Below are 72,089 nucleotides of genomic sequence, written 5' to 3' on the forward strand. Positions count from 1 at the left end.
ATTCTGAGCAAATACCCTAAAATATATCCTGAAATATATCCTGAGATTAAATCCTGACCAGGATACCTTCGATCCAAGTATTATACTCATAAATGTTTTAATCAAACCTTTGTTAAATACAGTTTCAGAAATTTAGACAATTTAGATAAGGCTTTTTAAAGGAACAAAAAGGAAAGATCATACCAGATACAGAGTACATCCCTATCCTTAGACTTCAATCCTTTTGCAACTTTTTCACCAAAGATGTCCCCAGTCCGGGACACTTAGTGAACTAAGCCCAAGCTTGATCCCCTGAGTTCTTTATAATGCCTTAGTAGGAATGTCCCCTGCGCATCATGTCTTTGAATACTTAGAAATTTTCTGGACATCAATTGCAACCGTTTGTATAATTTTTGTGTTATAAGGGATAAACCCTAAAATATCCTGGAGATAAATCCTTGGTGTTCTGGAGATAATCCCATAGGTATTCTGGGGAAAATCCCAAGTTTTCGTGCGCTACAGGCGGGAGTGTATAAACTCCAAGACTTAGAAAGGTGAAAACCTTTAAACCTTAGAGAGTATGAAAATACCCTTTCGCGAGAGAGGGTGATCAATCCTCATATACCTTTAGGATCCAGGATATAGCCAACAATAACGAAATTGTCAACCACTTTTACATGGACTGGTCCCGCTATCTTGAACTATCCCTGGATAACTTGCACTCCAGGCGGGGTGTTTAAACCCAATTCGAGAGAAAGGTGAATACCTTTAAACCTGTGAAGGGATCAGGATCCCTTAAACGTGAGAGAGGAGACCAATCCTCTAATCTTTCGAATTATCCTGAGTGTACATCCTGGAGTTATATCCCGAAGCATATTCTGCAAAACAACCTTAAACTAAGGTGGGTGTTAGCCTGGTTAACACACCTCCGATGCTTAAGTCAGTACTGGGTTCAAACAAAATAAAATAGAATTATATCTAAAAGAGATAGAATTCATACCATCCTGAGTTAGAAATTAAATTCTAAACTCACTTGAAATAGGCTTTGAGATGTATAGCATTCCAGGATCTTGGTAGTATATCCCCCTCCATATTCTTAAGACGGTATGCTCCTTTTCCGGATTTCGATTCAATCTCATAAGGTCCTTCCCACTTAGGAGCTAACTTTCCATCAGCAGGATTAGTAGTATTCTGAAAAGCCTTCCTTAATACCTAATCTCCAACTTGAAACCTTCTAGTCCTTGTATTCTTGTTATATGCTCTGGATATCCTCTGTTGATATGCTGCCATCCTTAGCTTTGCCGCATCTCTTGTCTCATCAATAGTATCCAGTTATTGGCATAGGGCTTCAGGATTCTACTCAGGATCCCAGAAGTTGGATCTTGCTGTAGGTATTACCATCTCTGTCGGGATTACTGCTTCTACTCCAAATACTAAGGAAAATGGGGTTTGCCCAGTTGCACTATTCACTGTTGTCCTATCGGCCCATAAAACAAAGGGTAATTCTTCTGCCCACCTTCCTTTCTTAGCTCCTAGTCTCTTCTTCAAATTGTTGACACTTATCTTGTTCGAGGATTCTGCTTGTCCGTTCGCTTGAGGATGCACTGGTGTGGATGTAATCATTTTAATTCCCCAACTCTTACAAAAATCGGTTGTCCTCTTACTGATTAACTGAGAGCCATTGTCACAAATTATCTCAGTTGGTACTCCAAATCTAGTCACGATATTCCTTTTTATGAAGGATACTACTTCTTGGTCTCTGACTTGAACAAATGCTTCAGCTTCAACCCATTTTGAGAAATAATCAGTCATTGCCAGCATACAGACTTTTCCACCTGGAGCTTTTGGCAATTTTCCTACTATGTCCATCCCCCACTTCATGAATGGCCAAGGGGAAGCAATAGGATACAGTGGTTTAGCAGGCTGATGTAATATATTACTGTGCCTTTGACATGCATCACACCTTCGGGCATATTCTGCAGCATCTTTCCTCATCGTCGACCAATAGTATCCTGTTCTTAATACCTTTGAGAATAACGATATGCCCCCAGTATGGTTACCACAATCCCCTTCGTATATATCCTGAAGCACTTCTTTAGTCTCGGGATCCTCCAAGCACCTCAGATATGGCCCTGCAAGAGATTTCTTATACAAAACATCATTTATAATAGTGAATCGTGATACCTTCATTCTAAAGGCCTTAGGATTCTCATCCTTTGGGATGTGTCATTTCTTGAGATATCTCATGATTGGAGCCGTCTAGGACTTAGGATCCTCCTCGGGATACTCATCATCAGGATCCTGGATACTTACTACTTCCTTATCCTGAGATTTGAGAAGATCAATTGCAGGATACAGGATATGTAGTATTGGTATTTGGGTTCCCTCCGGTATCCTGACTGATGATCCTAGATGTGCCAAGGCATCTGCTTCAGCATTATCCTCTCTTGGTACCTGTTCAAGTGTAATAACATCGAAATATCCTGCTAATTTTTTGAGAATTTTGAGATACTCGATTAACTTCTCACCTTTAACTGCATATGATCCATTAAAATGATTAGTAATTAATAAGGAATCGACAAACACTTGTAAGCTTTTAATATTCATATTCCTGGTCAACTCTAATCCTGCAATCAAAGCTTCATATTCTGCTTCATTATTAGTGGCAGGAAATTCACACCTAGTAGCTTGGGGTATTATGTCCCCCTGTGGCGATTTTAGCAATATACCCAATCCTACACCTCTCACATTAGATGCACCATCAATATATAATGTCCAGGATTCTAAATTTTCTCCTAGCTGTTGTACTTCTAGGTCTACTTCATTTTGAATATCACTACTGAAATCAGCCACAAAGTCAGCTAGAGCCTGAGATTTTATGGCATTTCTAGGTTCGTATACTAGATCATAGGCACTTAATTTTACTGACCACTTAGCCATCCTACCTGACATCTCGGGTTTCCTAAGTACATTTTTAATAGGATAAAGTTTTAACATGAATCATATGTGTCTCAAAATAATGTCTAAGCTTTGTCGATGCCATAACTAAGGCCAATATCAATTTTTCTAAATGAGATTGCAAGGTGAATAAAGCTTTACATATCTTGAAGGGAGGTTTGATAAAATTAATGCGTTACAAAAGTAAAAGAAAATTCTTTATTTAACAAATTTGTGTTTTAATATATTACTATTACTTTACTATTTTAATAATATATTATAATTATATTATAACAAACACAATTTTAGTGAGAAAATTACACTTGATCTATTTACTTTGATGCACTATTTAAGTGTTTGACTGTAGAGGTCTTGACAAATTTTTGTTGTCTTACTCGTAGATACAATCTTTCCTAAAGCACTTTGATTTTCTTACGAGCGACTATAATTCTAACAACTTGCAATCCCGCTTAAAAATTTACGTGAAACAACAATAGTATTTTTGGTAAGTTTTTTATATATTTGTCAACATATTTTGAAGGATGTTTATGGATTCTATTCAAATAATCCATTTCATCCAACATATCTTTCTATGTTATATATGAGCTTACAACATCAAAAGTTTCAATCTTAGCTTAATTTTTAAACACAACAAAAATTCATTATAATATAATATTATAATTATAATCAATATCAATATCATCAATATTAAATAATACACAAACATAAAGAAAAGAAGTATCTCAACAACCTAGATCAATGTGAAAACAAAAATATTTATTAAACACTCCATTTGATTTGAAGATCAATGTGAAAACAAAAATATTTATTAAACAACTCACTTGATTTGAAAATTCAAATGCCTTCAAAGTGGAGACAAAAAAGAAATTTGAATACTAGTACACATATATTTCATGTAGATTTGATGAATTCAATGCTTTTTAAGAGAAAACAAAACAATTATTTATTTAACAAATTTGTGTTTTAATACATTACTATATTGCACTACAAATATATAATAAATAAATTTAAATTATATTATAATATAATACAATAGGGTATAATTATCCTATAAAGTCTCATAATTTTAGAAAATGTACAAAGATAAAACGAATCGCAAAATATTAAAGAATGTCGAACAAAATATAACACAATACCGAAAAATATAACACAACATCAAGAAAAAAAAAACACAAAGTGAGTCGTAAAAAAGACACAATGACACAAATAAAGAAAATAAACAATGCTAATTAAATAGACACAATGATATAAATAAATATTCTAAAATCTACAAGCTAAAAATCTAAAAGCGAAAATCTAAAATCTCATATTGTAGAGTTCAACGAAACAATTCCAATACCACTTTGAATAAAATCAATACTTTTTATATTTAGAAGAGTATGTATTTTAACCTTACCCTAATATAAATAAAATAATAACAGTAACAATAAAATAACTATACTATGGATGTGTTGAACCATAAAATAACATATTATTGGTGTGATGAAAGATGCAAATTCAAAATTTGTTTATTGTCATGATCGAATAAAAACTCAAAAAAGGTAAAACAAGTTTATAGTAAAAACAACACCACCACCATCACCAACAGGTGACACAATCAGAACGCAATCAAATCGGGAGTTTGTGCTTTCACTCCTCTGCGGCCGACGACGACGACGACGATCACCTACACCGCCATAGCTCATTCCGATCAAATCTCCAGCATAACCAACTCCGATTGTAAGATTCTTCATCAGATCTTGATCTCAATTTCAAATCTCTCATCTTCAACTATACCCTCTATAGCTTAGATCGATACACCTCTTTCACCTTAGGGTTTTAATCCAATTTCGGCTCACTCTGTCACTGATTGTGTAATTGAAGTTGTTTCGAGAACCCTAGGGTTTTTAGATTACAGAAACGGTGTCGTTTTGTGAACTAGGTTTAGGAGTATGTTAAATTAATGTCATAATAATGGTGGTGAGGATTCTAGGGTTGACTCGTGGAGAGGACGAGTCGCCGAGGGAGATCACGCGCAACAATTTGTTGAGTGAGAGTGGAGGAGAGAGTGGCTGGTTGATTAGGTTTTTTGATTCGGCTTTCTTTTGTGAGTGGATTGCGGTTAGTTATTTGTATAAGCATGATCATCCAGGGGTTAGGGATTATTTGTGTAACCGGATGTATACTCTCCCGTTGTCCGGTATCGAGAGTTACTTGTTTCAGATATGTTATATGCTTGTTCACAAGCCCAGTCCATCGTTGGATAAGTTTGTTATTGATATTTGCTCTAAGTCGCTTAAGATTGCGTTGAAAGTGCAATGGTTTTTGATGGCCGAGCTTGAGGATTCGGATGATAACGAGGGGATTAGTAGGATTCAAGACAAGTGTCAGATTGCTGCTACGTTGATGGGAGAGTGGGCGCCTTTGATTAAACCGCAAAGTGAGCCTGCAACCAATGCTGGTAAGAACCAGGTTCTTACTAGGTTGTTATCTTCGAAACAACGGTTGTTGTCTTTAGCAACGTCGCCACCTCAGAAGTCGTTTTCGTTCTCTCCCTCTGTGACGAACCCTTTACAAGAGGAAGGTAGTAGCAAGGGGTCGCTGGATGACAACACGATATTTAAAAAATTTATTCCCAGTCCAAAGGTACGGAATGCGTTTCTTTTTAGGAAATCTGTTGATAAAGATGATGAGGAACCTGACAAGGAGCCTGATAAGGAAGGGTTCTTTAAGAGGCTGTTAAGAGATGGTAAGGAAGATGATGAACCGGATAAAGAGAGTTTTTTCAAACGACTGTTAAGAGATGGTAAGGATGATGATGAACAAGACAAGGATAATTTCTTTAAGAGGCTTTTAAGAGATTCTAAAGATGAAGACGTGCGGAAATCTGTTGAGAGAGACGATGAGGACAAAGAGAAGGATGGATTTTTCCGTAGGCTTCTTAAAGATAGTAAAGACGAAGATGATGTCACGTCCAGCTCAGATAATAAATTCTTTAAACGACTATTTCGTGATAATAAAGGGGATATGGAAGAAAAATCTGTTTCGAAATCTGTTGAAGGTGATGATAAGGATGGGTTCTTTAGGAAGCTTTTCAGGGATAAAGGTGAAGAAGAAGAGAAAGTGACGAGTTCCGCTGAAGATGATGAGAAAGAAGGCTTCTTTAGGAAAATTTTTAAAGAAAAAAATGAAGACAAGAAAGATGAAGCTGCTAATGAGGAAAGCAATGGGTATGCAAATGGTGTGGAAGAAGAATCTTCAGACTTCCCTTTGTTTCGCAGATTCTTTCGTTCGCAGTCTGATGATACGAAATCAGTACCAGCAAATGAAAGCATCAATGGTGGTGCACCTGAAAGCAGTCCAGGAACAGAAATTTTTTTCCGCAAGTTATTCAGAGACCGTGATCGTTCTGTGGAAGATTCAGAACTTTATGGATCGAAAAAGAACAAAGAGGTTAGTAAATATAATTGTGACTGCTTGTTTTTTGGTAGTCTTTTAGCTCTATTCATAATGTTCTGTGTTTCTGACCATTTTGGTTGATACTTGCAGCTACATTACATACTCTTAGCTAGTACAGTTGAGATGCATATATCCAAGTTCGTTTTCCTTTATTGAGAAATTGTTCAATATCCGCCGGCCTGTTCAAAAATTTGATTTAGTGGTGAATTAATTTGTTCATGATCTAAACAAAATAGATCTTTGGATTATGCCTTATTTATATATGATTTAGCATTTTGGTGATATTACTTGATAAAGTATTAATGGACTTAACAAAAATATTTAGGACCATATAAGAGGCTTTTTATTTGGTGAGTTGCTTATATGGAAGTTAAATCAGTCTCACAGCCCACGTTGGTGGCGACTCTTACATATGATCATCGCTTTATTCTTAACATATATTAGTGTCTTGAGAAATTTCGTATCACACTGATCACCTAAACATACTTAAACAGGTAATATATTAACTTGAAATCAAATGAATCTTAGTGTTCAAATAATATCAAAACCTCTAAGTGGAGTAATTACTATTATGTTTCCTATTCACTGTGCAAGTGCGTTAGTTGAGTATTATTTTCTTTGGAATACTTTTTAAGCTTATCTCGCTGTGTTGATTAACTCCCTACACAATCTTAACAGACAATAGTAGACATATTTTGGTAGTTTTGAATGCTTGTTCTGTTGTGGTGTGATGAAATGTTTGGCAAAAGTAGCCTGACTATCTCTGTGTTATTCTTATTAATAATCTCTCTTTTGGCAGAAGCAAAGAAATGAGAATTCCAGTCTTAAGCCACCATTACCAAATTCGACTGCATCACAGTTTCGTAAAGGGACATATCATGAGTCACTTGACTTTGTTCACTCATTATGTGAGACTTCATATGGCTTAGTTGATGTTTTTCCTGTTGAAGATCGCAAAAGTGCGCTTTGTGAGGTTGTGCTTGTCTTTTTTCTCCATATCAAGTTAAGTCTATATTGTCTGTGTGGGTGAACAAATTGTAATTTGTCTTTACTGAATCTGTGATTCATGTCTTTGTAGTCGCTCACCGAGATCAACGTGCATGTCGCTGCAGCCCAAAGTAGTGGAGGTCTCTCTCTCCCCCTCTATGCGTGTGTGCGTATATTTTACAGTAGTGTGCCTTCTTATATGCAGATGTAAATTGGTTTAGTATACTTTAGTTGGGTGTGGATTATCATGCTGTAAATATGTGTATTTGTTTTATACATGATATGCACATTATTATTTGAGTAAAGTACACAGATGGTCCTTGAGGTTTACCAAAATTTTGGATTTGGTCCCTAGCTTTCTAAAAGCTCTGTTGTTAAAAGCGATCGCCTGGTCCGCCTAGGCGACCTGGGCGACCAAACTGCACTTTTGTCTCCTAGATAAAAAAAGCAACGTGTTTTTTTTAAAAAAACCCTATCTTTTAAAAACAAGATTATATTTACAGCTAATTTAAAATCTTTTAGAATCATATCTCAGCAATTCCGTATATATATTTTTAAAAGATATTTTGAATTTCAAAAAGTTAGGAGATATATTATCTTTATATTCAATATTCATTCATGTTCTCTATATTCAGTTCTGCTTTTTTTTGCCGGCAAAAAATACTACAGGTATGTGTATCGATTCTGTTAAAGTATTTTAATCGGCAACTGCTGTGGATGACGACTAGTTGAAGAACATTTGGTTTTGAATTTTATTTACTTTTTGAAGTATTAACTTTATTGTTTTCAAGTCTTTAACAGTTTTGGTTTTGGGATATTTTGCTGATTCATAATTATGTTGGTTTTATTTTTAAGGTTTATGATATTTAAAAACTTTTGGAATTTGAGGATTTGGCTTTTTTCGGTTCATAACTTTGTTTTTTAATGTTTTTATTTGATTGCGCTTTTTTTTTCTCAGGCCCTCGCTTTTTTTGCGCTTCTCGCCTAGGCGACAGGCGAGCCCTATGCGCCTAGAGTGCGCCTAGCGCATTTGATAACTATGTCTAAAAGTACACGGATAGTCCCTGTGGTTTGCACTTTGTAACACATTTAGTCCCCTACCAACAAATCTAAAGGTTTTAGCAGGTCCCACTTAGGGACTAAATGCGTTACGAAGTGCAAACCACGGGGACCATCCGCGTACTTGTGGAAAGCTAGGGACCAAATCCAAAATTTTGGTAAACCACAAGGACTATCCGTGTACTTTACTCTTAATAATTTATAGCACGTTCATGATTGCGGACTATAACCCTCTGCAATTTCTTTATTGTCATTTGTTGAAGTGAGTTTACTTGGTTATCTGTGTTGTAATAGACTATTAGCTATATAGTGATACATTACCATATTCTGTTCAGCTGTTTCGTTTTGAGAATTTGTTTTGGTTACATGATAGGCGTGTGCTTTCCAATGGGGAAGGGAATGTATCGTGTGGTTCATATACCAGAAGACGAAGCTGTTCTTCTTAACTCCAGGGAGAAAGCACCTTATCTAATATGTGTTGAAGTATTGAAAAGTGAAACCGTGAGGTAATCACATATTTACATGAACTGCTGACGTGGACTACCTATGTATTAATTGTTTTCTCACTTTGTTACTATTTTTGTTCAATAGCACTGTGAAGGATGGTTCTACTTCTCAGAAACTTTCAAGGGGCGGAATCCCATTGGCTAATGGAGACGCGTTTTTACCGAAACCTCCTCCATGGGCCTATCCGTTGTCAAACGGGCAAGATCTTTACCATTCTGGTCACGATAGGATGTCGAGATCTGCTTCTGATGCAATTGATCAAGCAATGGGTCAGTTGTGGGACTCAAAAGCAAAGTTTGTTAACGTGCGTCTTGTTGTCGACAATTCATCTCCCTGCTGTTCGAACAATTTTGAAGGATCCCATTCAGGTTTTGATCCTCATCATTATCAAGGTAGAGAGTGTTCCACTTCCAGTTGTCGACCAGATGGCAGTGATTTAGAATGGGTGAGAGTAGTGTTGACTGCAGATTCGGGGGTTCGCATGGATGATATAGAGGTTCAGGAACCACCTCGAAGGAGGGAGCACCGTCGTGTTCCAAGTACTATAGCTTTCGAGGAAGTGAAGGTACGTTCCGTGTTTGACTGTTTTCTGACTATTAAGTACTGTTTCGCACATGTTGCAGTTTTTCTTACTTTCCAGCCTTGTAAATGAGTCATGAGCAAGCAGATTTATGCATGCATAATACATATATCACAAAAACTGTATACTTCTTAAAAATTAAGGACAAAGGCATCAAATCACAGTTGTCTGGACTATGTTGCTGTATTCATTAAATTATTGTTACATTATTATGGCTATAATTAGTTTATAGTTTAATGCTTTTGATCGCATCATGTGAGTGCTTATAGTTAAGTCTAACAAGATAGAGATAGATGATTAAGTTACGAGAAGCTGTATTTATTTTCCTTAGAGAAGTTCAATCGGAGTATGTGCAATAGGTGTTTATTCTTTGACCAAGTATTTGCTGACTGAATGGTGCTACCTAAACTATTGGTTTAATTCATTATGATTGTGGTAAAGGAGGATTTGGTGCTAGTATTCAGTGATAACACTAATCTTGTATGCTTATGCAGGCTGCTGCGTTAAAGGGAGAAGCACCTCCTGGACTTCCTGTAAAGGGGTCTGGTCAAGCTTCATCAGATGCACAACAGAAGGTGAACACTAGCAAAGCAATGAATATATTTTTATCTTTTCTAGGCATGTAACCTCTGAGACATGTTTCATTTGAAATAGGACATAGACGGTGCAACTCCAAAGGCAAGTGATGCATTATCTGGGGAACTTTGGCAAGCCAAAAAAGATAGAATACGCCAGGCTTCAGAGTTTGGAAAGCTTCCTGGTTGGGACCTGTGCTCTGTAAGTCTTGCATCTGCTTACCACCTTTCTTATTTATCAAACTGTTACCCCTTCATATTCTTTTTTTTCTGTTGTGTGGGATTTTTTATATAAGAACCAAGGAAAATGTGTAGTTAATTATTTTTTTGAGTAAATTACCACAATCGTCCCTGAGGTTTAGGTCTGTTTGCCAGTTTCATCCAAAATGACTTTTTTGTGCCAAATAGCCCTTCACCTTTGGCATTTTTTGCCATTTTCATCCAAACCACTAACTTAGTTTACTTTTTCTGTTAAGTTGAAGGATATTTGGATGAAAATGGCAAATATAAAATCTCAGGGACGATTTTGGCAATTTACTTAAATTCTTTTATTTAATTAATTTTGTCACATATATATAAAACAGAATATACATGCAGTTCTTATAAAGAAATTATTAGTTTTGTCACATAATTTTTTTATAAATTTTCATCCAACCACTAACTCAGTTATTTTTTTCTATTAAGGTGAAGGATATTTTAAATTTTATAAAGTAAGACAAAAATTAATTTCCAATTTTTTTATACACATCAGTATTATAAAAATAAATCTACTTCAACCTCTAAATTTTATAAAACTAAAATGCTAATGACCTTATAGAAAAAGGTTTTGTAATTCCTCTTCTACTCTTTTAAATTCGCTCCTAACAAAAAACAGAAGCCGCCCCCCCCCCCCCCCCCCCCAATCAAGCAACATATCGTTACCAAACCTTAAAATTACCCACCAGATAGGAAGTATAACGCCATGAACCAAAAGTTTCTTTACTCAAACCAGTCGGAATAAATATTAGTTAGTTACCCTCATAATCTTAATTAGATAAATATTTTATTTCTGCTAACATATTTCTTAGGTGCTCAACACATTTAAAAATATGTAAGGTTTTACAATTTTTTCTATCTCTACACTTGATTAAATACTAAAAGTTGTAATCGATTGTTATGTGCTGCACACCATTGATATATTTTATATATCGTTTTCTCTTTATAAAACTGATCTATATAAAAAAACTGGATATTAATTTCTGTCTTAATTTATAAAATTTAAAACATCCTTCACCATAACAGAAAAAAATAAACTGAGTTAGTGGTTTGGATGAAAATTTATAAAAGTTATGTGACAAAACTATTAATTTTATTTATAAAAACTGCATGTATATTCTGTTTTATATATATGTGACAAAATTAATTAAATAAAAGAAATTAAAAAGAGTTTGAGTAAATTGCCAAAATCGTCCCTGAGGTTTTATATTTGACAGTTTCATCCAAATATCCTTAAACTTAACATAAAAAGTAAACTAAGTTAGTGGTTTGGATGAAAATGGCAAAAAATGCCAAAGGTGAAGGGCTGTTTGGCACAAAAAGGTCATTTTGGATGAAACTGGCAAACAGGCCTAAACCTCAGGGACGATTTTGGCCGTTTACTCTATTTTTTTTATCAATTGAACTTGCTAAATAGGAATATACAGTCGAGCGACCACTTACCCTAAATAACCTGTTACTTACTGTTTTCCTGGTATTACAATTAAAGAAATGGCAATTAGAGTAATGCTATAAAGATACCCTCATGGACGAGAAGTTTTTATTAAGAATCAAAGTTTGTTAATGAAACAACCAATAGGTTCCTCTATGTGGTTGAGCGCTCAAGATGGTTCGTTTAGTGTGGTTAGTAAGTAGTCAATGCTAATAGTTTCAAGGCCATGAACAGATGCTTGTTGTCAAGCTACAACTGCTGATATGATGTTAAATTGTCATGTGAGAATTTTTTTAGTACAATGTTCTTACATATTTGTTGGTATTTGAGAGCTGTGACCCACTTAAAGATGAGGAAAGGTAACATTATTTTGATGCTACTTTTATGACTAGTTGATAGGATTATATAAAAGCACACTGCACACCTACCTATCTGTCACAGTTCAACTATTTTTGATGATGTTAAATTTTCTTTTTATTATAACTATCTTTTTCAGGTTATTGTGAAAAGTGGTGATGATTGTAGGCAGGAACATCTTGCAGTGCAACTTATCTCTCACTTTTACGGTATGATATTCTTTACTCATTAGATTGTCTACATGATGCTTATTGTTGAACACTCGAACATCATAAGGGCTTTGTTGTAAAAACATATTTAACTCTGTTTAAGGAAGTGTACTAACTCATCTTTGTTCGGTAAATATTACTTCCCATTACACGGTACAATGGCATTCACAGTTTTGAGTGTTTACAGCCTTCCTTTATATTTAAGACCAAAAAATGTTCTATTTTCCTAGATGAGTGTTTTTCAATCCATGCGGCACATGCTTTTACATTCACATATGCATTAACAAAAGTAATATAATTCTATTTCTGTCGATTTTTGTGCCATTGTCACACTTAAACGAACTTTTTGTGTCGAAGCTTGCAGAAAATGTCCACTCTTGCTTGATCTACAGTATGGGTCTAATTAAAAACAAATAACCAGGATATCAATGTGTAGTTTATATAGTAGGGCAAACCATGGATTATGATTCTGCTTGTCTACGTCTTTATTTTCTGGCAACATGTACGATACTAAATAGATTTTTTCATGTATAATTATTGGATTGTCACACCATTATATTGAAAACACTTTGTTTAAGAGACTATAAGATAAACCCACTTTTTCTTTAAAAAATAAGTTTTGAATCTTGTAAATTGCTTCTATTTCAATCAGTGTTATTAGTCCATACCACTGATGCATGCATAACCAAGTGTAGATTAAGTGATTAACAGTGGAAAACTTAAAACCACATAATTAATTTCATTATGTGAATAAGTGTAGCTTTAGTTTAATACAGATTTTCGATGTCAGTACTATTACATGGCAGATATAGGACATATACTCTTACAAGCTGGTACGGTCAATGATGATTATTTTTTTCTTATCATGGCAGATATATTCCAAGAAGCTGGACTACCTCTTTGGTTGCGCCCTTATGAAGTCCTTGTCACATCTTCTTACACAGCTCTAATTGAAACAATCCCAGATACAGTATGTTACTGCATCTTATCTTTTCCATCTCTCATGTATAATGAATGACCTCTATCTCTAATATATACACCGTTCTTGGGTTCCTTGTAGGCGTCACTTCATTCTATCAAAAGTAGATTCCCCAATGTCACGAGCTTGCGTGACTTTTTCATTGCCAAATATCAAGAAAATTCATCAACATATAAACTTGCACAGGTAAATGGCAGTTGAGAGGGAGTATCTTATGTGTTTCCCTTGTGCATACTTCTTCACGAGCTGTAATTCGAATATAGTTATCATTGACCCATATACAACATTTATACATCTTATCTGGGTCACGTTGTCTAGTTTTTTGCATGTGTCACAGCTATCTTTTTGTTAGATAACCACGGTATATGATCGCATCTGCATAACTAGTCCATGGGTCCACACATACATAGGACTCTTCACGTTGTTTCTTATTTATTACACAATATTTGTGAATTGACAATTGTTACGGACTTACAGTAGGTGACCTGAACTGCTTCCATATATGCATTTTATAATATAGAAAAAGAATGAACTTATGAAAATTAGAAACGCAGGCATGTTCTTTGATTTGTTCAATATGTAAATGCTCCAAACCTGAGATAAGTAGAAGTACAAGTTTTTTAAACTCTTAAATATTAAAATTTTATTGCCTGAATTAAACCCTTCTATATAGTTTTCTGTAACAAAACTTGTCTACAGACATTAATAAAAAGGAAACGGGACCTAAAATCAAAATCCTTCTACCTATACATTTCATCCTCAAGTGTCTCTGGATTCTAATACTGATTTTTTTGTTGCAGAGGAACTTTGTGGAAAGTATGGCTGGATACTCCCTTGTTTGCTATCTCTTACAGGTTTCTCTCTCCCTTTCATGTACAATGCACACAAATAGTCCCACAAAACTTTTCCCTTTCATGTACCATAGTTAGTTATCGATAGCACCCGCTATTTCGTGTTTAGCGATAAGGTAGTTAAAGCTTAGCTACTTATGAGTAATTTCTTAGTAGGTTGAAGGCTATCCAGTTGACCTGAAACACTCTTTTGTCATGATTTGTCTAAAGCTACTTCGTTCTTTTTTTGCCCAAGCTGTTTAGGAGGTTGTGTGCTTGGACAACTTTCAATCTGTTTGAGCATTCAACCTGTTCCTTTTCTAGGTGATTTTTTGTTTTGTTTTCGTGACTTGTTAGGATTAAAACATAACATAAGTCGACAGGTTTATCAGATAAATTGGCTGGTATCAGTGTATCACCACCATATTCATGTTACTTAATGCGGACTCAACCCCACAGACATCGCCCTAAGTTTGGCTACACGTAAAAATGGTTTGTGCTATTGTCTTAACATTTTTGACTTTATAAGCATAAAGAGACGTTAGAGCCGGTCCTGTGTCCAAGTGATTAGTTTTTGGTTAGATCTCATAAATCTGTCAGTTACTTTGGCAAAGCATTTTATTTGTACAATTGAAGTCAACACTCACAATAGCGGTTTTGACTTTTATATCCCGTGTGTGACATTCTGAATGGAATTTTTAGATTTACCTCTCTGTATGTATGACACTTCATGTCTAAAACTCAGTTCTGGTGCTGCACTTGTGAACCCAATTTAGTTTTTATTTTTTTTTTTATTTTGTTTGTGGAATGAATAGGAGTTAAACATAATGGTTGAGTTGTCATGTCTGCTTTATGTCTACTTCTTCAGAGTTCAGACGTAACTTTGATGAATCAGTAAAATATATGTATTAGTTAGACGCTTCATGTCTAAAATTTTGATGAATTTTGTGTAGGTGAAAGATAGACACAATGGCAACCTGTTACTAGATGAAGATGGGCATATCATACACATTGATTTTGGCTTCATGCTATCTAATTCTCCTGGGGGAGTTAATTTTGAGAGTGCACCGTTCAAGTTAACCCGTGAACTTCTTGAGGCAAGTAATACATTAATTGTACTTAGATTCATTTAACAAATACAGTTAACTGAAACATGTTTTTTGTTCTAGGTTATGGATTCTGATGCCGAGGGGGTTCCAAGCGAGTTCTTTGACTACTTCAAAGTATTTGTCATTCTTCGACTTTTAACATTCTTGGTTTTAAAAAAAGCGCGCCTCAGGGCGCTTAAGCGCGAGGCTCACACCCTGGGGCTTTTTCGCTCAGCGCCTAGAGTAATTACAAGAAGCCCTAAAAAGGCGCGCTTTTTTGGGATTTTTCTGGGCTTTTTTGGACTGAGGCGTGCGCCTCTTGTACCCGAGGCGATTTTATGCATCTAACTGTTGTACCTTGGGTTTTTTTTTGGCTTGCACATGCACAGCTAAAATCATACAAAAACCTTACTTATAGCTATATTTTGGGTAGAAAACTAAAAACCTATGGGATATATAGAAAATATATATAATAAGCTTGCGCCTTAGCCCTTAGGTACGAAAAGCCCACCGCTTTTGCGCTTTGCGCTTCGCGCCTCGGTTTTAGACCTCGTCGCTTTTGTGCGCCTCTCGCTTTTTAAAACCAAGTTAACATTTGGGTATGCATCTGCATGGTTTATTGCTCATCTTGTCTCGTGATTCAGGTTTTGTGCATTCAAGGCTTCCTAACATGTCGGAAGCATGCAGAGCGGATTATTCTACTTGTTGAGATGTTGCAGGTAAAGGAAACGTATTGTTTTTATGGTCACCTAATGTATGTTTTAATTTTTTTTTTTTTATCATCTTTCATCAGGACTCTGGTTTCCCATGTTTCAAAGGCGGTCCTCGGACAATACAGAACTTAAGAAAACGATTTCACTTAAGTTTGACCGAAGAGGTTAGTTGTTTATATTCACACAACATACTCTCAAGGTGTACTTTCCCTAAATCTATTATTCTTCTTTATTTTCTCAGCAATGCGTGTCCCTGGTGCTTTCTCTGATTAGTAGCAGCTTAGATGCATGGAGAACACGGCAATACGACTACTATCAGAGAGTTTTAAACGGCATATTGTAAAATGACCCATCATCCTTCACTCGCCAGCCATCTTGAGATATTGATCAGTTGTATCAGCGTGATGGGTAGATTGCATATTATCACGCCACTTGGAACAACATGATCCTGACTCATGGGGGTATAATTCTCTATATGCCGACATACAATACTAGTGTACAGGGCCATCTCATGGTGTTTGACCATGATTATGCCGTCAAGATGCTGTCCCCGTTACTTGTCAGAACTGTACATCAGTTTCGTTCTTGTTTTTAGATGAATTTTTGGGCCAGAGAACGGGCGGTTCTTGGTTTGGTTTTCATAGGTTGCGTATGCATATCATAAACCAAATGCTTCTGTTTACTTGAAACACTAGCATATGGTATTGTGTATAATTCTTGTTTTATTTGGTTGGTATTATTTGAATTAGTGTGTTTTTCTCTTCTTCCTGATTTACCATTTATGTAATTTGATAACCGCGATATAGCCTTTGTCATACTGCTCGTTTGAGCCAGGCTTTTGGTCAGTTTTGTATTTTGCAGTTGACTTTTTGATTAACCATTAACATATTATTTGTTTCTAAATTCGAGGGTTCTAGTCCTGCTAATTCTTATGTGGAGATGTGTATTGTTCAGTGATAAATAAGACTACATTCGAGTATCATATCCCATGCAGTAGAAAACAAACAAATGGCTATAAGCAATCTATGCATCATCACATTCCTTCACAATCTTTATACATGAACGAAAGCATTAACGCCTCGGCGATATGTTATTAGGTTTAGTTGAAAACCTGATAAGATGCGCTGTTATTATCACAAAAAAACGATGACGTTACACTTGTTTAGAGGGTGTGTTTGATGATATTACATGTATATAATTCTTGGACAATCTACATTACTAGTTTGATATGCCCTCACAAGCTAAGGATGACTTGTAAATAGTGAGATGTAGGAGTTAGAAGAGCATGTTATTTCAGGTAGGATTTGGCAGCAGTCCGCGATGGCAACTAGGTTTCCGATTTTTGTTGTGAGCGGTTAAGGTTTATAAGAATGTTGATCATGTTAGGATTAGTGCAAGGCTGTCGACGAGTTTTTCTCTTAGCCAAAACCGTCGCAAAGGACCTTTAGCAAGGGTTCACGTGACACACTTGCATAATCAAATACGACAAATGCTTATAGCTTGACTTCAACTTTTGATTTTATTTTCATGGTATATAATTTCAAATGATTTAAACCTATAAATCAATGTTTCTCTTTTCATGCTACTTCTAGACCACAATTCCCATGTTGATATATCACGAATAATAGAATGTGATCAAGAACAAATGGATATACCAAAAACAAAACGATACTAAACAAAGCGCGTGCAATATCTTTATGAATAATTATGTAGCACAGGAACAGGTACGCGACTGGGGTACGGGGAACGGCAAAACTCAAAAATGCAAGATGCAGGTACGGCAAAAAATATATTAAACAAAGTCCAAAATAGATATATATTGATGTAAAATGTAAAATCCAAATTTTAAAAAGAGTAAACTGCCATTTTGGTCCCTCTGGTTTGGTCAATTTTGCCACTTTAGTCCAAAACTCAAACTTTTTGCATCTGGGTCCCTGTGGTTTCAGTTTTATTGCCATTTTGGTCCAAAAATGAAATCAGGTCATATTTGTCTTATAAAATCCTGTTATTTTGTCATTTTCCGCAGGGGCAAAATGATCATTTCTTTTTTATAAATAAATACCATATTTTATAAGACAAATATGACCTGATTTGCCCCTGAGGAAAATGACAAAATTGCAGAATTTTATAAGACAATTATGACCTGATTTCATTTTTGGACCAAAATGGCAATAAAACTGAAACCACAGGGACCCAGATGCAAAATGTTTGAGTTTTGGACTAAAATGACAAAAGTAATCAAACCTCAAGGACCAAACTGGCAGTTTACTCTTTTAAAAATATCATTTATTATCAAGTTTATAAAATATAATATGTTTAATGTTTCAAGTAGTATTCAATTTTTCAATTAATAATATAATTTTATCTGCCCATGGCTTTATAGCCTAGTGGCATCTTGGTGGTGGGATAAGGATTTGGGACCAATAGGTCATGGGTTCGATTCCACAAGGGGGGTTTTCCCATGTTTATTGGGTTTCCTCCTGAATTGGTGTGACATTATGCCTAGTGGAGATGGATATGATCGGGTGGTTTCTCTGGTGACATGATGATACTCCAGCGGTCCGTCAGTGATCCAAATTTGCCATTCAAAAAAATAAAATAAAATAAAATAATTTTATCTGCTTAAGAGCATTCTCATCCAAACCAGAGCATTCTCATCCAAACCATCAAAATATGTGAGGGGTAGTTTTTATATTATAAAGGATATAAAAAAATGGTTGTGAGTGGAGGAGAGAAAAAATGTTACTGTTCATCTGTATATTTGGGGGGACACTGTTCACCCAGTATAATTTTTTTTAATATATATTGAAAGTGGTTGTGAGTGAAGGAGATGGAAAAATGTAATGATAATATTATTTAATTGAAAAGGAGAGAGAAAAAGTATTTGTTTTTAGTGAAAATATATTGATATAGAAGTTGTTTTTTAATGGAATGTATGTATAATTTGATAGATTGGATGAGAATGCTCTAACCGACCCAAATTAATAAAGTTATATGACTTACCATATTAACTAAAATATTACACACTTGCACAGCTGCACAAAGTAAACTTTCTAAGTTTAAAAGGATAGGTTTATAACTTTGTATTAGACTTTGATTTGGCCGGCCAACTAGACTAAACTTTAAAAGGCCCGGCTAATAAAAAATAGTAAATAGGACATGCACTTCAAAAGGCCCGGGTAATAAAATAGAATAGATAGGAAGTAGACTTCATCTCTTTCGTTCGCCTAACCTAAAACACCACCCTCCAGAGGAGCCATCGATGTTGGCCGGAGAAAAATGCGGTCACGTTACCTTAACTCTTCTATGTTTCTTTCAACTTGCTCAGGGCCGGCCCTGAAGGAAACGTCCCCGAAACATCGAACTGTCGTTCCCAATTTCCCAGAAGCATTTCGATGACGTCTCCATATTCCTGGAAACGTTTGGGGGACGTCCCCATTGCGTTTCCGTCCACAAACCGTCCCAAAAATGGGTACCCATGACTCTAAGCCGTCCCCGTGCTTCATAGATGAATAAAATAATAATAATAATAATAATGTTTTACGAGTTTATAAGAGTTTTAAATTGTTGAGACACAACTAGACTTAAAGTGTCTTAGGTTATATGTTGTGGGTTAACTAAATATCCGTTAATCAATTGCCACATCACTGTCACGTCACAACTTGACCATTAACTAAATACTCGTTAACAATGTGTTGTGGGTTAGGGCTGGCATATCGTGTCAACCCGACCTGTTAAGACCCGAACACGATAAGACACGAACCCGAAACAGGTAAACATGACACGAAATTTTATCATGTCAGATTTTCCAAACACGAACACAAACCTGATAATAAATAGGTTACACGAAACGACCTGTTAAGACACGGGAAATTGACCAGCGTATCATACAACCTGTTAAGACACGAACACGACATGCTAAGACATGAACACGACCTGTTACTACATGTTTGATATTTAGCCATTTACAGGTCTTAAAAGGTATTGTATAATGGTCTTAAGTCTTAACAGGTCATATTGTGTCTAACATGACCTGTTAAGACACGAACATGCCATGTTAAGATACGAACACGATAAGACACGAAAACGAAATAGGTAAACACGAACACGACCTGTTATAGACACGAAACATGTTAACTTCGTGTAAGTTCGTGTCGTGTTGTCGTGTTATCGTGTTCGTATCAGAATTGCCAGCCCTACGGTTAACTAAACACCCAATACCATTAACTAAAAAAAAAAGAAAAAAGAAAAAAGAAAATGAAGGTGCAATGTAATTGATCTCACATCCTGGGCCCCACCATCCTCTTTGAAACAAGTTTGCACTTGGTCAAACCTGACCGGAATCGGTCAAACCCAATCTTTTGACTTCCTTCAACCAACCTGAATCGGTTTTTGAGGTGTGGGTGAAAAAGAAAAACCGATTTGTGCACCTCTAAATTGAGTCTGCCATAGTAATGAACAATAATAAAGTACCATTATTTAAACTGGATGTTTTCCCATTTCAATGCTCAGGTGACTGGAGTTCGTATCTGAAACCCAAACAATACTTCAGAACTCAGAAGGGTTATGTTTATTGTGGGTTACTCAAGAGGGCGAGATGAGTTGAGCAAGCTAGTGAGCTACAGCCCGAGCACGAAATCAAACGAGCCAACTCAACTTGGCTCAAAATCACTTGAAGATCTAAAACTTGAGCTCGATCCAACTTGTTTGTTTTTGAAATTTTGAAGATTTTATACATCTTACACGTATGGATAGATATAACAAAAAAAAAAGTTGGATGAATTTTTCCTATAAAAGTTAGGCTTCTTAAATGGACTACTTAACTTGAGCAAGGTCACCTTGGCTTGAAATTCAAACGAGCCAACTCAACTCATTTATTTACTAGCAAATTTCGAGTGAGCTTCACGTCAAGAGCTATTTTATCAGCCACAATGTTTACATGGAAGTTAAAACGAGTGAATGTTGTAAGATAGGTATGGTAAAAAATGTAAACCGACTCAATGAAGGTGTTAAAAGTATCCCTCCACTCTTTTATGCTTTGGTTTATCACTGGAAACCTCTTAAGACCATGATCGCATGTGAGCTTTGAACAACAGCCCTACAACTAAGAGGTCGTGGGTTCGAGCCCCATTGGAGACAATTAGAATACCATATATGGTTGAGCACGCTTGTTTACTAGATGCATATCAAGCGACTGCAGATATTGTTGTTACTGTAATGTAAATCTATACAGTGAGATCCTAACTTTTATACGTATATGTATATAGGCGTTCATTGATTCTTTCACATGTACTTGCAGACATGTTTATAGCTAGCTATACACAACTTATCAAGTATGAGAGAATATTACATTTATGAATCATCGAGCAACCGGCAGCTGTAAGCTACTTTCTGATGATTTTGGCTTCACAACAAACGGAAGTTTGATTTCTTGTGGGGTATTTTCCGGAGATGCCTCTTTAAAAGGTACTTCAAAAACAAGAGACTGGTATAAACAAACCTCATCTTCTTTGCAGTAGTATATCTGCACGAGCACATATATATCCGTGTTACTCAATGAGATAAATATTAATATTCTTTTTTCATAAACTTAGGCCTATGTAGCAAACATTATCTTAAACTGTAACAAACAACTGTGATGCGAAAGATATTGTTTTCTAGGAGAGTGCATACCTTACAACTAACCCTACTCGTGATAGGTGAAGGAGATGATCTTTTAATACGTAGAATGGCAGTTCCGTCTGGACCGAGATTCCCATCCAAAGGCTCAACAACCGCTGCATTTTCAGGATCAATATCCACGCTAAATTTGGAGCGTGCTTCCTGCATATTAATTAAAAGTTAAATTGACTCACGCACTAAGAGTAAATATGATTTGTTATGCGTTATAGGAGCCACTAAAAGTTAATGTGATTTCTTATGAATGTCAATTTACTTATGAACCATTAAAAGAGAGAACCTTTGAGAAATGATAGCCTTCTGGTACGGATATTGTAAGATTTAAGTTAGCCTCGTTGGATGAACCGCCATCAACTACAACTGTTTCCGTGTCAGCTGAAGTTCGCTTTCTAAGGCGCCTTGGAGATCTAGATTTTGGTGCAGGAGGCTGAACTCCTTTTAACTCAAGTGTAACAACTTGCGAGTCTTTTTTGTTGAGATCCAAATATCTAATCAGACTGTTGTTTGTATCAGCTATATATAGTCTCCCTGAGAGTTGTAAAAAGAAGAAAAAAACGAAGGTTAACGGTTAACCTCTTGTTGTTGAAGTTGCATCTAAAATATTTCAACCACTATATCGAAGCATGAAACAAGAAATGACCAAGAACGACTGTATCATGTCTTTCATCTCAACATATCATGATCTAGTTACATTATATTCGGTTACGATTCACCAAAACATGACGCACTACCGGACATAAATACAATGTCATGCAAGTTTTTGGAGGAACATATCACCTGTGTCATCTTCCACAAGTCCAGCTGGTTCTGACAGCTACAAAATACAACAAACAAATAATTAATGTAAATATAAAAGCTTGCTTCAACTTAAAATTGGGTCATAAGTCACCGAAAATGTATTCAAATGCTAACAAACTCTTAAAAAGATCTACTAAAAAAGATAATTATTTTAATGGTATATTCTTGTAAACATACATGACACAATAATTATTAAACTTTTTTTAAAAGACAGCATCTGTTGGCGATCAACCCAACCTGGCCCATATAAGAAAATACATTTCGGGAAGCGTAAGCGTAACTGTGCCTTTCATTATAAACTTTATGCAATAATAATGCGTGAGGTTTATGTAAGCACTTGTTTACTAACCTGAGCTGATAAAGCTGCTCCGTCTTTAAAGCCAGCTTTCCCGGTGCCTGCTATTGTACTTACCTTTTTGGTAGCTGGATCTAGCTTTTTTATCTACAATCATGTGAACATTCGCAGCCTGAACTAAATCATTTGTTCATGGTGCCATTTGACAGATAAAAAATACAATAGTGAACTTCACAAGTTTCATTGATAGTGTTGGCAAAAGGACAATCGGATTCATGTAATGTATATGACAGCCAAAATCGTTATACGTAAATAAATACTGCCTTTATTACGAACAGCGTATACAGTATTGTTTTCCGGCTTAGCGTACCACTTCAACTTTCGTAAACAAATGATTTTGTATTATTGAAAGTAACTGCCGATGACAAAAGGCTTTTTATATACAAATTTACTCACCATTTGAAAACAGTAGCTCTCCAACTTGATAAAAATCAAGTCCAAACTAATTAGATGTTCATAAAAATATAATTTATTTGGCAGTATTTCTATCATATATTCAATTTTAAAGTTAAAATGTAGCTTCTTTGACTACAAAAGTCAAATGTGCAAGAGATGGAACAGCTGTAGTGGCAAATTTACCCTTTAAACAGTTTATCATGTCCTTTACGTACCTTGTGGTTATACGAATCTGCCACATAAATTTGACCATCTTTTCCACATAAGACTCCTAACGGGTGTTGAAGAAGCACTTCAGAACCAACTCCGTCATGATCTCCAAACTATAACAGAAATAAAGTTTATAATAATCAATATTCAATAGCAATGCATATGCAAGGGCCACATAATCTAGATGTACAGATGGATCAATTTGGAATACAAACCATTAATATTAAAAGTAAAATCAAATTAAAAAACATAACACGAAGAAAACAGGTCAAATAGGTTAAAAGGTCCACAGCATAAACAACTGCTATAACCTCTAAATAGTTTTCGTAATCATATTTGATATATTTGAAAAAGAGAGAAAAGTATTTCTGGTTTAATAAACCGGCCCGTTTCGACTGGGCCCTATACTGACCCGTCAACATGTGACACCCATAGTGCATTGAAGATATACCTTGAACAAATTGTCTGAAAATACTGGATCACCACCAACTAGTAGTCTTGATCCACCTGTTTGAAGATTGAGTGCCCGAATGGAGCTACTCTCACTGTCCGCAATATATGCCTCTTTCACATCTACAATAGAAACAGTCAACCCACAATTCAGGCTGAGAATCTTTGCAAAAACGTATAAATTGAATATATAGTAAATAATTACCCGGAGATAACGAAAGTCCAGATGGCTGTGCAAATGATGTTGTCGAAGAGCTGTCTCAATTGAAAGAAAAAAATAAAAAGAAAAACAGCTGGAAATAATAAGAGAATGAAGAGAAAAAACACAAAGAAAAAAATGTGGATAAGTTGAATAAGTGAAGCAGGTGAGGTGGCAATTTCAACGCATTAACTTATGAACGGGTCAAATTAGGTTACGTTTTATCGTGAATTATAAAAATTATCTTAAAAGGAAACCAGTCAACAAGGTCAAACTGGTGAAAGGAGGCCTAAAGTGTCTTTGATGCATAGAATCTCCTAATCATTTTGTTAAAAAGTTAGATCATTACTGGAATAATGATATATTTATGGAAGCATATTTGATGCACTATTTTTTTATAAACGAATTAAGAAGATATTGGACGAAATGTGTTTCAAAAGGCCCATCCATTTTGCCACCTCTAACAAATAGGTATGCCCAGATGATACATAACTGAGGACTATACAGTATACACCCCCATGTGTACTCTATATATTACCTTGACCCGTTTAAGTTTCTCTCATAACCGTCACCACTAAAAGCGCGTGTAACTCCATCTAGTGTACTATGCACCCAGATCTGATGTTGCCCAGCCATTGCAATGTACACAGTCTGGTTTGCAGGCTCAAAGCACACATCCCAAGGAGAGTTCAAGAGCTGAAAATCATCATCATATTTAGCTTAAGAGCATGCCTATATGTATCCACTAGTTATAATACTAGCGCTTTCACGTATTACAGATGACGTGTTACTGATAAGACCCCAAATTAATTATTATTATTACTATAACTTAATTATTAAAATGTGTGATTATGATAAGACTAATGCTCATTAATCTTGCCTGACTGGTTCCTTTTCCTCCCCCTTTATAATCTGAACCTTTGGTACCGTTTCCAGCCAGAGTCTGCACACTCTCGTTCACAAAATCAATCACCCTACAAAACCAAAAATATGTGGTATTCAGTAGCAACAAATATTTTGTCTTTAAATTAAAGTATGCAACATGATCCCTTAATGATGGTATCCATTTAATACACACGCACACACACACACACACACACACACACACACACACACACACATATATATATATATATATATATATATATATATATATATATAGGGGAGGGATCATGAGAAACTTCTCTTTGTGAGAAAACTTTATCTAACCATTATTAAATCCTAAACTCTAAACCCTAATCCCTAAGAAATAAACCCTAAACCCCAAAAAACTAAACCCTAAAGGCTAACGCCTAAAAGCTAAAGCCTAACCTCTAAAAATTAAACCCTAATAACTGAACCGCAGAAAAAATTCAACACAAATATCAATCGTTTGATAGAGTTTTCTCGAGTTTTCTAACAAAGATAGAGTTTTCAACACATATATAGTGATGACGCGCAGACAGAAAGCTTAAAGTAAGGGCAGACTAAGTTTCAAGGCACTCTTCCATGATATAGCAGATTCCAAACTGAAAGTTGACCAAAAAAGAATAGAAAAAATGAAGGTACAACTAGTTTATTATACTACCTCAAAGCATGGTTCTCCGTATCTGCAACATATAGTAGATTTTTAGTGGCGTTGTATGCCAGACCCTACAAAAACACGGAAACAAAAGCAATTACTCTTTTCGCATCAACAAAAACATGGTGGAATATGAAAGCCGAAATACATTGATTAAACCACAGCCAATTAAAGAAATTAAAAGAAAGTGTAATGTTGTGTCATGTGTGTGAGGTTGACCTGCGGGCGGTTGAACATTGCAGTGTCAAAGTTGCCATCACGTAGACCTTCTTCTCCGGTGCTCCCAACTTGAACTAGAAAATTCCCATCCAGATCAGTTACCACCTGGATTTCAGTCCAAATTACATTTGTTAATTTGAAGATATAGCACAGTCACTGGTATAGACCATGACTAGCATCCGATTAATTGCTAGTCGGAGGTTCACCGAGTAAATACTCGGCCAGTTAATCGCTAGACGGTCATCGGCGGCCCTAGACGGTCCTAATCGGCCAAAAACCGGCGGTTCCGGACAAATTCCGGCCATTTTCCGGTCAAATCTTGTAAATCTCGGTGATTAATCTTGTTTACTTAAAAAAATAAGCTAATGAGGGGTTAAAACTTGTCTTGCTAAAAAAATTACACATAAAAATGTGTGCTTAGAGCATTCACATCCATTCCATCAAATGTTGTGAGTGGAGTGTTTATAATATAAAGAGTATAAAAAGTGGTTGTGAGTGGAGGAGAGAGAAAACGTTACTGTTCATCTGTGTATTTGAGGGGACACTGTTCACCCCCTATAATTTTTTAATATATTTTGAAAGTGATTGTGAGTGGAGGAGAGAGAAAAGGTAATGATAAAAGTATAAAAAATATTATTTAATTGAAAAGGAGAGAGAAAATGTAGTGTTTTTTAGTGTAATTTAGAGTGAAAATATGGTGGAATGGATGTGAATGCTCTTATATATATTAAATTGAAGATTACCTATATAAATCTCAATCCGGTTAATCTGATTAATCTCGATTGATCCCAATTAATCACTAGTCTGTACCCCACAGGCCGACTAGCGCCTAGCGATTCTTACAACAATGGTATAGACAGAGAAAGGTAACCTACTATTCGGTTATGGTTACTGTCTGAAATGAAGAGGCGTTTGTTGAATACGTCAACCGCCAGCTTGCCGGGAAACTTTAGTGGTGACTTTAACAACCTAGGATCATTGTCCTTTTCCAAGTTCAGAGGAATTGGTGTGCTGTCCAATAACTTCCGTTTGCCGTAATATAATAGAGCTGCCTCCACTAAATCATCAAGATCCTTTTGGGGTCGGATCATGTAAACATAATGAAAGATAAAATTACCACTTCAAAGTTCAAAAACATATCTTATTTGTTCATGTTATGGAAGCTAATCTATGTAAATATCTAACTTTAGAGTTTTTTAATCTATGTAAATATCTAACAAGAAGTCAATACCTTGCGTCGGCCTTCACCTGCCAGCTGTGCAAGGAGTTTACCAGTTGGCCCAATAATAGCAAATGTCGGCCATGAATTTATACCTAATTCTCTCCACATATACATGTCTCCGTCATTAACAACCTGGTTCAATACGATAGTCGCAGATTTACTTGCAATAATGATTACTGAAAATGATGTACTGCATTACCAAGTTCAATCTAATAGCTTACTGGATGAGTTATTCCATATCGTAGTACAGCATTCCGGATTGCTTCCAAGTCTTTCTCATTGTCAAACTTGGCAGAATGCACTCCAACGACAGTAAACTAAAAAAAACAAAAAAAAGAAAATGTTAATAATTATGTAACTATATACATATATAGAAAAAGTGTATCGTACAAAATGCCTTAACGTACATTGCGTACGCGATTAGAAATCGCATGTTATACACAAACCCGGACATGTCTTAATCGCATGATTTACAAACTCGGACATATCATAATTGCACGTTATATATCAAAATCGCATGGCTGACAAACCCGGACATGTGTATAAACTCGCATGGCTCTTAAACTCGGACTCCGCAAAAAATGGTTGTTCGCATGTTATATACAAATCGCGTACGCAATGTACATTAAGGGATATTGTACAATAACCGGCCTCTATATATATATATATTACTTTTCTCACACTAAAAGGAATTTGACATAACTTACTGGCATGTCTTTGTACTTCTTTTCCAAAAACTCTAGATCGGGGAGCACGTGCATACAATTTATACAACAATAGGTCCAAAAGTCCAGCAGAACCACCTTTCCTTTCAAATCCTGTTAAAAAACAACACACCTTTAACATTTGTACATAACACTTGTGCTTCTACTATTGTGACTACACGGAAAAGTAACTAATCATGCTTTTTCACTTTAAGCATAAAATTGCATCTTGAATATTATATTCAAGAACAAAGAAGCAAAGGTTTCGCATTTAGCAAACAGCTTTGTCGAAAGATTCTTAGTACTTATATGTTTTAATATACTTATCAAATACATAAAAACGGAATCGATCCATGTGAAATGTATTACCCTACGTAGCTGAAGAGGAGCTGTGTTTAGCCAATCAAGTTTCGATGGAAACTCTGGGACTTGTGTCGTGTTTCCCCTTTCAAGTTTCACAACACAAAAAAGCTCAGCATTTGGAAAATTTAGAATGTGGAAGCTCTAATAATTAATGAAAAGCATCCAAGCAAGCAAAAGGCATTCTTATTTACTTGCTTTCTACATCTGCTATATAATTGATAAATTGCTGGATTCTTGAGGAACGAGTTCCGTCTGCATACCAACATAAACCAACTCGGAAATTAACGCAATATGCATTTCTGCATTATGTTTTATCAGATTGTGAATGCACTAATATCACAACATTAAATATAACCAAAAAACGATCCATACGATCACAGATTCAAACCTCCGCTCTGTCCAAAGGGTGGGCTACTGCTCCCAAATAACAAGTTCCATATAGCCTTCGGAGATGCATATTGCATAGCCTGCGATAACCCAAAGTTATAAAACAGTTCTGGAGATTGTGAACCTCCGAAATAGTAGTGGCAAAATGGGCAGATTGGTAAAAGGTCATTTTTAGTTAAAATAAAAAAACAGGTCAGCGTGGGTTGGAACGATCCCACAAACACATGTTTTCTATAAAAATTATACTTAAATAATTAATGTGTTAAATACGATTAGCAAAAAATATATTCTTCTAATAACCATCTAGCTTTTTTAGTAAAGCAATTTTAGGAGGTTTTATGTAGGGGCCAGGGGTGAGCAATAACCGAATTGTTCACCAAAACCGAACCGAAATTAACCAAATATCGGTTATGAGTTTTCTTTGTACCCTCGGTAAACCGAACCGAACCATTCACATTTTCATATATTTTTGGCTTTTATACCTCCATTTCATGTTTTGTACCTACATTTAATGTATTTATACTTCCATTTCATTTATTTATACCTCCATTTTATGTATTTATACATCTATTTCATGTACTCATACCTCCATTACATGTAGTTCTAAGCAAAAAAATTAGCCCAAGTTTGGTTTCGGTTATTAACCAAAATAACCGAATCAAACCAAAAACCGAAAAAATAACCGAATAAACCCGATTAACCGGAAACTGAATGGTTAATAAAATAGATTAACCGATGACTTTGGTTTTAGTTTCAGTTTCGGTTAATGCTAATAACCAAACCGAACCGTGCACACTAGGGGTGTTCATCGAATCGAATAACGAATTTTCGAATTAATCGAGTCGAATTTTTCGAATTTTTATTGCCTGAATTCTTATTCGATTCGATTTGTATTCGAAACTCGAATTCTAATAAATTCGATTTAATGCAAATTCACCCTAAACAATAAATTATTTTACTTTAATTTTTTAAAACTACTCCAAACTAATTATATTTAACATAAAATATACTAATCTGCAAAATTAATTAACTATCAATATGTCAAAACACCAAAATTTAGAAGATAGGTTGGTTACTGGTAGCGATTTGAGTTAGGTAAAAAATTAGAAAGAAGTAGCATGGGCTATTTGTCGTTAGGTTTGGTAATGTTACAAATAATAAACTTATCACTTATGGATGTCATTCATACTTTGGCCCAAATTTAGAAGTTATATGTGTGTGTGTATATATATATGTGTGTGTGTATATATATATGTGTGTGTGTCTATATATATATATTAAAAATTATATATAAACTGAATTCGAATTTCAAATCGAATTGAAAATCATAAATTCGTATTCGATTCCAATTCGATTACTGGACTCGAATATGAATCAACTCGACGTCGAACCTTGATTATCGAATTCGAATTTAGTCGAATTTCGAATTTTTCGAATCCGAATCCGAATCGAATTCTGAACACCCCTATTTTTATGCATTGATTTACACTTTGGATGACTTTCAGCTTGTTGACCCATTTCGTTCATAGTTAATCTTTTAGGTTAACCAGTTTCCGGTTAGAGATAAAACACAAGCTAAATTGACTCATTCATGTGTCAAAACCGCCACATGAATTGACTCATAAATTGATTCACTTCTAGGTTTGGTTTCTCCCTTCGTAACTCCTACCTTCATGTTTGTAGCTGTAAAATAGAGACAAGATAGTGCGATTCCCAGGCTTCCATATCTTATAATTTGCCGCCGAGAACCCTGCAACCTGTTTATGGATTAGTTCTGCAGCCGCTATATTGAATAGCCTTTAGCATAAATCAAACAACTAACAGAAGCAACACAACTTCCATAACTAAAGCCGCTTGTCAGAATCGCTGGCTTAATATACGCACTTCAATAAAAATTTAAAAAAGAAGTGAAGATAATAGATCTTTTTATCCGAAATGAACGCATGTTCATTTAAAAGCATCATAAATTGACCCATTAGAGTTTTACATTGAGTAAAATGCCATTTTTCGTCCCTGAGGTTTGGCCAGTTTTGTGACTTTCGTCCAAAGGTTTGTTTTTCCGCATCTGGATCCAAAAGGTTTGAAATCTTGCCATTTTCATCCAGCTCGTTAACTCCATCCATTTTTCTCCGTTAAGTCAGGGGTATTTTCATCTTTTAAGTTAACTTAAAGGGCAATTCAGTATTTTAAATACTTGTACATTATGCTAAATGCTTGTACATAATATGAAAAAGACCGAATTGCCCTTTAAGTTAACAAAAAGGCAAAAATACCCCTGAATTAACGGAGAAAAATGGATGAAGTTAACGAGCTGGGCGAAAATGGCAAGATTTCAAACCTTTTGGATCCAGATGCGGAAAAATAAACCTTTGGATGAAAGTCACAAAACTGGTCAAACCTCAGGGACCAAAATAGCATTTTACTCGTTTTATTTTTTATGGAACCGTCTTACCTGCCAACATTGGAAACCGTATCATTGGTAGAATATGCATCTTGAAATGAGCCACCCTCTGTATTTGTCTTGAGCACAGATGACGTTTCTGCAATGTACAGTCATCAGGGACCACATAAGGCCAAATAATTAATCAAACGATTGATTGTATATCAAATAACTAGAAAATAAAATCATTAAATCACAGAGCAAACATACAAATAACTGATCATGCAATCCTCAGGTTAGTTCAGCAGAAAAGAAGAAAACATCAAATGTAAGGAACATCCATTACAAAACATAAACAAGTCTTGTTTACTGAATGAAAAGTAGCATCAACATTGAAAAAGTAGCATTAATGATTTGAATGAAAAATGAAGTTACAATATCATTTTCAGAACTACATACTACTGTAACTAGAGCCACCATCAAGAATATCTTCAAGTGAAATATTTCCTATGTTCTTTCTGATTAGTGATGGTTTAGCTTCCTTTAAGGTATCTTCAGACAATGTTGTTGTCACAGCTATGCATCTGCAATAAGAATAAGCCCTCAAGGTTATGCTTAATATACAAGAGACATAGATGGGAATATGGGTGGGTTAGATAGATAATTCTAGAAACGCGGTTCGGATCGAGAACCTAAGATTAGTGTTTGATCTAGTTCAAAGACGGAAGTTTCGAGATAAGCAACTCAAATTGATAGAATAAACGTGATACGCACGAACCGGCACCGATCATATTCATACCGAAAGAGTTTACATCGTTTAGACCGAGAGAAATCAAGTGTGATTTCTCCTCTCTCTCAATACTTAATGACTCATACGATTGAACATGTATTTATAGGCCTTACCATTTGTTTGAACCTTTCAAACGAATAGGATACATTCGATTGGCCCTTTCAAACGATTGTCACATTCGTTTGACCTCAGTCAAAAGAATGTCTCATACGTTTGAACCATGTTCAATCGATTACACACACATATTCATTACAGACTCAATCTAGCCTATTCGTATAGTAACCGACACACAAATATGCATTAACAATAATGGGTCAGAACAGGAAAATTATACACAGTGTGGCTTGGTTCATCAACACTTTTTTTTTTCTTCTTTTAGTTTCCAAGAGTAATAATATATTAAATATAATAGCAAAAACTATACTATCAAAATTAAAGTTTAATTTTTGAGGTTAAAGCATTCAAATACACTTGACTCATTCAACCTGTTTAACCGATTGCTGAGAAAATAGAACATAAATCGATCAATATTAGATAAACGGGTCATTCCATGCATCTAGGAGACAACGTAAACTAAGAGTATTTAAGTAGAAATTATGTGGTCATTCCAAATCAAATTAAGTGCATGTTAAGTGAATATGTGCGGGCAATCAACTAAATAACTTGAAATGAAAAACGATCACACTTTACCTCATTTGTGCAGCTTGGGCAGCTTGCACTCCAGCTAGTGCATCTTCAATTACAAGACACTGAAATAATAAGTGAGAATAGTAAAAAGATTGAAGAAAGCAAACCTTTATTTGAGCAAGGGTAAAAATATCAATGTGCTTAAATGATGAACTTCAACTCAATTTTCTAGGCAAGAAATTTAACCCTACATTGAAGCTTACGTGGGAAAAGAATATGTAAAATACTGGAAATTTTCAAGTCAAAGCATGTAATTACGAAGATATATCATAGTTATCAATAGCGAATAGCAGACGATAGCGACAACTACCTATACGCTACGTAACAATAGCGATGAAATAGTAGGCGCTATTTCTTGTTTAGCGATACACTAGAAAACAAAATTAGAAATATTTTACAAGTATATTTTATAAAAAATCCGGTAAATATGGAAGAGAATACGCTTCTTTTTTCAATCCTGAAACAAAAACCCTAAATACGCTTCTTTTTTCAATAGCTATCTATATTTATCAAAAAAACCTAAATCCGCTATTTAGTTGCTAACCATCATATAGCGACATACTCCCGCTTCGCTACACTATTCGCTATAGGGAGCACTATGCTCACTATTAACAACTATGAGATATTATTAGATATATGACCATCATATATATCAATCCAAACTTTCGAACTTAAGTAAGGGAATAGAATATTATAACCTGAATTGATACCATGAAGAAATAAAAAAGATAAATTGCCTATAACAACAAGTTTACCTCACTTGGGGGGACATTCAAAATCTTCGAGGCAGCTATGAATATGTCAGGAGCAGGTTTCAAGTTTTCAAAAGCATCAGCAGACACAATCGCATCAAACCTGAAATGGTGAAACTAAGATGAGCTGGTAAAAGTAAAACTTAAGTCAAAAGGGTCAGTTTTAATGACGAAAACTTACATTGACAATGATAAGCCAGCAGCAGCTAAGTTTGCGTCAACTTTGATCCTGTCAGCACTAGATGCTACCGCTACTTTGAGGCCACTTTTTTTACACTGTAAATATCATAATAAGAAGATATATCACTGAAGTAAAAAGTAAAAAATATCAAACTTGTATTTGTTGGTCCAAGAATACCTCAGTAATAAGTTCAAGTGCACCAGGAAAACCTATTCCAGAATTTGGTTTTGCATACTGCATTATATATCAAAATTCGACATTAGCTAAACAGCATGCAAAACGAAAACATTTACTTTTGGACGAGAAAGTACAAAATCTTCTCAAGCAAACTAACATATACGAATTGATGGTCTTATTTAGATATATCCATCTTAAAAGAGGGGAAAATGCTGCAGTTGAATCACCTTATCGAGATATATCTCAAAAAACCGCTTCTTAGCCGCCTCAGGATTAAAATCTGCAACACCCTTTACTTTAGCAACTCCACCAAGAAAGTTTGCTTCACCTGCTCCGAAATTTAAAATACTCAAATATGGACCAAAAGTGTGGGATTGTAAAAGACAAGTTAAGGATTAATGGATCTACTCTGAGTACAAGAAAATACATAATTATCGCAAAGCAAAAAACTTTAAAGCTAGTGCTTTCCATTTCAAATAAATATATCCTATCAGGCTATCACATTTTTCAGTACACATACTTTTTTCTACTGTGCAATACTTGTACATTTTAATCCAGCTACTGTCTTGTTGACCTTTGTTATTTCTAAAGCCAAAAGAAGCATGCTTGATGTCTTAAGTCATAGGCTCATAGCCACCTAAGTGTCAGTTAGGAAAATTATACCAAAAAGAAAGCATCACCCCTTACATCCCGGTATAATGTAGGTGCTAGAATCCTTGATTGTTTTTCAGGCTGTCAGCCAATATAGATATTACGCTTCTTCATAATAGAATTAACAAAGAACTTGACTGCCCATACAACTTTGTATAAGGGTTTGGCTGGTTATTACAAAATGTTTGGATCAAAAAGTTAATAAATTCTGATTATTCCAATGAACAAAAAATTAATCTTAACTCCAGATTTTGTCAAATGAGGAGCAAAGAGAAAATGCTTCTAAATAGCAACATATTTTCACTCCATTAACTTAACTTTTAATAATTTAACCAGTGTACTCTTCAATATTAATTTCAGCTAACTAGACAAAAAGAAAACCAGTGATGTGTTGGAAAAGCTGACAGTTCTGATACGGTACATAGAGGATAACCATCTAAATCTAGGGGTGTGAATTTCTGCCGAAAACACGACACGAACCTAACACGAAATTCGTGGGTTTAGGTTTAGTCTAAACGGGTTCGGGTCAGTTTCAGGTTGAACCCGCGAACCCGTTTAGCTAAACGGGTCGGGTTCGGGTCAACCTGGTCAGGTTGGCGGGTTGACCCGTTTAACCCCTTTATATTATATAATATTTTTTTACAATATGTTTTATGTTATAAATTAAATTGGGTATGTATTTTATGCTATAATTATAACACAGAAAAAGAAATTCATATAAGATTTTATAATTTAAATGTAATTGTATTATATATATTTGTGTTTTTTAAGTAAACTTTAAATTTCATACATTAATTTCTGTAAAAAAATTAAAAACTAAAAGTTTTCGGGTTAAACGGGTCGTGTTCGGGTCAACCTATGAATATTCAGGTCGGGTTCGGGTTCATTGGTATGACACAATTTTCGGGTTCGGGTCGGGTTCGGGTTCGTATACAATTTTCGGGTTCGGGTCGGGTTGAACCCGCCAACCCGCGAACACGACCCGTTTAGCACCCCTATCTAAATCCATATAGAGACAGCAAAAAAAACTCAATGGAAAACCCGAAACCAGTAATGGGACGGGTATTCAGTACGAGACTAGTTTCAAAAAATTTCACAGGTATAGTACATGTATGGTATTAGTAAAAATGAGACCAATTACCCGAAACATACATACATAGTACATAAGGATGGCAAACAAACCCAAAACCAGAAACTATTAGGACCGGTAATGGGACGGGTATTCAGCATGGAACTAGTTTCAAAAAATTTCACAGGTATAGACTGTATAACAATGACTTAAAAACCGGTTTATACCGGCCGGTTGAACCAGTTAAACCGGATGTCGGAAGCTTGGCCGGCACGAATCATAACGGTAAACTGAGGGAACGACAAAGAAGTTGTACCACCGGTAAATTAGGTTTAAACCGGTATACAGGTACCGGGTCAAAGATTAAAATTTGGACTTTTAATCTTTTATAGGCCCAAAAAGGTGACGGTTTACTTTCCTAGTAAACCTAACGCCCAAAAAGGTACCAATAGTGAATTTTTGGATTATTTTTTATTATGGATTAACTTTTGGAATATTTTTTTCTCATGAAATGATGTAGTTTTGAATTATTTTTTGAGTAAAAATTGTATTTATGGATTTATAGGGTTAATTAGTCAACCCATTTGAACCGCCCCATACAACCCGGTTCAACCGGTTAAACCATTTCTGAGCCTAACCCGGTACGCTTTAAAAACCGGTTTTTAAAACATTGCTGTGTAGTACAGGTATGGTATTAGTGATTGCCACACTTACCCAAACCATATTTGTAAACATTTTCTTTTCATTTATAGTTTCATTTGTCATTAACTAATAGATTTTTTTTTTCAAAAAATAATATCATTTTCATTAAAATGCCAAAGTAACAAATTACAAACAAGTGGCAGGTAAACGGGCAACAAGCTGCGCCCCAACCCCCTTTTGAATTGCAAAACCAATCCTACTAAAGACAAAACGACCCTTAAAGGTTGAGAGATTACTATTCACAACCCGTTGGACCTGTTTAGGAATTCCACTGGCCTATGGGGCTAGGGAACCAAATGTATATTTCTAATAGAATAATCAGTTAATTTCTAATTTATATTTCTATTTTCATTAAAAATAAACCTAAAATAGTAAGAATCCTAACTAAAAATCCCAATGCTAAGTTTTAACAAACTAACCGTTATACCAACAGATGAAGTAATTATTATACATACAAACATATAAAAAAAAGCATACCAGTGCCCATAAAGGGAACAAAATCTTCAACAGTAACCTGAACCCCCATTTCCGCAAACACATCGACGCCAGCCAGCCTTGAAGCCTCTTCACTGTTGCACAACACGCCATCCATATCGAACAAAACCGCAGACACCTTCGCCCACTCACTTCTCACTTTCGCCTCCACATCCATATCTTCCTTCACACTAGCCCTAACCGTCAATCCGGACCTGCCGGTTCCACTACGCGAGAGTACAATCAATTTAGAGTGACATCGGAGATTAATATTAGCTTTACTGAAGCTTCTTGATGTCGATAACAATGTCGTGATTTTAGATGATGAAGATGAATGAAGCGGATTTGCTAACAGCTTCAAGGACATTGTGTATGTGTGTGTGTGTGTGTGGCGGGGAGGGAGAGTGTGAGTTTTTGTGGATCAAGTGTTTGGTGAAGTTATGGTTTAAAAAGTTTGTGGGGATTGCTAATTGATTGCTAGACTATTGGTGGTGTGGCAAAACTAGTCCTTTAAGCTAATCCAAACACTTTTTTTAAAAAACTCCTTTTCAAAAAGTCCTTTTCCCAAAAGTCCTTTTCCAAAAGTCTTTTTTAACTATAATAAGCTTAGCCAAACATGCCCTAAAAGTGTGTATGGAGTAATTAGAGGAGAACAGTATGATAGAATAGGTGAACAATTTGATATAAATCAAGAATATGATAGAATAGATGAACAATTTCATATCCTCGAAATCACTGTTCAAAGGCTCCAATTGTTGTAGTGATTCGTTGACGTGTTCCTTGTAGGTGTCGAGTTCAGCTTTTAGTGCTTCAACATTGGTGGTGTATTGAGCTATTGATGTTTCAACATCTTCAATACGTTTGTCCATACTTGCAACCAGGTCTTTGGACATTTCTCTGGACATTTCTCGAGTCTTTCTTCCACCTTTACGAGTGTCGTCACGTCCCCGGGTTTCATCTCCAGCGCCCTTGGTTGTGTGTTGCATCTTTTCTAATTCAGACATCTCCACCGGATCGAACGTAGCTCTGATACCACTTGTCACGGAGTGATTCTTTAACTCTCGTGCGACACTTAAAATACTTCGTAGTTAAGCCTTTGAGTTGGGTTTGATAAAGTATGGCAGCAGAAGTCTTTGGTTGTGTGATCACAAGAGTTTTCCTTCTTGTATTGGTTTGGCCTCTAGAGTTGCGATGTGTACCTAAGGTGCTCCACATGATCTTGTTGTATACCTTTTTCAACTGCATAATGTTAGCGAAGAATCAACGACTTACCTTTCCGAAAGTACCAGTACACTTCTACTAAGCAAGTTATCAAACCACAAGCGAGTCAATCCATTCAGTATATGAACAAACATATGACATCATACCGACATCAAAAACATGTTTTACCTCCACATATATGGTCAAATGGAAGTGATAATCCGGATCACATAGCCCGTCTTGAAGATATTTTCATATTCGAAGATCAAACTAAGCTATCATGGTAAAAATTTAGTATGAGTGTTGGGTTTATATAGAAGGTATATGTCATTTTATTGGTTATAACGTGACTATAATAGGCTGTTTTATTGACCATAATTCACCAAAGTGTAACAAGGATCTCATGTCGCCCCAACCGGTACATATAATAGTGAACATGGACAACATAATCATCGCTTCCATAAAAAAAGGTGCATACAAGGGTGTAAATATGACCTCAGGTTTGTCTTCCTAAGCAAGTTGTACCCTCACAACCTTCGATGGCTCCTTTTGAATGTCCGCGTTCATGAGCTCTCTAAGTTGTAGGAAGTTTTGCCTTACAAATCTCTACGCTAAAGTATATGTGGGAGAAGGTTGACTTGGTAGAGGGTGACTAGGTGTGGGATGTATGGGTCATGATATAGGGGAATCCTTATCTTGTGAAACATTCTCTCAATCATGAATTCACTTTCTGTACAACATGGTCTAAATGGGAGTGTATGATCATACCTGAGGTGGCTAATCAAAACACCATTTCACGAATTGTTGCGTATATGACACTATAACAAACGTGTGGTAGATGATTCTAGGTAGCAATTTAAAGCTCATACACGATAGTTGAAGTTTAGACATAGCAATTGCTAAGATTAAAACACAGTTAGTCTCACTATAGGAAAGGGTTATCGTGAATTCTTTAATATGAGACTAAGCATATGGTTTATAGGAGATAATAAGTAAATGAGAGTGAAAAAATGAATGAATGCACTTGGTTTGAGCAATGATGTACTTGTGTTACCTTTGTGCTACACAGGTACGAGGCTTAGAGATCTCGAGTATCCCAATATTTTATTTTGGGAACCCTAATCTTACCTAGTCAATTCTTACTTGTCTTGTGAGTAGAGGTGGCAAAATCAACCCATACATTCAACTTTGGGTTAGGATGGGTATTATTTTTGTAGTAGATGGGTTAAGTTGGGTTAACAAAAAATGTTAAATGGGTCAAGATGGGTAACTTTAAAAAATAACAAAATAACATATGGGTCAGGATGGGTTTTCTAGCAGGGTTGAGATCCTATACAAACAGTGCTAATTATAAGAACCGTAAGAACAGATCTGAACCATTAATAATTTAAATCAAGGGTTGATATTGATTATAAATAAAACCCTTATAATTAAAAATTACTATTAACAAATTAGGGGTAATTTTGTAAAATTGCTATTCATTTGACCATTTTCCATTAAATACAAATTTCACCAAGGTTTTTAAAACTAAAATAACTTTTATATGCTTCATTATTTAAAAAAAAATATATATATCATAAAATCAAGTATTTTTTTATCTTTAATATGAGTACCATATTGCTATACTTTTTTTGTATTTATGAAAGTGATTTTTAAAAAAAGTTAACAAAAGGTGTTTTAAATTGTGCTGATAACGTGCTGATTATGTGTTAATTACAAAATAATACAAACAAACACCAAAAGTAGATATAATCAGCACATCTGGTGTGCTGATAATGGAGAACGATTGAGGATGTTGTGCTAATGTCGTTTATGTTGATAATGGAGAACGATTGAGGACGATGTGCTGATAATGAAGAACAATTAAGGATGTTATGCTAATTATATAGTGTTGTGCTGATTATATTTTTTGTAATTATTTTTAATTAGTTATAAATATATATGATCAAAAGGTCTAAATTACCCCTAAACTATTTTTTTATTGATGGACACTTGTCAATTATATGTTGATTCTTATAATTCTTACAAATTTAAGTGTTTGTATTTGATCCCACTCCTTTTCTAGCATTCGTTTCATTACTACTCTGCTTTCCATTTGAATCTACCTCATTGCTTGCGTTCTCTCTCTCTCTCTCTCTCTCTTAATTTCCCCCAAATCTCGTCAAAATGGGAGTTGAGAAACCAAAGGCAATCGGCGGTGTGTGGCCGACGATCAAGCCGTTCGTTAATGGCGGAGCTTCTGGTATGCTTGCTACATGTGTCACCCAGCCTATTGATATGATCAAGGTGTGTCGTCTATCACTTTATCCACTGTAATTTTCGCATTTCTAGTTCTTAATATGAGTTTAGATCTGTTTGTAAGATGTAGATCGGACTCTCGTAGGTGTATTGTTCGATTTGTTCAGCTCATTTGTGATAGAGTTGTAGAAACTTGTAGGTGTTAGATCTTATATTAGGTTTTCACTGAACATGGAGTTGAAAAGCGCTGTAGCTCTTATAAAAGGGTTCTGCATGAAAGGCTTGATGAATGAAGCAGATAAGGTGTTTGATAAAATGCTTCAAAGAAAACAAGCACCCACTGAAGTTGTTTATAATGTTCTTGTACATGGCCATTGTAAAGGCGGGCCGCGGGAACTTGAGGAAATCTTTTAAGTTATATAAAGAGGTGGTGAGTCATGGATATATGCCGCACACTGCAACTATTATCGCATTAGTAAAAGAGCTTGTGAAAGGTGAAATGACTGTTGAGTCGAGTGAAGTTACGAACAAACAATTGTGTGTTGAGAAGTTGTAAGGTTACGGATGCTGAGGTGGCAAAGGCTCTTGTTGAGATAAACCAAAACAAGGGAACATGGATGCAGTGTTTAAGATTCTTTCTGAAAAGGCTAAGGATGGACTTCTTCCAAATAGTGGGAGAACTGCTTATCTCAATGATCATCATTATTTTGCCATTTTTTGTCATAATTTTTTTGTATTTTAGGGGATTCATCTTGCTTATGTGTGTACATATTACATGTAATGCATTCTAATGTTATAACATATAAATTTTGACTATATAACCATTTGCATGGATGTCCATGATATATATATGTGTGTTGTGTACTTGTGTGTTTGCCACTCAAGTTTTAGTTGTCTTGGTCACTTTCATCTGGTATTGCATTATGTGTGTGTAATTGAATGATCATATTGAGTAGGGTTGATCAACAAGCAATTTTAGTCGAATTGTAGAAACTTGTAGGTGTTAGATCTTATATTAGGTTTTCACTAAAAATTTGATGGTACAAGTACGGTTCGGTACCGGTACCCTTGGTTTAAAAAAGCGCGAAGCGCTCCGAAGCGTTTTGGTTCCAAAAGCTTTAAGCGAAGCTTCAAGCGCGAAGCGAGAGCTTCACGTATACGAAGCGCTCCATATTATATATAATTATATATAATGTTAATTATATATATATGTATAAAAAATAGCTATCCATATTATATATATGTATTTTATAATGTTAATTTTGTACTTTTATGCATAAATTAAAAAGTTTAAGGACCAAATGTAAACTACTGAAGATAGAGGGGGTTAAATGTTTAAATAGACAAACTATCTTTACACTTTTTAAGTAAAAAGTTAGAAGTTTTAGGGACTGAATGTAAACTAATGAAAGATAAGAGGGGTTAAATGTTTAAAAACCTTAACTTATAAAAACCCTAAAAACCTAAAATACATATACGCAGCCGTCACCGTCAGCATCTCTCTTCTTCTTCCCCCTTCTTCCTGGTTTCCGGCTGAAAGCAACTCCGTCGCCGGAATTTGTAGCCGGATTTCACATAGGAAGTCGCTATACCGTCGCTATAAGGTCGATATGTACCTTGTAAAGACTGTTGGGCTTAAAAAATGGCCCAAATGGTGACCTGATTGGCTGGAGCGTCGCTTCACAGCTTCAACGCTTCACCGCTTAAAGCTCGCTTCAGGTCGCTTCATGTAATGCATCGCTTCAGAGCCAAAAAAGCGTTTTTCCGATCGCTTCATCGCTTCATCGCCTCAAGCGCGCTTCAAGCGCGCTTTTTTAAACCAAGCCGGTACCCGGTACCAAATGAAGTTTATCGTGACGTACAATCTTCAAAAAGCACGGAACCTTTTTTTTTAACTTTTTTTATTTTTTTATTTTTTTTTTATTTTTTTTATTTTTTTTAAATCTTTTGATTTTTTTTATTTTTTTAGTCTTTTTTCAATATTTTTGATTTATTAATTTTTTTTTAATTTTTTGATTTTTTTATTTTTTTTTAATTTTTATTTATATTTTTAGCCTATCATGCCCAAATCCATCTTGACAAAAACCCATCTTGACCTAAACCCATCCTAACCCATTTCTTAATAAACCCATTCTAACCCAAACCCATTCCAACCCATACCCATCCTAACCCATTACCCAAACCTACCCAACCCACCCATTTTGCCACCCCTACTTGTGAGCAGTGGTGAAGCTTGAATTTTTCGGCCGGGGGAGGGGGGGGGCGAATAAAACTACTGAGCGAAAAATTCGGGGGGCGGGCGCCCCTCCCCGCCCCTCTTATCCTTCGCCCCTGCTTGTGAGAAAGAAACTGCCTTCTTCCATGCAATAGTCTGACTTAGCTTTGGGTGTGGTGGCATGGAACCATGGACGTGCTCCATCTAACTGAACTTCTCTCTTCTATGTAATCACCTTTTTTGTTGTTAGGGCTAACTTGCTTTATTAAGCTTTGTTTTATATTGCCATTATCAAAAAGTTCTTACGAAGCAACTTTTTCCAAGTAAGATTAAACAATCTTACCTTAGGTGTGACGAACTTATCTAATCTCAATTAACTAGCTTAGCTAAAGCTATCTTTAACATGACAAACTTAGTTACTCTTACTTATCTTGCATAAGATTAAGTAACGCTTCTTCGTTCATGTCACTCGTCAACACGCGCTACCTAATTTTACCTAATTTTTATTTTTGTGGGGAATATTATTTGGTGACGTGGATATAGTCAATGTTTTAAAAACCAGTTCAAACTCGCCGGTAGTACCGGTTGAACCATCCAGTAGAACCGGTTAAACCACCCAGTACACCCGGTTAAACCATACGATTCCTCCCGATTAAACCGTTTCTAAGCCCAATTTAGTGGGTGTTTGGCTTAGCTTATTTTGGAGCAACTTATGACTTATTGACTTATAAAAGTTAATAAGTTGTTTTTGAAGTGTTTGGATCAACTTATTTAAGAAGATTTTGTGTGTTGAGAAGTTATTTTTGAGAAGTTAGAATTTCTAACTTCTCACTTATGACTTATATAAGTCAATAAGTCCTTATTGAGAAGGAATCCCAAACACCTCCTTAGTACGGTATAAAAACAAAACAGGATTTTAAAACATTGGATATAGTTGGAAAAGTCTAAACAAAAAGCATCTATAATAATCCTGGCAAATAACACGGCACGTCACACTTTCAACATTTTGGTTATTCCGTCGCTTAATCCGCCTCAAACTCATTACACACCAAAGATAAGATTGATTCCGACCGTCGCTAATTCATATTCCCCAAATTCCATTATCTTCATTCTTTCAGTTCGTCCATGATATTCTCGTCGCTAAAACTGCATCAATCTACAACTTCAGCTGCATGAATAGTCATCTCATTCAACTGCCAACGGAAACTACGAGCTGCTTCAAGGCCAAAGCAGTGTTTTACAGGTCAAATCAGTCATGGCATCGGTGTTTGTTACTTCGACGACGACAAGTGTATCTTCAATTAGGTCGTTTTCTTCTTTGTCTCCTCGTCAATCCGATTGTTATAGTTGTTCGTCTACTTCGTTACGTTCTTCTCGTCGGCGATTCATCCAACGCTGCCCTAATTTGAGGTAGTTTTCTTTGTTTTTTGATTTTATGTTGACTCTAGATGCGTTTTGTTCTCGAGTTAGGTTAGGTTAGGTTATCTGTTTGTGTTAATAGGCTAAGTTTATATCATGATATGTGTAGGAAGCATTTCGTAAAATTAAAATAAAACACTTTAGAATAAAGTAGAATGCATAAAGGAAATGATTACAATGCTTGTTATAAGTTGAAATTAATAACAAGGACAAAGGGTATGTTTGGCAAAAGTAGATGTTGGCTGGTAGCTGGTAGCTGGTAGCTGGACGCTGGTGGCTGGAAGCTGGTAGCTAGTAGCTGTAGTTTTTTAGATATATTTGGGGCATGGCTAAAAAGGACTTTTGGAAAAGGACTTTTGGGAAAAGGACTTTTTGAAAAAGAGTTTTTAAAAAAAGTGTTTGGATTAGCTTATTGATGTAAAATGACTAAAATGGGCATTCTTTTAGATATAGGGGGTAAAGAAGGGGTATATTGGTAATTTGTAGTTTGAAAAGTTAAAAGCTGGCAAAAAAGTCACAATATTGTGACTTCTTGAAACCTCCTTTTTCTTCTTTGCAAAAAGTCATTTCTAAAAGGACTTTTGACTTAGCCAAACACAAAAACAACTTATTGGCTTTTTGATAAGTCAATAAGCCAACAAGTTGTTTTGAAAAGCTTAGCCAAACATGCCCTTGGTGTTTGGTAGAGTAGTTGGAGCTTTTAATAAAATGTATAAAATGACCAAAATGGACATAACTAAAAATTTAGAAAGTTGGTGCATTAAAAAGTTTCTTATTTTTAGTGGTTAAAATAGTCATTTTATCCCTAAAAGCTTGTAGCTCCTTCTAAACGCTACTAGTAGTAGCGTTCAACCAAAAGCTTCAAGCTCCTAACTTAAAAGCTTAAAACTCCTTCAACCAAACAAGAGTTTTTATTGAGTAGAAGCTTTTTCTTAAAAGCTTAAAGCTAGAAGCTCCTAAAAGCTCTTAAAAGCTCCATGCCAAACATACCCAAAGAAGAAATAGATTGTGTGTCTCCCCTTAGAAAGCAAACAAGCAAACAAAAGTATTTAAGTATTGGAAGTGTTAATTAATCGCGACTAGGAGGTAGAAATATAATGAAACTAGAAATATGGAATTCTTAGTTATTACGTGTACTTCGAATGTACAATTTGTATAATTCATCAACTTTCTTCTACAGGCTGAACAAATTGTATACAAGATGTTCTTTGACAAATATTGAAGTCTTGAATAACATTGTGACTGAAGAAGTTGATCATGATGCTTCATCAGAAGCATCAAGTTGTTCAGTTCCCGTTGTCCATCTTGATTCGGAAATCCATGATACTGAATCAACAAACTTACTGGTGGAAGGCACTTTTGTAGACATGATTTTGACAACATTGCCGGTAACATCATATTTATTGCCTTCGTGCTTTCTGTCTGTTTTCCTTATAATTTATGTATTTCAGAGTTCACTTTCCTCTTCAGATTCTTTCAGAGGAAGAACAGGATGTCATTGCTGCAACACCTGCTCATCCAGCAGGGCTATATGGTAAGCTAATCATTATGTATTATAAACTGGTTTAAGTGAGTATTTATTGAAGATCTTTTATTTAGATTGCTTTGATAAATAAGCTTATGTACATAGGCTTATATTTATATCAGATCATCTTTTCCTGACATGATGTTGATATATGATTATCAGCATTATATGCTAGTTGTCTAGCTGGGAACTTGGTGGAACAGCTATGGAATTTTGCTTGGCCTGCTGCTATTGCTTTGCTTCATCCAAGCCTTCTTCCAGTTGCAGTCATGGGTTTCTGCACCAAGGTTTCTTTAACTCATATGAGCTGCAACACACACACATACACCCACACATATTTGGGGGGGGGGGGGGGGGGGGGGTCATTTTAGAATCATAGATATGTTAAGAATTGCAGTAACCGCTTCAACCATTGTATCATTTTCTATATAAATTGACTATAATGCATGTATATTTCAATATGTTAAAGATTTATTTTGAAAAAATATATGGTATTGATAGTCTTTTGTCTTAACGCACATGTATATGCATATGTGCGCATTTTTATATATATTTTTTAAATAAAATTCCAGCCAGGGGATAAAATCAAAGGAGCGAGGAGAGATAGATAAACCATTTTTCTTTTCATTTAAATGCTATGCGACACATTTGCTTATGCGGTTCTCGTGGTGCTCACATAGTATTGGTTCTAAGATGAACACACCCCTATACATGTATGTGTGTTGTGTGTATACATGTTAATTGTTATGTATATGTATGCTTCTTTTTATCAATTCCAAATAAAAAGACCTCTCTCCTAATCTTCTTCTATATGTTGTTTACAACTTTGCAACAGGTTGCTGTTATTGCTGGAGGCCCGTTAGTTGGCAGACTTATGGATCTATATCCCCGTGTACCTGCATATAATTTTTTGACTACTGTGCAGGTTATTCCATAATTCGAACATATATAGTCATATTTGGCATAAAACTTCTTTGAAATTAATAATAAACTGTTTGGGGGTATATCAGGCATCTGCTCAACTGTTATCAGCTGTGATGATAATGCAAGCACATATGGCACATGCCTCACTTGAAACCTCTGTACTCATGCGTCCCTGGTTCATCGTATTAGTTTTAGCAGGGGCTGTTGAGAGGCTATCTGGACTCGCTCTTGGGGTTGCAGTTGAACGTGATTGGGTTGTTCTGTTAGCAGGAACCAACAGGCCAATTGCTCTTGCTCAAGCGAATGCTATTCTGAGTCGTATTGATCTCCTCTGTGAGATTGCTGGAGCATCACTGTTTGGCATTCTTCTATCCAAATATGAAACAGTAACATGCTTGAAGCTTGCTGCTGCTTTAATGATGTGGGCATTGCCTGTTGTGGTAATGAAGTATGCTTTTTCTGTTTATAGTAGTCATATATTGTATATTTGTATTCAAATAATGGGCTTTATTATTCTGAATATTTTTAGATTGGTCTCACGTGGTTAACCAACAAGCTTTCGTATGGTGTTCTTGACCGTACTAAATGTCCACAAACATGCTGCAGAACTTCCTCCGGAGAATCTGATCCACATGTCGATAATTTAGGTGAATATGATACTAATATAGTAATATCTATAACGTCATGTTTTTCTTACTTATCTTGTACTCTGCGGTGATCAGTGGATATCAGTATGGCTTCTATTAAACACGGGTTGGATGAATACATGAAGCAGCCTGTTCTTCCAGCTAGCCTAGCTTATGTACTTCTTTGCTTTAATGCTGTACTTGCCCCAGGTGGTCTAATGACAGCTTTCCTCACACAGCATGGTATGTTATGTTCTCTCTTTTTTTTTTTTTTTTTTTTTTTTTTAACACAGCCCTTTAAGGGGGGTGTTTGGATGTACGATTACTGTGACATGAAGAATTAACGTTTCGATAGATAGATAATATTATCTTTATTTAAGATTCAGTTTTATTGCAGATACCTTGCAGGCTTGCACCACTAGAATTTAAAAATTTTTGTTCTTTTTAAATTCTGCTTTCAGTTTGATATTCATTAATCAACAAGAAGCTTATTATTCCGTGCCCATTGGCATATGACGGTTTTAAAAGTTAAAACAATATGTTTTTTTAATCCTTTTCAGGTTTAAGTCCGTCTCTTATTGGAGGCTTTAGTTGCTTATGTGCTTTTATGGGTGTTGGAGCAACATTCATGTCTGCTCAAATGGTCAAGCACCTTGGTATTTTAAAGGTAAGCTTCTTTTTTTACTTATCATGTAATTAAAATCTGACGTTCGGGTCGGGACCGCGCGTCCATGTGGTTCAACCATAACCGTATCAAACGAGGTCGGAACGGCACCAAACTTCATGTGAGCCATCGGGACAACTTGACGGTGGTCTTGGGGAAGAATAATCTGGATTCGGGCCCACGGGCCTGGTACGTCCGTTTTCTCGGGATTCTTCGTAACACCACCAAACGACGTCGGATCGTCACGAAAGCTGACACGGTTGTTCAGTGATTAGGAGGTTTTATGAATCTGAATAAGCTTTGGTGACTTTTGACCCGTTTTTCTTTCTAGTTGGGTCTTTTAGATTCACCCATTTAACCCTTTAGAGATAAAAAAAACATAACTAAGATTGATCCATTTATTGCGTCGTTTCCTAAAAAAATATATAACTGCGAAAGACGAAAATACTACGAAGTTGTAATGGATTTCTTGTTGTAGGCTGGAGCAGCTGGACTCATATTGCAAGCTTCAGTTCTTACAATGGCGGTTGGTGTCTATTGGAGTGGAGCTCTTACAAATCAGACTGCACTTCTGTTTTTTCTTGGTTTTATAGTAAGTCTTTTTTTCTTATATCTAAAAACACACAAACATATGGAATTTGTTTGCATAAAAGACAAGTTGGGACGTGTTGGGTAATGGGTCAAAACAAATTGGATTGACCTACCACTTTTCTATCCGCTATCGACCCATTTGACCTGTATTAGTAATTTAAACATAGGAGATTGTAAACACTTTTCTATCCGCTATCGACCCATTTGACCTGTTATTAGTAATTTACATCCCTGGCCAATTTCATATTAAAATCTTCAAATTGCCATCTCTAATGGAAGCTGTGATCTTTTTCAGATTAGAAAAAAGGCCCATTAATCAGGCTACCACTTTGTGTGACATTGGCATTTTAATAAAGTACCATTAGTCAAATCTCTAATCTCTAAAATGGTTATATATAAAATAACGACTCAATATTCAGGTGTTATCAAGATTGGGGCACATGTCATACGAAGTAATCGGGTCACAGATTTTACAAACCGGGATCCCACCTTCTAAAGCAAATCTTGTCGGGGCAACCGAGGTTTCCATTGCCAGCTTAGCAGAGTCGATAATATTGGGTGTTGTTATAATTGCAAACGACGTATCACATTTTGGATTTTTGGCCACGCTTTCCCTTATATCGGTGGTGGGTGCAGCATGGTTGTTCTGTCGGTGGTTAACCAATCCTTCGGATGTACAAACAAGCCTTTTCTCTTTGTGACCTGAAATTCGTTAGTTCACTGTAGATATAGCCATTGGGTTTTCTAATTATAGCTCAAATTCATGTTTTAATTTTAGTTTTAGTTTTGTTGTTTTTAGAGTAATAAGATCGTGGTATATGTTACATTGACATTCAATTTAGTTGTTAGAACTTAGAAGTGCTACAATGGATCTACTAACAGGTCAGTTTCAAAACATGCAACTTTCAGGAGTTTTTTCCTAAACTAGTGTAGGTGGAAAAAATATTTATCATTTTGGTGTTTCTAAAAAACTATTTACTAAAATGGTGTTTTCCTTATATTTTGTATTTACTTTTTTATTTTCTAACCAAGATACTATACTTTATATTGTTTTTTTCTTGTTTAAACAATCAGTTATCGTTGTTTTATTTTTTATATTTTTAAAATACTCTTTTTTAACCAATTTAATACTTTTTTTTCAATCTAACTCTTTGTAGGCTCTCTAGTGGTTTTCTTTTTCAAATAAGGTGTAGAACTCTATAAAATAATACATTTAGGACCATCAAAATTTATTAATTAAAAGAGTTATTAATTAATCGATAAATTAATAATTATTAATTTATATATTAATTAATATTTTATTAATTTATAGTAGAATACTTAGTTTACAAGCACCTTTCAAGCTTCCACTTAATTATTGTATACAATGCATGTATATCAACAAATGAACGGCCCAATTTGAAAGAAACATTCAATCTCCCACCTTATTTTCTTCTAGGTGAGTCGAAGATGTTCTGACTCACCCAGAAGAAAATGTAGTTGCACAGTTGTTGACTGATGAAGAAATTATTGAAAGCGTTATTGGAATTAATAAAGATGATATCGATGAAGAAGATGATGAAAGTTCTACAATGGAGCCCCCTTCGCGAAACGAAGCTATTAAAGCGGCAATCACATTGAACAATTTCTTGTTGAGCTATGAGAAAACAACACCAGAAGTTCTTACCATGCTAAGGAAAATTAGAGACGAGATTCAAGGGGAAATTGATTTCAACAAAAAACAAAAGACAATTTAGTCATTTTTCAAGAAACCTTCATAAATCATTCATGTAATATGCTATATATAAGGAATTATTAATTTATATTTTATATGGGGTCTAAAGAAATTATCAAAAATGTATTATCTTATAATTTTAGTGAATTATTAATTTAGCATCCTATCCCCGAGTCGGGACCGGCAAAAAATATTATCTTAGAGAGTTTATTAAATAATCGAGTATTAATTTATCGAGTTTCTACTGTAGTTTATTTTTTATGTTGTGTTTTTTAATTTAAAAAGTTAAAAGGATAAATTACACTTTTCGTCCTTTATGTTTGTACCAGATTGCAACGGATAGCCTTTAACTTCAACAATTACAGTCATAATCGTTTATTTACAAAACCTGTTACACTCTACGTCCTTTAGCACTAACCAGGTTATATTTTTTTGTTAAGTATGACATGTGACTTTTACATGAGGGTAGATTTGTAATTTTACTTTACTATTTATTTAAATTTACTATTTATTTAAAGACTTTCAGCCTCAGCCTTAGTATCCTGGCCAGCAACCACCAAGTTCCACCATCATCATCATCGCCATAAACTCAATTTCTAACCAGATACCAAGATCAACCACAAAACCAAGAAATAATTTCAAACGCTAACGAATAATTATTATAAAAACAAAAAACACAACAAATTAACATAATATTCAGTAGTTAACAAATTAATTGTCAGATAACCGTCATAAACTAAAAAAAATAGTAATTTATACAAAGTTTATCTAGTTTCAATGGAATTAAACTAAAAACCCTAATCAGGGTATTGAATGCAAGCTTTTAGGTAAAAAAAAATAGATCAAATAAGAGAATTGAGAGATGAATCTGAGTTAATGATGGTTATCAGGGGAGATTAATGGCGAGAAAAAAGTGGCCGGAGGTGTTACCGGAGAAAACAGAGCCGCAGAGGAGAGAACAAAAATGAATTCCAACATAAACTTAATGTGGTGGCCGGAAACCACCACCCTAGTCTCCGGCAACCATGAGTGCCATCGCATCTTTGCAACCAACCTAGCAGAAACCACAACGCCGGAATCCCTCGACCACCACCGAATTCTAGGGTTTGGGTATGCACTGAAGATCTGCTTACAGTGAAGATTTCAGACGAAGATGAAACGGGTGTGGCGATGATGGTGATTTGTACTTTCTATGCTACCATCAATAACTTGCCGACGCCGTCGCCGCCTGATGAAGATGGGTTTTGTTTGGGGTTTTCCAACAGTGTTTGGGTAACAAATATGATGTAATCAGACCTCTATGGCGGTGATGGAGATGAAGCCAGTGTCTACAGCAACAAATCTCCGGTCTATGGCGGCGCTTGATTTTCCGGCAGAGGATATGGTGGCTGTGATTGTGTGCCAGTGCAATGGTTGGGTAAAGTTAGGGTTTTTGTAAGAGAGAGATAAGAGAAACATGTGATTATGTATTTTATAAATAATTCTTTAATTGTTTTAATATATTTAGTCTTATTAATAAAGAAATTAAAAAGAATCAGTAAAATTACAAACTTACCCTCATGTGCCTTGCACATGATGAGGTTTGACTAATAATTTTAACTAGGTTAAGACTAAAGGACGTATGGTGTAACGGATTTTACAAATAAAGGATTGTAACTGTAATTATTGAAGGTAAAGGTTATCCGTTGCAATCTGGTACAAACATAAAGGACGAAAACTGTAATTTACCCAAGTTAAAAAAGATTTGATAAACCATCTCCCCTGCGGTTTCAGATTCTGTCTTCCTTTTTTTTTCATTAATAATTTTGAGGATTTCATGATTTTTAAAATGAGAGCTTTGAGTCATTATCGATTCACGTTTTATATGGAATTGAAATTTGTTTTTTAGGAGTTCCACATATATAAATTATGATAAGTACTTATAACAGGGAGAATAAAGTATATTAAAGATTTTGAACATCAAAGTTTTATAGTTATATATGGATTTTGATTTTATATATTTCATAACAAAAAATACAAGTTAACGCGATATAACATATAATTCAAAACGAGAAAAAAATGACCGTCCTTGCTCAATAAAACTACGAAATGGAATGAATATGATTTTCATTTGTATTAGATATTAAGACCACTTCTGGTGAATTTTAATGTCTGATCAAAAAAATTATGCTTCTAATTTGATTGTACAAATTTATATAACATGATTCTTATTGTTGTATTTGAAAAAAAAAACCATTAGAAAGCCTGTACGTATAAAGAGTTAATTGCTAAATATTATTAAACTGGTTAAATAAAAAAATAAAAAAAGAGTATTATAAAAAATTAAAAAAGATAATGAAGTGTTGAAAGAAAAAAAAACAATAAAAAAGTATAATATCTTGGTTAGAAAATAAAAAGTAAACACAAATTATAAGGAAAACACTATTTTAGTAATTAGTTTTCAAAGAACACTAAAATGGTAAATATTTTTTCCACCAACACTAGTTTAGGAAAAAACTCTTATGGGTTGAGTTGACCCATTAATACTTTTTGTGTTATTTATTTATTTATTTATTTCTGTGTATTTTGTTCAGTTTTATAGATATTTATATATCATAGAAGCTGCACTAGTGAAATGATAGATTTTTTTATATAATTAAGAGAAAAATTGCTCGAATAGTCCCTGTGGTTTCGCCTATTTTCACCTTTAGTTCCTAACTTTCTAAAATTACTTGATTAGTCCCCAACTTTTCATTTTTTGTTCCCGGATAGTCCCTAGGTCTAACTTCAGTTTGTTTTCTCTGTTAAGAGAGTGTGAAATGACAAAAATACCCTTTCCTTAAAAAGGCCAAACCACAGGGACTATCCGGGCATCTTCTTCATTTTTATTTATAAAACCCCACCACCACACTTCATCTTCAACCTCCACCCACCATCACCCTCCTCCACCCTCCACCATCACCGCCACAGTCACTCTCCACCAAATCGTAATTACACCTACAATTAATTTCAAGTTAAAACCATTCATTCAAGTGCCCAAGAGAGTAAACAACACGATCAGAGAGCCCAAATTGGTTGGGCTTTCCGAGCATTTTTCTCATTATCTCTTATTTCTATCCATACCTCACTTCTTTAACGGCCCTTATTTCTATAAATATCATATCATGGATAACGAAACTCAGATCAAGAAACAAAAGCTTGAATCACCAACAACAATGGAATCTTCCAGCGAGATTCTCGTACTCCCATTTTTCGGCACCGGCCATATCAACCCATCAATGGAGCTCTGCAGAAACATATCTTCACATAACTTGAATGTCACACTCATTATTCCTACACATCTTTCTTCATCCATCCCTTCAACTTTCTCCGATCAGTCATCGTTTATTCATGTCGCCGAGATCCCGTTCTCAACGCCGGAGACAGGATCCGGCCCGCCTAGAGGGAACCCACTTGACCAACAGAATAAGCAGATGGGTGAAGGGATCAAGTCGTTTTTGTCAACTAGATCCGAGACCCGACTCGTTTGTGCGGTGGTTGATGTGGAGGGTGGAGGAGGGTGATGGTGGGTGGAAGTTGAAGATGAAGTGTGGTGGTGGGGTTTTATAAATAAAAATGAAGAAGATGCCCAGATAGTCCCTGTGGTTTGGCCTTTTTAAGGAAAGGGTATTTTTGTCATTTCACACCCTCTTAACAGAGAAAATAAACTGAAGTTAGACCCAGGGACTATCTGGGAACAAAAAATGAAAAGTTGGGGACTATTCAAGTAATTTTAGAAAGTTAGGGACTAAAGGTGAAAATAGGCGAAACCACAGGGACTATCCGAGCATTTTTTCTCTATAATTAATAAATATTGAATACTATAATTAAGGATGGGGTTTGGCTACAAAGTTCATTTTTCCTACAAAGTGTACAAAGTCATAAAACACCACAATTTCAACCATAAAACATACTCAAAACCCACAAATAACATAGTGAAGATCACTAAAATACAATATCCAAACCCTAACAGTCCTTAAAAACTTCAAACATACCATCGTACAACTACGAATATAAAACACAACATGATAATCAATATAAAACACACAAATATTAATCATTCGATAATTAAAGCCTTATAATCCAAAACACAACACAAAACCTACAAATATGGTGTTTTAGTAATCTCCACTATGTTATTTGTGGGTTTTGAGTGTGTTTTATGGTTGACATTATGGTGTTTTATGACTTTTTATACTTCGTAGGAAAAATGTACTTTGTAGCCAACTCCCACCCCTATAATTAAATATTAAATACTATAAATAAGCAACAACTTTAAGCTTAGGTGGTTGTACCCTTGACTTTGGGTGCTTTTCAAAAAAAAAATTGGATATGTGGTTCTGGTTCATACACGTGCCAAACACTGCAACATCTCTCCTTCCCCAAAACATCACATCATCTCTTCTTCCTCCTTAAAACCCTTTCTATTCTCTCTGTCAACACAAAGAAGCTATAGAAGCTTCCATCGTTGCCGACGAACACGACGAGGAATCAAAGGGATGATGGTTGTGTCTTCGTTTTTGCGACAATCATTTGTTTATATGGTGATTCGGTGGCTGATTTTGCATTACAGGATCGTCAATCGATGGTCGTTTGTTCAGTTCCTCTTCACCAGAGAACGACGATGATTGTATGGGATTGTCAGGTGTTTCTTTTTCATTGAATCGAATGTCAGTGAATTAGTAAGAAACCATAATTTTTATGAGTTGTTTTTATCTCATCGCAGGTGGTTTAATCCATTAGGGTTTTCTCTTCAGCAAAGGATGTTGCGTATGAGCAGAGGTGAGAAACATGGCCGGTTTTTAACTTTCATCTACTTTAATATCTGCAGTTGCTTCAATGTTTTTAAAATTTAGGGCATAATTTTTGGGCTAAGTGTAAATACATGTGGAAGTGTAGGCTGTTTGGAATTTTAACTACCTTTATATGAAAACAATGGAATATGGAGAGAGATCTCATGGGTTTAATTCTAAGGAAAAAAAAAGCCAATTAAGCAGGTATGTATGTTTTAAATATACTAGCATAATGCCCGCACGATACGGCGGGAGTGACACATCACATTGCGATACTCGTTTTTTGTAGGTTTTTTATTCATATAATATTTATTGTAGCATCATTGTGATAGATATACATCAAAAGCGAAGTAATCGGGTAATCTGTTTCATTGTGTTGTGCATGGTTCGGTTATTATCCTCGACCGAAGCCAAAACCATAGTCATCGGTTAGTCTATTTTATTAACCAATCGGTTTTCGGTTAATCACTTTGTTTTATTCGGTTAGATTGACGGTTTTTGGTTTGGTTAATTAATTTAATTTCATTTCATTTAATAGCAAAAACCAAACTTTGGCTAAAACTTTTGCTTAGAAATATATGAAATTGAGGTATATATATACATGAAATTAAATATAAATATATAAAAGGAGATATAAAATATGAAATGGATGTATAAAAGCTAGAAATATACGAAATATGAATTATTCGCTTCAATTCAGCTAATTTAGGTTAAACGAGAGTACAAAAAAACTGATAACCGGTTTTTGGTTAATTTGGTTTTCATTTTCCAGTTACTTTAGTTTTTGGTTGATTTCAGTTCGATTTTGTCTGTTTTTGGTTTGATTTAGGTTAACGATCCGGATAGTGATCCATCCATTTAAAATTATTTGGATATGAATCGGATCACGATCCATTTGTTGGATCATGGATCGAAACATGATCCATTTAATTTGGATCATCAATGGATCAGAAAATGTTCCAATCCATATCCATCCATTGATAGGCCTATCTTAAAACTCATCCTACTACTTAATTAAGTGATTTTAACCCATCCTGGTCCACTTGAGCTTTATCTCGTACCCATCCTGACCTACTCACTTTTTTTATCCAGCACTTCACAACCTATCCTAACTTAGTGACTAATTTTGTTTGGCCCATCTTAACCCATCTTAAAATTTAAAATACCCATATCAACCCAAAATGGAATGGATGACCTTGTTACATTAACAATAAGGATGTCCATGGTTCAGGAGTTCTAGGCGAAAACCGGGTTGGCTGGGTCAACCAAACCGGCGAAAAGGGGTAAATGAAAAAAAGTGAAAAGAAACTTGGAGCACAATTAGTTAAAATTAAAAGTTTTATGTCTAGTCATCTCATTGACAGGCGGTTTTCGTGTGGGTGTGTGTTTGAGAGAGAGAGAGAGAAACCCTAACACCGATGGGTAGTGGTTCTGATCTGCTCAGAGGGGGTCGTTCATGATTTTCCGATTGTTGTATTTTATAGCGGTGTGTTTTTTCCGGTGGTGGGTTGCTGGAAGCGACCTCCATGGGAGAATTAAAAATATGGGTGATGTTGGGGGAAATGTTAGGATGAAGAAGAAGGTGAGAGTGAGGTCATTTGTGTCCGAGGATTAAATATGTGACTTTTTTTAACACATTGGTTTAAAGGTGTAATTTTTATTAACATGTATCATTTTCAAAAAAAAAAAAGGTAAATCACATGGACCATTGGTGTACTTAATTACAATCCGATAAATATGTATAATTTTCAAAAAATAAGTAAACCACATGGACCATTCGTGTACTTAATTACAAATAATGTCACACAAGTAAAGGAGCACACAGGTGGTTTTGGATGCTATATGAACCAAAAAGAAAATTTTGATTGTTGGGAAAATGATAATAGATTGATTTTTGGTTAAATCAGTTTCAGTCAATTGACTTTGGACATTAGTTTGATTCAGTTATACCGGTTAATCATATATTATTGATTTTGTACTTAAAAGTTTTAGACTGGCAAAATAACTCAACATAATAACCGCGTTTAATCGATTTTGAGTAATTAGGCAGAGTTGATGAAAGTCGTCTCGACATCTTACCTTAGAGCGATTACTCGGAAGGTACTCAGACTTGGAAACGTTGTTTTACAACCATGCTTAATACCATTATAGACATATGTTGTTTAGAAGGGTATCTAGGGCCTTATGGCCTAAGAACCTAAACCATCCACTCAAGACCCAAGCAATCATGTCACACACCACTCCACTCTCACCCCACCCACCACCATTCCACCACACCACCAATTTAAACAACACTTAAACTCTCTCACGGAATCCAAGTAATCTCTCAACATTCTCTCTAGAAAACCCTAGTGTTCATGTCTTCTATAAATCATTTTTCAACCTTTCAAGCAATGAAAGATCTTGATCATGCTTCAAGCAACAAACAAAACCCTAGTGTTCATGTCACACCCTGATTTCCCGGTGGGCCCGGACTTGGGGTTTATGCGTGACAAATTGATATAGATATTCACATTAACGCAACAGAAGTCTTGGGAGTATAAAATAATTATTACAAAGTACAAATGTCCAAAGTTCAAAATAATATACAGTCGAGAGTGTACTAAAAGATCCACATGCGGATCGAATATCAAATGATTACATAAGAGACTACTAGGCTTCTTGCATGGAGTTGCAAATTCCACTAAGCAATTACCGGGTAGCTTCCCGCCTATTACGTATTCTGCAAACCTGCGCCTAGTCTTTTGAAAATACGTCAGTTTTCACTGGTAAATACAAATAACCGACAAATTTTGAAAATATTTCAAAATCGTTTTATATACCATTTGGTATATACTAATTTTCATAAATAACTTGGGACAAACTATATCTCTTGTTATCAGTATTACATGTTTGTCAATACATATGGGGCCCGGAACTAAACTCCGAGACATGATTAACCGACACACCACTTTAATCCCCATATTGGGTAAAAAATATTTTATCAAAGCATTAGCATATGTCGGGTGTATGCCTACACCCCGTGCTTAGGTCGTGGCCATTTTCAATTAAATGAGCCAAGGATATCCAGGACACGGTCGCATTAACCCCCAATGTTTAAGTTATCAAGCAATACGAATTAAAATGGGTTATTTGGATTTTGGACACATAGGTCATTGATCTCATACCCGACTAAGCGGTAATAATTTACAGTATCCCAAGCCCGTATAGGGAAAATAGGTTAAGAGTATTTACCTGAGCTTAAATCTTTACAATCCAAAGATAATTGTAAGCACAACCGTTTAAACAAAACAACTAACACGGTTGCAATTTACTGGACGCTCTTAGTCTGGAATGAATGGAATAATGATCCATTAGAATGTTAACCGGTCTTTATTCAAGTCATATGAATTGGACTGATTAACTAATAATAAAATCGGTACGGTTCGCTAGATTAAGCGGAGACCGGATAGAATGTGGCTTGTACCCTCACTAGTACCATGGCTTGTATAATATGGGTCAAACAATAACACATTATGAAGGAATTTGGCCCAATTCGGTTGTCTTATATAAACTAAGCTATATAAGTCAACCGTACGCGCATAGGCGGCATCGGGTGATCGGATGAGTCAATGTCAAGTTCTTTATGCCAAAACATGTGTATTATATTACCACATCAGTAGGTATTTCAATTTATATGTTCAATATGTTTCCAAAACCATTTTATGCTCAAAAGGGCATAATCGATGTTTTTAAGGCATATTATAAGAACTTGCATAAAACCCAACAAATGATTATGATCAAATGGTATAACCTCAGAGGATTATTCCATACATTAATATTATCATAACACAACTTCAAATCAGTAGCTATCTTAGCTTAAACGGGTCAGAATAGAAAGTCAAAGAAGAAGTCAAACTGCTTGACTTTCGGTTGCGAACCGAGCTATAAGCAGGAAATGACGGGTTGGGCATGATCTAACATGTCCTAATAAGTTATACCAGCTCATATAATGTCAAAAATTGGTGTTTAGATGTTTATAAGTTCATTTTATACATTTTTCAGAAAATCTGCGTTTTGACTTTTATTTTAATATAACTTTAACCCGTCATTTGACCAACTTAACGTGATCTTCAGGAGGCGCCCTCATAGAGGATTATCACCTACCTTATTACGATCATGTATCCATGTTCGATTCAAACATTGGCTTGACCATAATGGTCATAACCGAAAGTCAAAGCAAAAGTCAATTTGCTTGACTTTTGGCTAATAACTTAGCCTAAGAATGAAAAAGAACTATGAAAGAACACTTACAAGTGTTCTAGGAGAATATTGAACTCAGTAGGAGGCCTCTATAGATCAGAAGCAACTCCAAGAGTGATAGAGAGAGAATTGATGAGGTGCAAGGGAAAATGGTGAAACCATGGAGCTATTTACAGTTGCAAATTGATCATAGGATCATGCCAAGTGTTGGCATTGATTCTCAGATGTTAACATGTGCTTAGTGATGTGTTTGAAGTAGAAGAAGAGTGGCATTTCGTGAAATAGGTGTCAAGAGATGCATACTGCCATGGTAGTCTGCTAAAACTGCCAGCTGCACCCCTTACGGACAGTAAAGGGTGGTGGCTTACGGCCCATAAGGACCTAGCGCGCTGATGTGTGTCGGTGTAAATATATTTGTAGTTATATTTTAAGCCCTTTTTAACACTTTAGTCAAGTTTTAAATTTACAAAACACGATATTTTACTAATACTAAACACACATATGGGCAAGTGCACCCATCGTGAGCGTAGTATAGCGTTGGTAAGATACCGAGGTCATCCAAGGACACATGAGCTTTTAGTACCGGTTTATCCTCAACGTCTAATCAAATCAAAGGTTTATAAAAAGTTTTAAATATGAAAATAAAAACTAAAAATGCTGAAAAATAAAATAAAAATAAAAACAGATAGATAAGATGAATCACTTGGATCCGACTCGCCTTTAGTGTAACCTTTGATGATTTCTGCACTTTTGCTCTTTTTAAGAGATTATCTTAGTTATAGCAGTAGGCCCCTCTTTTGAAGGTGACGTTACCATCAACCCAGTAGTTTGAGTCAGCAAGGATACAATCCTAAAGGGTCAGAATATTGAAAGATAATTAATTAAGTTATTAATGCGTAATGTGGTAGGCCCCTCTTTTGAAGGTGACGTTACCCTCGGCTAAGTGGTTTGGGTCAGCAGGGATACAATCCCAAGTAGCCGGGTTAATGTATTAATAGTAGTTTACATATGAGGGGATCAAGCCATTCTCACCCCCGCCATCCAATACTAGTGGGTATTAAAGGAGGTCCTAGTAAACTTGATCCAGGTCCTTGCAGGATCTATACACTGAACAAGGCAAGAACCTTACCAAACCATTCCCTTAACCCCCGACCAGGTAGCCAACATATCTCTATATAAACCGTAGAGATATGAATGGTGTAAATCTTTTATTTTATATAGACAGTAAAATAACGCCAAGACACCACAGACAAATGATAAGGAAGTTTCACCTTCAACATAAGTAACTAGTTATTAAAGTCATTAATACAAAACCAAATAAAAAGTGCGAAAAGATTAAAAATCAAAAGTATTACATTAAATGCTTGTCTTCACCAAGTGATGTAAGAGACTTAGGCAAACATGGCCTTTGATTGTTGATGAAACAATGGTTAACCGGGCAGGGTTAACTCACTGATCTTGTCAAGAAGGGTTAATCCCTTCCTCTCGAGGATCGCTGGCTGGATCACCGGTGGGTTGATCTCCTGCACAAGGAAACAAACCGTGACTCGTAACAAGGAGGATGGGGTGGGGGATGCTCCTTGTTACCACTCTCCGGCGTGAGAATCAGTAATCTGCTTGGGAAGCAAAGTATGATAGTAGTAGTAGTGAGAGAGTTGTGAAGAGATACCTCAAACCTGGTTTGGGGTTGGTATTTATAGCCGAGGAGTGTAGGAGGGGGATGATGGACAGACTGACGACGTGCTGCACCTTTGCAGGTGTGTCAGGCTTGTCGGGTGTGGAGGTTACGCCACGTCAGTCTGTTACTTACGTAGCCCTGACAGATGACTGTCATTGGTGCTACTTGCACTGTGGTGTCAGTCCCACTTGTTGGGCGTATAGGATGCGGTGCGAGCTGCATCGCTGCCTGCGGTAACATCTGATGTTACCGCGTCCCTTGCTTGTGATCAAGAAATACGCGAGACGCGGTGCCAGCCGCATCGTCGCCTGTGGTGACTGTTGCTGTTGTCCAGCTTCCTTGTATTGATAGAAGTGTTCACTGGACGCGGTGCCAGGCCGCATCGCTGTGAATACTTCCGTTTTCATACACCAGATGTGATGCTATGCTGCATCACTCTACCGTTCTCATATTCCAGGTAAGTCCTCCTCCATCACTGGACAGATTGGATTCAACCACTGTGTCGATGCGTTCCCGCACGGACATAAGTAGGTTGTTAGCTAATGGGGGTTTTGATAAGGGTAATGGTCACTCGCGGTCGATGCTGACGCGAGATCTGGGACCATACCCCTTCAAGTCCCCCCAGTCTAGTGGTGCTGCCATATGCAAGTTGCATATGGGAGGAGTACTGGACTATGGTGTTTAGAAGGTAGTTTGGAGTCTGGAGAAGATCCTAAGCCATGTGGATGGTCTTTGCTCTTTGTAAATCAAGATGGAGGTCTGGAAGGGTCATTTGATGCCTCTTCCGTACCGGTGAGAATGTTTCGTCTGATGCGAAATTCTCAGCCTCGGGTTGGGTGCCACCTGTTGGTGTGTCGAACCAACCTTGAGACCTTGCTGGGCGTATGCACAAACTTCGAACCAATCTCTGAGATGGTGGTTGAAGGTGTGCACAAACTTCGAACCAATCTTTGAGGTGGTGAATGAAGAAGAGAGTTTTCTGATGTCATGATTGGACATCAAATGATGATCCCTTTTGTGGGGTGTTCATGTTCTTCCAATTAGCTCTCTAGTAACCGCACGTCCTTTGCGGTTACCTTGTTGCTTGACATTGTTGGCCACGGTTGTGGGAACAACGTTGAGTACTTGCGTCATTGTTGGCCATGTTTGGTCGAACAATGTGATTCTGGATAATGGTCAAATAAACATGGTCATAGGCATGGTAATGCCCACCATTGTTTATTCTACCCGTCTTACAAGTAGGGTAACAAAGTCATAAGCAGACTTGTTACCGCTTGTTCGATCGCTTGTTGTTCGACGAGATCTTGTATGATCATTGGGGATCTCGTCCGCATCTCTTCCTTAGCCACCTTCCTTCACGCTCCAATACCGAGGAGTTTTCCTTGAAGTAGTTTCGTTCCTCGATGTGAAGACTTAGTTGTGGCTCTTCCGTAGCAACCGTTTGCGGAAGCTATGGTTGTGTCCGCAACGACTCATGAGTGTCTGCGGTTTTGTCACCCCATATTCACTTGAAACGGGTGTGTTGCTCGGATATGGCTCTTGAAGGATCAGGAGTCAGGGTTGTTGATGTGCGTACGCGTACATTCCCTTCATTCTTCTCGTTAAAGAAGTTGTTTATGCACCCTCTGTGGTTGTGAACCGGACAGGAGGGATTTGAAGCTTGAAGAGAATGAAGGCAATGCGGTTTACCTGTTTCTGAGATGCGGTTCAGACCAAAGAACAACGCTGGTTCTGAGTATCTGACACACCTGTACGGGCTCGTGTGTGTCATCTCCGCATATTCCACGTGTGCTCGTGGGTATGTGCGGATATGTTTATACCCCCTTAACCATGGAAAGATATAATTTTTGGCTATTTTATGGGGTATGTAAAAAAGACATGCGGTATGGGTTATGGTGCGGTATACCAGAAAAACCGCATGCCGCTTATAATTTGGATAATGTAGTCGCTTTTTGTTGCATACGTGGCTGATCACACGTGTGAGTTGGTGGAAGTTGGTGAGATCCTTCTGGCATGTGCTGAAATGAAAGGACATTTGCACTGCCCGAGGCATTAAATGCACTGTAGCAAGGAGTGTAAACGTCTCTCTTGTCAGGCGTGTGGGCGGCCACGCGCGCGTGATAACCGTCAGCGGAACTGTGGGTGTACACGTGTTGCCGCATAATTGGTTCTTTTCGAACGTGATGATTCGCTTTCTCCCTCCGCATTAATTGCGATGGGTATATAAGGGGAAACCGTTCATGGTTTCCCCTCACTTGTTTGAAATTTCAAAAATTTTCCGGTAAGAGAAACATTTCCTTTGTCTTCTCCGAAGAGATTTCCTGAACTTCCGGTGAGGTTATTTTGAGTTTTTAGTGCTCATCTTCTATACTTCTGATGGCTGAACCATCGAATCCACACAATGTGGAGGGTGAGAACCCTGAACAGCCGGTAGTGGCGGCTGATGAAGACGAAGATGATGACGTTGATGCTTCCGGTGGTGGGTTACCGGTGTTGAAGTGGTCAAAGGGTGGTTTTCAGAACTTAATGACCACTGTACAAATGGCTGATGATTGGAAAGCCACTTACCCACAAGAGGGGGACACCGGTGCCGATGCTCCGGCCAGTTATATTACCATGTGGGCAGATTTTTTCACCGAAGGCAACCTTCGGTTGCCGGTGACGGTGTTTGTTGCGGAGGTGTTGGAGTACTATCATCTCCATATCTCCCAACTTAGTCCATTTGGGATGTTCCGAATCAGGAACTTTAAGTATACCTTTCGTGCTCATGGCTTGCCCAGTACTGTTGAGAATTTCCGGCGGTTTTACCAGTTGACGGTGAACAACGGTTTTTTTTTCGTTTACTCAACGTCATGGGAGTTTGAAGTTGATGACACCTCCGAAGGGTGTGACCCATTGGAAGATGAAGTTCTTCTACGTTAAAGCCTGTGCGGTATATGCCAATATGACTTTTCGGGATGTCAATATTGGTGTCACTGATGAGGATATTCCAGTTGCCACCGCGAAGACTGTGGAATAGTTCTCTAGGCTGCGGCCTATTGAACTCAAGAAGTTAGACAACAACCAGCTGTGGGTGTTGCGGATGATGCTTACTAGGCCGGACAGGAAGGCAAGGCCCGTTCTGCGGGAAAAAAGTGGTGGTAAGCCTGTTACTCTTTATTGTTTTCCTTGCTTCATTATCCTTGTAGTAATATGCATGCATGTGTTGTATCAGAGACTGCGGTTGGTCTGTGGAGGATGTTTGAGCCCGATTTCAAGGGCAAAGTTGAGCTGATTCCGGTTGAGCTACGGGAAGGTTTTAATCTAGAAATTGTTGGCAACTTCCGCGTACCCAAACGTGATGTGTTGAAGGCACCTGTACCAGAAGGCGAAAAAGGTATTTTCTAAGTTGTATTTGTTTTCCAAGTTCACGCTTGTAATTTGTTTGCTTGATTTCTCCAATGCAGCTATCCTTGCGGACTTGGGGAAGTTTGAAAAGCGCATCCCCAAGAAACATGTGGAGAGGAAGCAGGTGAAGAAAACCACGCGGGGTCGTGGTAAGGAGAAGACTGAGGGTTCAGTTGCCCCTCCTCTGGGGTCTCAGGCCGCAGGTACCTATCGATCTTGTTATCGCAGATATACCGATTACGTGGTAGTATCTGATACCCTTGAGGGTTTGGGTGTTCTAGGTAGTGGTGCGGCTGCGGGTGGAACCGCTGCGGGCCCCCCGTTGTTGGTAAGAAGAGAGAACTAGAGCAAAAGGCTGCTGGTGGTGGTGAATTGAAGCGTCGGAAGCTGCAGTCTAAAAGGGCTGCTCTGGCGCAAAAGAAACCTGCGGTTGCAGCTGGTGAGTATAACTTTTTTCAGTGGTTTGCATGCACAACTTGTTGATTAATAGTTATTGCTTTCTTTGTATTGCAGAACCACAAGATGCGGGATTTTCTTTCTTTGATTTTCCTTTGTCTCCCTCGCATACCGCACCTGTGGATGCGGGAGTGCCAAAGGAGCCTGCGGCACCTTTTGTTGAGGTGATTTCTGATCCCACTGTGCAGGTGGAGAAGACGGTCGAGAAGACTGCTTCCCAGATTTTTGATACTGTGGATTCCTCCAACAATCTGATCAGCCCAAATGATGGCGATGGATTGGACTTGAGGTTTTCGGATGCTGGGAAGCAGAAGTCGGATGCTGAGCCGCAGAAATCTTCAACTGCGGAGAAGGTTCCTAGTTCCGTATCTGGGGGTGCGGGTTATGAAGGACCTCCAATTCAGCCTGGAGAGTCTGAACTGGAGTACTATTACCGCACGTACACCCCGGATCGGATCACTAGCTATCATCGACCCCCCTGGCTTGTTATGCAGGGGGATGATATTTCTAATGATCCTTCTGCGTGTAAGGAAATTCTGGGGGGTCTGGGCACCCCATTTGAAACTGAACGTGCCCGCTCTGCACCTCGTGAACTGCGCATCAACCAACTTTCCACCATGTTAGTGGGAAGTTCCATTGTGGCGAATGCCATTTTGGAAGATTACAAGGTGCTAGGCCGCAGGGAAGAGGAAGCTGCTCGTTTGCGGGCCGAAGCGGAAGAGTTGGTGAAGGCTGCTCGTGCGGGTGCGGAGCAGCTTGAAAGGGACCGGGCTGCTTTTGAGAAGCAGAAACAGACTGCAGAGTGGGCTGCCACTGCTGAGCTAAAACAGGTTCGTACTCTTGCCAAGCTTCTTTCTGATGAACGCAAGAGTTGGAACGAAAAGTTTTCCAATGAGCGCAAGAAGTGGAACGAATCTTGGGCTAAGCAGAATGACAATCTGTTTCATGCTCGTCAGGAGTTGACGAATGCCAAGGCAGCGAACGCTGCTTTGGGCAAAGAGAAGGCTGCAGCTGAGGTGGTTGCGGTTAAAGCCCAACAGGCGGAGGCCCGGGCTGTAAAGGCGCTTGAAGAGGCCAAAGAAGCGGGGGCTCGTGCTGCAAAGGCCCTTGAGGAGGCCAACAAGAGGGAGAGTCGTGCTTCTAAGGCTCTTGAAGAGGCGAATGCTGAGCGCACCCGTTTGAATCAAGTTGTTGTCAGCCTTCAGGTATGATTTGTTATTCCTGTTGTATTTTTCTTTCCGTCTTTTGAGAGTGTTTACTAATTTTGTGTAAACTGTTTCTTGTTCTTTGACAGGCTGAGGTTCAGACCCGGGAGGTCGCGGTTACAGACCTCACAGCCCGCGTGACTGTAGCGGAAGAGCGGGCTAATGCTGCTGTTGAGGCCAGGGAGGCTCTGACTTCTTCGTTCCACCAACTGGAGGCTGACCGTGAGTGGATGCGGAGTCATGGCATTGCACATGTAAGTGTTTCGTGACTTTGTATCGAAAGTTGGCCATATGATGACCTTATTATTTTTTTGTTGCAGATTGTTCAGGCCATCATGGATGCTCCGGAAACCGCAACTGGCATAGATCTGATCAAGCAGCGTGCTCGTGACGCTGGGTTTAAAGCTGGTTATAACCGCTGCATTGGTCACATGAACGTTATGTCTAAGGGCGGCTATACTGATCAACGGTCCGGGTTCCATGGTGTGGATACCGAAGCGCTTCTTAATGCGGCTGTTGCATCTTTTTATGATACGTCTCTCTCTTGCGTGGAGAAGCTGGACGAATTTTTAGAGGCCGCCGATTATGTAGACTGGTTGCGGATGCTCTATGCCGATGCGGAAGAGGAAGATCCTGCTGGTGGTGCTTGAGATGATGCGGGAACCAGCGGTACAAAATAGGGTTTAGGTTGGCTAGTGTGCCCCTTTTTTGTTTTCCTCGTGTATGTTGGAAACTTCATGTAACCCATTGAGCACCGCGTGGGTGCTTGAATTTTTTGAATATAAAGTTTGTTGTTCAGTTTGTACAAGTGTTTTAATTTCTTGCATGTTTGAACGTGTATATGCGGGACTCTACCCATTGTGAATGGGGTCGAGTATACTCCATACTGCTGTCGTATGAGTATGCGTCAATTCCATTGTTTACCTTATCAAGGTTTAGGAATTGTGTTAAGGTTCATAAAAACTTGTCTGTCCGGCCGGATAGACGCTTAACATTCTGCCTTTTGCTGGCCTATTACAATATTTGTGTGTGGTTATCACTTTATGTGGGTATCGCGAATGAAGGTTTTGCCAATCTGTTTTTGCGGATACCGCAAAGTGGAACACGCATTTGTAATAGTAGTAACAAACAATGTTGTATTAAACTGCTCATTTATTTATTTGCAAATGGCCTGCGGCCCGATAGGTTACATAGAAAATGTAAGAACATGGCTTACATATAGCAGCGTCGAAGCTGTTGTGCATTCCATGTTCGTGCGATAGGTTCGCCTTCTAACGTTTGTAATTTATACGCGCCTTTCCCCAAGACCTCTTTGATGAGGTAGGGTCCTTCCCACTTGGGGGCAAGTTTTCCTGGGCGCTCAGCATTAGATGCTTCATTGTCGCGTAGGACGTAGTCTCCTGGATTGAAAGTACATACGCGGACGCGTGAGTTGTAGTACTTTTCAAGTTTGGATTTGTATTTGGCCTCGTTGATGGCAGCGTTTTCGCGCCTTTCTTCCAAGAGGTCCAAGTCAATCCTGCGTTCCGTATCGTTGTCCATTTTTTCAATAGACAACATTCTGGGTGAGGGGAGGCCTACTTCCGCGGGGATCACCGCTTCTGAACCATAGACTAGGCTGAAGGGTGTTTCCCCATTGCTCGTTTTTGGGCTTGTACGGTGAGCCCATAAGATACTTGGGAGTTCATCGACCCAACCACGTCTGGCTGTTCCCAACCGTGCTTTGATGCCTTCGACTAGACTTTTATTGATACTCTCGACTTGGCCATTCCCTTGCGGGTGTGCCACTGATGAGAATATGTGCTCAATATGCAGTTCTTCTAGCCATTTTTTGAATTCGTCGGCAACAAAGTTGGAGCCGTTATCGGTGACGATGCACATTGGTAGACCAAAACAGCAGATGATGTGTTCCCATATGAATTTTCTTGTTATCATAGCAGTGGTCGAGGCGAGCGGTTTTGCCTCTACCCATTTTGTGAAGTAATCAACCGCTACTATGATAAATTTGACCGCACCTGGTGCGTCAGGGAAAGGTCCCACAACGTCGATTGCCCATTTCTGAAAGGGCCATGCGGTGGTGACCGGGACCAGGTTGTTCTTGGGGCGCAAAGTTTTTGGAGCATGTCGTTGACAGTTGATACATTTGCGCAACTCTTTGACGGCGTCCAGGTGCATGCCGGGCCAGTAATACCCAACATTCATGATTTTGGCCACTACCATGCGTGGTCCTGCGTGTATGCCGCACATACCCTCGTGTATCTCTCTGATGAGGTATGTGGCATCCTGGGGGTTGACGCATCGTAGGAGTGGCCCTAGGTATTATTTGCGGTATAAGATACCGTCTCCCATTTGATAATGGCACGCTTTGTATTGCAACTTGCGTGCTTCTGACTTGCTTTCGGGAGTCACACCTGATTGCAAATATGCAATAATTGGTGTCATCCAAGATGTTATGCCGTATTGGATGACATTGACCTGGCGCAGGGGTACCGAAGGGTTCTGCAGGATTTCGATGCGTATCTCCTTTGCCAGGTGTTGGAAGCTGGTGGATGCAAGTTTTGATAGTGCATCTGCGGATTTGTTTTCACTTCTGTTGATATGTCGGATATTAAATGAAGTGAATTTTGATGTTAGTTGCAGGGCTTGCTCGAGGTAGAGGATCATAATATCCCCCTTTGCGGCATAGTCGCCGCGTATTTATCCCGCAACTAACAAAGAGTCGACGTGTGCTTCCAGATGTTGCACGCCGAGCTTAACTGCTAAACATAGCCCTGCCAACAGAGCTTCATATTCTGCCTCGTTGTTTGTGCTTTTAAAATCGAGGCGGATTGCATATGTAAGTTCTTGACCATCGGGGCTGACGAGTCGCAGACCTGCGCCTGCACCTTCTTCGTTGGAGGCACCATCGGTAAATAGTGCCCATGTTTCTGAGGAAGATGGTGTTGGTGCAGGGTTTTGTGCTTCTTCGCATTCTTGGATGCGATTCACCGGTACTTCGGCGGCGAAATCAGCTAAGATTTGGCCTTTAATCGCGGGGCGCGGTTTATAGTTCAACGTGTGCGCACCCAGCTCTATTGCCCATTTTGCTAATCTCCCAGAGATGTCAGGTTTGGATAGGATCGGGCCGATCCTGTAATTGGTTAGCACTGTGATGACATGATTTGCGAAGTAGCGTCGCAACCGTCTTGAAGCGTGCACCAATGCTAATACCAACTTCTCCATTATTGAATATCTTGTCTCTGGGTCGTTGAGCATCTTGCTGATGTAATAGATGGGTGTTTGAACCCCCTCCCGCTCCACTATCAACACCGCACCTACCGCGTTGTCCGCGACAGATAGGTACAATATGAGTGGTTCATCCTTGCATGGTGCGGTTAAAGTTGAGAGTTGTATCAAACACTCCTTCATTTCTGGGAAAGCGTTCTCAGCCTCTGCGGTCCACTGGAATTGTTCCTTCTTTAAACAGTTCTGCAGGGACATGATGAAAGGGTAAGACTTAGCTGCATGGTTGGCTAAGAATTTGTTGAGTGCGGCTAGCCTGCCGGCCATTCGCTGCATATCTTTCATCGTTGAAGGCGATGGCATGCGCTTGATCGCCTGAACTTTCTCCGGGTTTACCTTGAATCCATCTTTAGTCACGATGAACCCAAGGAATTTGCCTTCTTCCATTCCAAACGAGCATTTCCCTGGATTGAGCTTTATGTTAACGCTTCGCAGAGTCTGGAATGTTCTTTCAATATCTGTGAGCATGGTATCTTCCTCCATGCTCATGACGACTAGGTCGTCCATGTAGATTTCGACACTTTTGCTTATTTGCCCGCGGAAAGTGTCGTTCATCAGTTTTTGGTAGGTTGCGCCCGCGTTGCGCAACCCAAACGGCATTTTTGTATAACAGTAATTCCCGGTAGGAGTGCGGAATGCCGTTTTGTCTTCATCCTCGATTGCCATTTGTACCTGGTGGTAACCTTTGTAGCAATCGAGGAAACACTTCCATCTGAATGGTGCGAGATTATCGACTTTTTCGTCGATTTCTGGAAGTGCGTAACAATCCTTGGGACAGGCTTTGTTGAGGTCCTTGTAATCGACGCACATGCGCCAGCCCCCGGATGGTTTCTCTACCATGACTGGGTTAGATAACCAAGTCTGGTATTTAACTTCCCGCAGGATGCCTGCGGAGAGCAGTTCTTCCACCTGCTCTTGCATCGCCTGGTTTTTAGCGGATCCACGGTGGTGTTGGCCTTGGATCACCGGCTTGATACCTGGCAAGGTATTCAAGTGATGTTGCGCGATATCACGTGGGACCCTTGTCATGTCTGCGGGTGTCCACGCGAAAATGTCTTGGTTCCTGAAGAGAAGCTACTTCAGGTGCGCTTTGGTGGTCGGGGACAAGGCGTGACCCAATGTAACCTTTTGTTCTGGGTATCTCGCGTTGAGAACCCATTTTTCTGGTTGGTTGCTGGAGGTGGGCCTTGCGACCTTGGTCGGACGTATTTCGTCCGACATCATGACGTCTCTGCGTGCGTAGATTATCGCGATCCCCGATTCGGTTAGGAAACCGACAGCAGAGTTGGGGACGGACGTAATCATATTGAAATCGCCTTGGGATTCCCTCCCAAGGAGTACGTCATATCTGGAGGTGTGAGGTAAAACCATAAAGTTTACCTCTTCTGTTCTGGTGTGCCTTCCGCTGGTAAGACGCACAGGAAAAGTTATCTGGCCCAGGGGAAAGACAGTTTCCCCTGCGAACCCGGCCAACGGGTAATCTACTGCTTGCAACCGATCTTTGTCCTCCTGGTCGAACTGGTTGAAGCATTGTTCGTAGATTATATCAGAAGTACTGCCCGGGTCGATGAATAGACGCTCGGTGCAGTAATGCGCCAGTTGGCCTGTAATAACGACGGCGCGCCTGTCGCGCGGTCCGCCTCGGACTTTTGGAAAGACGACTTGCTCGTCTTTCCAGTCATTGTCCGGCCTTCTCGCCGCTTTGTGCGGCCTACCTTTACCTCCGTTGATCATGTGGGTGGAGGCCACGTGCATGGTCTTCTTCCCTGAGGAGGTGCCTTCGCCATGAGGGGTGATGTGCTTGGTGGGTTTTTGTCCACCTGGCAAAAGATGTTGCAGTTTCCCCTCTTTTAAGGCTCGCTCAATCTCCAGCCGGAGACTGATGCAGTTGTTTGTGGTGTGGCCCGAGTCCTTGTGGTACTCACAATAGAGTGTGAGATCTTGAGTTTTCTTGGACTTCATTGGTTGGGCCGGTCGCAAGAGCTGTGCGTCCGTAAGAAGGACTTCGTTTGGCGACACAGTGATCTCGGTCCAGTTGCGGTCCCGAGAATCCTTCTTTGGTGCCCGGTTGTCCCGTTGGGGGTTGTAGTTCCTTGGGTCAAACGGGTTGGTCCGCGGGAAATATGGTTTGAAAATATCGCGATTTCCAACGTCCTGGTTGCGTTTATTGTTACGCTTGGACCCTTGGTGGGAGGTTTCGGCTTGGGGCTGTGCCTTTGCCATATGCGGTTCGAGTGACCGCTGCGTCTGGGCGTATGTCTTGACCGCGGCCATGACATCTTCCCATTTTTTAGGCAAGCCCTCCTTGCGAGAGATGGTCATAACCATCTGCCTGTCCCTGACGGCCTTGATGAAATGGTTCCGTGCCATTTGGTCTTGCACGTCACCTATCTCTAGGCACTCTTTATTGTACCGGACGACGAATGCTTCCAGAGATTCGTCGTCCCTGCGCCAGATATTCATAACGTCCAACGAATCACGTACGTGACGTCGTTGCTGGCTGAAATGAGCGAGGAACTTTGCATGCAAGTCCTCGAATGAGGCTAGTGATCCCACTGGCAAAGAATCGAACCATGCCCTGGCCAGGCCCGCCAGGGTCTGGGGAAAAAAATTACACCAGGTGGGTTCGTCCCACAGGTCGTTGCATCCTGCACCCATAAAAATGTTCATGTGGTCGTCTGGGTCGGTCGATCCACTGTACTTCCCCACATTGAATGGGAATTTTGTTGTGGTGACATGGGCTTGTGCAATCCGCGGGGCGAATTTGGAATTTTTCGGTCGCAGCCTTTGGCCTGTAGGGTTGATTCTCAGGGCGCTTTGCAGCCCTAAGGTATGTATTGCGGGGGTGAGTGGGAGGGACATAGTTGCGTCCTCCCGGTCTGCTGCTGGTGTCATGCGAATCCCCGCAATATGTATGGTCGTCCGGGTCGGTACGACCATACCCTTCGGTGTATGGCTGTGGGCCCAATCGGCTCTGAATTCTTGAGCCGTGTCGGGATGCGGACCTTCGCCTGTCCTCGCTGTAAGGACCTAGGCGGGTATGCACTGGTCCCCTGGTGTGGGACCCGTACGAGGAATTGTCCTCGTTTATTGTGCGGACCTCACGGTAAGATGATCTGCGGTCTTCACGTCTGCTTCTCGAAGCTGGACGTGAATGTACCCTGCCTTCGTATTGTAGAATACGATCGGCAGGGGTGTGCGGTGCTGGGGTAGGCCCAGCTTGTATTTGCGCTTCCGCACAAGCGCGGTTGTATGTTGCAGTCAGCAGGGCTGCCTGCTGGTCATACCAGGTATGAAGGTTCATGCCTGGTGGGATCACAGATGCGTACTGTGATAAGTCATGTCCAAATGTAAGGGATGGGCCCTTTGCGTCGACGTGCCAATGTGTCCGGGTTGCGAGGTTGAGGGATTGACCCCTACCGGACCTAGGTTTGTGGGATTTTGGTTATCCCCAGTGTTGTTTTGGTGATCAGTCATGATCTTGTGAGAGGGAAAAGGATGGTTGAAAAAGTGCTAAGAGTAGCGGTGGGCGCCAATGATGAAACAATGGTTAACCGGGC

General features: G+C 37.8%; 3 protein-coding genes across 3 annotated transcripts; 2 read left to right on the top strand and 1 right to left on the bottom strand.

Moving 5' to 3' along the window:
* The first annotated feature begins 4,434 nt into the window (after positions 1-4,434).
* LOC110878638 (phosphatidylinositol 4-kinase beta 1) lies at positions 4,435-16,849 on the top strand. The gene is made up of 16 exons (XM_022126978.2): positions 4,435-6,369; positions 7,175-7,348; positions 7,454-7,502; positions 8,795-8,927; positions 9,013-9,493; positions 10,003-10,083; positions 10,163-10,285; positions 12,267-12,336; positions 13,209-13,306; positions 13,397-13,501; positions 14,116-14,169; positions 15,099-15,242; positions 15,315-15,368; positions 15,878-15,952; positions 16,027-16,110; positions 16,188-16,849. The coding sequence occupies exons 1-16, from the start codon at positions 4,891-4,893 to the stop codon at positions 16,287-16,289; spliced, it is 3,306 nt and encodes a 1,101-aa protein (XP_021982670.1). The 5' UTR covers positions 4,435-4,890; the 3' UTR covers positions 16,290-16,849.
* A 4,250-nt stretch (positions 16,850-21,099) lies between these two features.
* LOC110878639 (protein SUPPRESSOR OF QUENCHING 1, chloroplastic) lies at positions 21,100-36,771 on the bottom strand. The gene is made up of 29 exons (XM_022126980.2): positions 36,356-36,771; positions 33,684-33,784; positions 33,457-33,513; positions 33,280-33,374; positions 33,102-33,201; positions 32,350-32,408; positions 31,329-31,453; positions 30,942-31,029; positions 30,159-30,246; positions 28,491-28,569; positions 28,294-28,354; positions 28,109-28,184; positions 27,743-27,853; positions 27,257-27,352; positions 27,045-27,167; positions 26,689-26,886; positions 25,814-25,918; positions 25,601-25,665; positions 24,914-25,007; positions 24,572-24,729; positions 24,040-24,089; positions 23,836-23,957; positions 23,390-23,497; positions 22,773-22,865; positions 22,403-22,439; positions 21,906-22,153; positions 21,620-21,769; positions 21,261-21,470; positions 21,100-21,210 (listed from the first exon to the last, which is right to left on the bottom strand). Exons 1-28 carry the CDS (start codon positions 36,717-36,719, stop codon positions 21,306-21,308), a joined length of 3,216 nt encoding a protein of 1,071 aa, XP_021982672.1. The 5' UTR covers positions 36,720-36,771; the 3' UTR covers positions 21,100-21,210; positions 21,261-21,305.
* Positions 36,772-42,962: 6,191 nt separating this feature from the next.
* Positions 42,963-48,618, top strand: LOC110878640 (solute carrier family 40 member 3, chloroplastic). Its single transcript, XM_022126982.2, has 11 exons — positions 42,963-43,415; positions 44,605-44,812; positions 44,895-44,958; positions 45,112-45,236; positions 45,785-45,874; positions 45,960-46,313; positions 46,403-46,520; positions 46,596-46,742; positions 47,060-47,166; positions 47,642-47,755; positions 48,174-48,618. The coding sequence occupies exons 1-11, from the start codon at positions 43,261-43,263 to the stop codon at positions 48,453-48,455; spliced, it is 1,764 nt and encodes a 587-aa protein (XP_021982674.1). The 5' UTR covers positions 42,963-43,260; the 3' UTR covers positions 48,456-48,618.
* The last annotated feature ends 23,471 nt before the right edge of the window (positions 48,619-72,089 follow it).

This window comes from Helianthus annuus, chromosome 9 (assembly GCF_002127325.2).
Source record: "Helianthus annuus cultivar XRQ/B chromosome 9, HanXRQr2.0-SUNRISE, whole genome shotgun sequence".
In the NCBI taxonomy this organism is placed as follows: domain Eukaryota; kingdom Viridiplantae; phylum Streptophyta; class Magnoliopsida; order Asterales; family Asteraceae; genus Helianthus; species Helianthus annuus.

What these genes read in the sequence shown, in the direction of transcription:
- LOC110878640 (XM_022126982.2), top strand. Translation starts at nt 43,261, where the DNA reads ATGGCATCGGTGTTTGTTACTTCGACGACGACAAGTGTATCTTCAATT. An exon ending in TGTGGGCATTGCCTGTTGTG is followed by an intron (nt 46,314 to 46,402) that starts GTAATGAAGTAT and finishes GAATATTTTTAG; the next exon opens with ATTGGTCTCACGTGGTTAAC. An exon ending in AGCACCTTGGTATTTTAAAG is followed by an intron (nt 47,167 to 47,641) that starts GTAAGCTTCTTT and finishes TTCTTGTTGTAG; the next exon opens with GCTGGAGCAGCTGGACTCAT.
- LOC110878638 (XM_022126978.2), top strand. Translation starts at nt 4,891, where the DNA reads ATGGTGGTGAGGATTCTAGGGTTGACTCGTGGAGAGGACGAGTCGCCG. An exon ending in GATCGAAAAAGAACAAAGAG is followed by an intron (nt 6,370 to 7,174) that starts GTTAGTAAATAT and finishes CTCTTTTGGCAG; the next exon opens with AAGCAAAGAAATGAGAATTC. An exon ending in GCAAAAGTGCGCTTTGTGAG is followed by an intron (nt 7,349 to 7,453) that starts GTTGTGCTTGTC and finishes ATGTCTTTGTAG; the next exon opens with TCGCTCACCGAGATCAACGT.
- LOC110878639 (XM_022126980.2), bottom strand. Translation starts at nt 36,719, where the DNA reads ATGTCCTTGAAGCTGTTAGCAAATCCGCTTCATTCATCTTCATCATCT. An exon ending in TGTTCCCTTTATGGGCACTG is followed by an intron (nt 33,785 to 36,355) that starts GTATGCTTTTTT and finishes ATTTCGGAGCAG; the next exon opens with GTGAAGCAAACTTTCTTGGT. An exon ending in CAGATTCGTATAACCACAAG is followed by an intron (nt 22,866 to 23,389) that starts GTACGTAAAGGA and finishes ACATGATTGTAG; the next exon opens with ATAAAAAAGCTAGATCCAGC.